Genomic DNA, 72,089 nt, shown 5'->3' with positions numbered 1-72,089 from the left:
ACAGAGATCTGCCTGGCTCTGCCTCCCAAGTGCTGTGATTAAAGGTGTGCGCCGCCGCCGCCGCCGCCGCCGCCGCCGCCGCCGCCGCCACCGCCACCCAGCTAGATTCTTAACATTTTCTACCAATCACGTTTAAGATATAGTTGAGCACATAAGATCCCTCTTCTTAGACATTACCTGAATTTAGCCTTTAGTTAATTCATTAGTCACTTCCCTTTTGGGTTGCAAATGATAATTAACAATTACTGCCCCTCTGTGTGATTCTTATCACCCTCTGTTTGATCCTGGAAGCCTGGCTTTGCACTATCAAGGAATTACTGTTTGTAAGTGTATGTATACCAGGACTCCCAGGGCACGGGAGGACAAAGAAGAAGATTTGGAAGAATAAATGACTGGACTAAGAGCTCTGTGTGCTGAGATTCTATTTCCCGAAAATAGTCCTCGCTGTTTGTAGTTCTCTCTCCTGAGCCTCTGGGATGTGTAATATTAAGGCTGGTTCCTCTAATATTATACAAGAACAAAGACATTATTTCCTGACACCATATCTATCAAAACAGCCGGGCGGTGGTGGCGCACGCCTTTAATCTCAGCACTCGGGAGGCAGAGGCAGGCGGAACTCTTTGAGTTCGAGGCCAGCTTGAGCTACCAAGTGAGTTCCAGGAAAGGCGCAAAGCTACACAGAGAAACCCTGTCTCGAAAAACCAAAAAAAAAAAAAAAAAACCAAAAAAAAAAAAAAAACCAGCATCATGGTGAGAGACATCATGGTGAGAGACATATTTCGAGAAGGGATCCCAGGAGGGGATGAGAGAGGGAGAAAGCAACTTGCAGAAAATGAGAATATGGAGTAAAAGAAAATGTAGTCTAGCGGCAATTAGGGTAACATTAACGGAAACAATACCGGCTGATTTCTTTAGAAAGGAAAAAGGATGGTCCGCGCACCTCACGGTCCATCGTCATTGTGACCAGAAGGTGGCACTGCAGGGTTATAGAGCTGATCCGCTTTGCCGACCCCGGACGGGAGCGGGGAGAAGGGAGAAAGACTACTTCCCCACCTGACTCAAGCTGGTCAGTGCAGATTTCTAGCCCCTTCCAGACGTCATTTCCTCTCTATTGCTAATAAGCCCAGGGAGTGTCTCATTTTGCTCATTAGTCACTCAATCAGCTCACACTTAGTGTCGCATAATTTCTTTGTCCTCATTTCTCTCCCTCCTCCTCCTGCCCCCAGGTGCATCTCCTGGCCACCGTCCTCCCCAGAGAGCAGCCTGCCACCTGTTCTGGTACTGCTCACTCCTCTGGGTGCCATGCAGATCCCTCTGGACCCTGCTTCTGCAGCTGCCAGGGAGGAGAAGGTTGAGGAAGAATTCATCAACAGTAAACAGCCTTTGCAGCCTCCGTGGGGGCGGGGAGGCTTACTAGAGGAGGAGCCTAGGGTGATGTCAATGTTGGGTGACCCTTCACCTGTACCCCTGTAACTGCATAATCATTTCCCAAGTTTTCTGCAAATGGAAGAAAGACTTATCTGTGAGCCCTGGGTTGAGGACCTGTAGCAGTACTATGGGTGGATGCCAAAGGCTGATTTACCAAAGGCTTTTTTCTTACTGTCTCACGGGGTTACTCGCACCACCCGGTCTACTGTCTGCCATACTGTGCTCCTGTCCATGCAAGGTGGCAGCCCAGCTGGTGCTCTTCACTTCTCTCAGCTCCTGCCTTTCTGTTGTTCATGACAACAGCCCGGCTGTCAGAGTTCAGAGATTGTATTCTAAGTAGTTCGCTACCTTGCTCAGTCTCACTGTTCTCCCAGGGTCCCATCCACTCACCCATCTATCCATCCACACAGTTCCACTACTTAAAAGACATTTTTAGAATTAGAATTAGAGAAAGCGAACATACACACTTTCTGGGAGCCTGATTACGATTTTGTAGGAACCTCAGGAACTCAGGTTTTTCAAATAAATGTCTTTCTCATGATTTGAGAGGCCTTTGGGTTTGCCTAACTCATCCTCAAATGAGACATTGGGGGCCAACTATGAGCACCATTGATGGAATTTTTGAAATTTTATTTATTTATCTACTTACTTAATAAGTAAATACTTTTTTTTAAAATTGTGTAAGCCTGTTTTACCTTCATGTATGTCTGTGCATCACTGTGTACTGGTGCTCATGGAAAGCAGAAGAGGGTGTTGTATTCCCTGTGGAAGGAGTTACAGATGATTGTGAGCCATCATATGGGTGCTGGGAATTGAACCAAAGTCCTCTGCAAGAGCAGTCAATGCTCTTAACCACAAAGCTCCACCTCCAGTTCCCTGATTGAATATTTTTAAAGGAGGTCAATAGTAGTGGCCATGAGAGACGTACTGATTCTAACCAGAAGGATGGTGGGTAAAACACCATGACTGGCAAACACCACTCCGTTTCTTACCATCTCCAGGCCTTGCTTTCTAATCATAAAAGGAGGATGATAGTGACATCAATGTGATTCAGGCACTTCATGTCATCTTACAGAAGGGGAAGTTCTTAAAGGAACTACTACAGTGCTTGAGATGCTTAGTAAACATGCACGTGTGCATGCTGTCAATCAAGGAGTCCCAAGAACAGTCTGCTGCCAGATTCCTGTTAGGTGCTGGTACTGGATGACAGTGCTGGCATTCAGTACATCTCAACAGAAGATAGAATCCTGAGAAGGTGTGTGAGGGGGAGATTTATCTCTTAAGAATATAGGCATGGAGCATGCCTCGAATACCAAATTAAAGGCGAGTCAGTGCTATCAAATCTGCAAGGCTTTGATCAAGATATGTAGACCTCAGGTGAGCATGCGTGATTTGCTGATTTGACCCATTGAAGATGATATTAAAGGAGCTGCTGATACAGTAAACCTCTGCTTCTAAAGGAAAGAAACAAGGAACTCTACCTCAGATATTGGAGAAGGAAGGGGAGATGATAAGAGGTTATCAGGAAAATTAGGTGCTGAAGAAGCAAAAGACAGGTCAAAATGAAATGTCTTACTGACCATACTGTCTGCATGTCAGGTAACACAGGAAATATGAATTTACTCTTCTCATCAAATTTTAAGTCAATTTATATATCTTTCAAGTTTTCCTTTAAATTTCACATCCAGTGTGACTAGAGTGTCTGGCTAGAGGAGAATAGATATCTTACAATAGAAGTGCAGTGTGCATTCAGGAAGAGTGGAGCTTTTGTGAATCACATTAAGGGTGCGAGAGGGGAATGCTGCCTTTAGCAAGTATTAAAAGAGGATGGGGTGTAGCTGAAGTTTTCCTGTGTCCCAGCCTGCCTGCTGTTGGGGCTAATCTCTCCCACTAGTGTCCCTCAAGTAAACACACAGAGACTTACATTACTTATAAACTGTATGGCCATGGCGAGCTTCTTGTTATCTGTTCTTATATCTTAAATTAACCCATTTCCATAAATCTATATTTTGCCACGTGCCTCATGGCTTACTGGTATCTTTTCTTTTCTTTATTAAGAAATTTTCTACTCACTCTACATACCACCCACAGATCCCACCTTCTCCCTCCTCCCACCCCCAGCCCTCCCTCCCAAGCCACCTTACATCCCCACATCCTCCAAATCAAGGTCTCCTATGGGGAGTCAGCAGAGCCCAGCACACTGAGCCTAGGCAAGTCCAAGCCCCTTCCCACTGTACCAAGGCTGCATAAGGCATCACACCACAGGCACTGGGCTCCCAAAAGCCTGCCCATGCACCAGGGATGGATCCCATCCCTGCCTGAGTGTCTCCCAAACAGTTCGAGCCAAACAACAATCTTCCATATCCAGAGGGCCTAGTCCAGTCCCATGGGGGCTTCACAGCCACTAGTCTACAGTTCATGGGCCTCCAATAGTGTCATCTCTGCACTTCTTCCCATCATGATCTCAATGTTCCTCAACTGCAGAATCCCTCCTCTCTCTCATCAATTGGATTCCTGGAGCTCAGCCTGGCACCTGGCCATGGATGTCTGTATCTGCCTCCATCAGTCACTGGACAAAGGCTCTATGATGATAGTTAGGGTATTTGCTAGACCAGTCACCAGGGTAGACCAGTCCAGGCACCCTCTGGACCACTGCCAGCAGTCCAAGGTGGGGTCATCCTTGTGAGTTCCTGAGAGCCTCCCCAGCACCCTGCCTCTTCCTTTTCCCATGATGTCCTCATCTATCATGGCTTACTAGTGTCTTACATCATGCTTCTCCTCATGGTGGCTGGCCAAGTCTCCTTGACTCCACCTTCCTGTTCCTCCAATTCTCTCTGCTTGTCCCGCCTATACTTCCTGCCTGGCTACTGGCCAATCAGCATTTTATTTATCAATCAATCAAAGCAATACATTCACACAATGCTGAATTGTGGCTACTGTTTCTGACCTGGAGGGCTCTACTCAGAAATAGCACTGTGTATTTTCTGCTTTTATCAGTGTTGGGGCCAAACTGTGCTGAGAAAAAAAAACAAAACAAGGAGATGGGCAGTTGGCTGTATCTCATCCTGTCCCTTTGGTTTCCCACCATACCTCAAGAGTTTTTACAACTAAGCATGGATGACAGAATTATAAATGGAAGCTCAAATCCCTGAAGCACTGTTCAAAGCACAGTAACCAGAAACATGGGTACCACAAGGAACCCATTTTACAGATGGCAATGCCAAGGAAGGCCAGGCTAACTGCACAAAGCAGCCATCCTGTTAAAAACTCATTTCTGTTAAGTAGAAGTACATATTTATAAAATGGTATTGTAAGACTGGTGATGTTCTTTTTATCTACCATCTTTCTGATCTTCTGAATTAGACATTCTTTATCTGGTTGTGTTTACTCATCGTACGGGTGTACTCTTAACTAACACGGAGGACAGGATGGCAGTGCAGCTCTCGAACTCTGTTCCTCCGTGTCCTGAGCACCTCAGAAGTATTCAGGACTCCCTTGCAGAGCAGAGATGTGTAAAGAGCACAGACAGACTCGGTTTCCTCACTACCTTACTCTTTCCTCTACAGCAGTTTCTCTGTAAAACTTGAATATTTAAAACCTATTTCTGTGTTTACTGTATGCATACCATTTCGTTGATGAGAGGAACTCATGGCAAAATCTTTCAGATCTCACTAACTATATTGTTAGGTCTTAAATCCTGGGATAAATGGCCGAGGTGTCTATTTAGCATATTAAAGCAGACTTGGCCACCAGGTTCTCCCAGCATCCCTCAGTCCCTCCCTGAGGGCCCTCGTGCCTGGCATACCCCACTTCCCACACTAAATTTTCCAGCCCAGGGGCAGGGCTGCCCTTCCCCCTGTATCGTCCGACCATTTTGATGACCTGGCCCTTTTGTCTGCTCTTCACCCTCCTGGACTCTTGGTTTGGCTCTCCCCGCCACCCCTTCCCACATGGCCCAACTCAGTCTGGTCACATTTATTATGGACTTTCCCAGATATCCCTGACTCTATGTCTTCCTTTTATCTACAATAAACTTTCTCCTCCACCACACCTAGAAGCAGTCATGTCCTTTCCTTGTTATTTCTTTTTTTCACTCATATATGAGATTTACAAATCTTCCATTTTTTCTATTGCTATAGACAGTATTGCTATGAGTGACTTTTTATATTCATTTTTTTTTCATTTAATATTTCTTTACCTGGAATCTCCAAATGTAGATTTAGATGTAGCAAGCACAGACATTTGTGTGTTAAGGGTAATTGTAAAAGTTGTCCTGTTTAATGATGCTGATAACCATATAAGTTTATCCACATCCCAACAGTAAGGGATTTGAAAAATTAAAAAAGGAAAAAAACCCAATGAACTGTAATATATGCATAAACCCCCAAAGCATTAAAAAAAAACTAAAAACATATTAGTACGTTTTGATCAACCTAATTTTAAAGGAAGATTAAACCAAAAGTGATAGTGCACATTTATAATCTTCGTACTTGAGAGCAGAGAAAAGAAAATTAGAAGTCCAAGGCTACCCTCAGCTACACAGCGAATTTAAGGCTAGCTTGGGATACATGAATTCCTGTCTCAAAAAGCCTAAATAAATATATTAATTAAAGTAAAATAAGTAATTAAAGTAAATAGTTAAATAAAATAAGATAAAATAGAAGGAAGATTGAACATCTTACTCCAAAGGGGAGCTTGACTATGGCTAATTTTTTTTTTTTTTTTTTTTGGCTTTTTGAGACAGGGTTTCTCTGTGTAGTTTTGGTGCCTATCCTGGATCTCACTCTATAGACCAGGCTGGCCTCGAACTCACAGAGATCCACCTGGCTCTGCCTCCCGAGTGCTGGGATTAAAGGCGTGCGCCACCAACACCCAGCTGACTGTGGCTAAGTTTAATGACACTGAATTTCTATTTACTCAAGGTCTTCAGTGGGTGAGAAAAAACTCTCTCTCTCAATAGGAAGTCTACTGAGGTAGAACAAGTGCCGCTTATGAAGGGTGTTTAGGGACCACACAGAAGATAAGAGACCCTTAGGCTGGAATTTCAGGAGCTTCCACAAACATCAGAACTAGTCTTCCTATTGGCAACTTGACTCTGAAATATAAATAGGAAAAAATTCAACTGGTCCTGCTCATTCACTGGAGAAATGCCAATGTATTTAACTCTTGCAGATAACAGTTTCAAAGTTATTAAAGACAAGGAAAAAATGAAATAAGGAACACTCTTTTTGTATGTCCACTTTTATATCAACAATTCTTACTATTTTGAAATGATGAAACTCTGTTATGTCTTGCTCTAACAAAGTCTGAATAATTTATTTCAGTTTTTATCAGTTGGACAGGCAAAGGGAGATCCAGGAAAGGACAAGCTAGGTGTACTTGTGTGTTTACATAGCCTAGCTGGAGTAACTTACTCGTACTTTGTACTGTGAAGGGTAAAGTTGGCCTTCCTCAGCTGTCATTTCTACCTTCAAGCTCAGCAGAGAGGACAAGCAATTGTTCTATTTCCTTGCCTTCAAGTGACATCACCCAGGCAGGGTGATGGCAAATGGTTGAGGAATGTCACACAGTGTCTGAAGGTGCTAATCTGTCTTCTCACAGAGCAGAGACATTCAGTCTGTGGTGACACATAGATGTCAACCTTCAGGTTGGAGCAAGCAAGGACAGATTAAATAGCAGTTCTAGAAGACACTGGGATTCTAATGAAAGCATCCCATTTGCCTTTTTGCAGAGAAAGTTTGCCTTAGGCATGAGTCTGTCTGGGATGCAGAAGGGATTGCACTACTGAGCTACCCATCCTCAACCAGAATCTTTGGAAATGACTCTAGAAACTGTGGCTGTACTCAGTCCTCACCATTGTAGAAATCTCCAGAACACAGTGGTGGTGGTTTCCTCCTCTGCCACACATACTTGCTCAGGATTATACTAACAGAACAGACTGAACACCTTCTCCAGCACTGGAGGGGTCTGGACTTGTAGGCTGGAAGCCCTCCTGGTCACAACTCTCGACTCTCCTTGGACAACTAGCCCTGGTGTGTGACTCTGCCATCAGGCAGGCAACCTCCCAGTCTCTAATCCTTGCTTCTGCCACATTTGCTGACTGGCTCTTCTCCGTTCTTCCCTCCTATCCGCCTCCTTCACTTGCCTCTCCTTGTTTTGCAGTACTGAGGATTGAACCAGGGCCTTGCATGTGTCATGCAAGAACTCCACTATGGAGTTGCATACCAAGTCCTTTTTGTCTGTATTCTGAGAGGTCTTGCTAAGTTGTCCAGGCTGCAGCCCAGGCTGGCCTTCACCTTACTGTATACTCCAGGTAGGCTTTGAACTTTTAACTCGTCTTTCTCAGCCCCCTGAGTAGTTGGAGTTCAGGCATGTGTAACTATGACCAGCTTCATTCTCTTATTATTTCCTTTTAAGAACCACCACCAGTGTATGAAAGATTTACAACACGCCCCCACGGTCAGGCGTGTTCGCATATGCCTGGCAGACACTTCCGTCTAGCCAGGCCCAGGTCAGGATAGCCATTTCCGGGTCAGGGCATCTCGCGCGACTGAGATGCGTGACGTTTCACTGGCCACGTAAGCGCGCAACGTGGCCATGTGACCTACGCGCTTGCGTGTAGTAGTGACGCTGATCTGTCCACGCCCAGCATTTAAAATCAGGCGCCATGCTCCCGGCTCCTCTTCTCCACACACGTGTTTCCCGCAGGCCTGTTCACTCTCTGTCCCTTTACCTTTAATAAAACTCTTTGTTAGCGGATTCTGTCGTGTTTCGTGGCATTTCCTTGCTGGGTAAGAACACAACGCAGCTAAAAAACTAACAGTGTAGCCTGTTTTAGAATGCATATTTGACGCTTTGACTCCATTGAGCATTCTTTGTCTCTGCTTTGATGGGCTTGGCTTATAATATGCCTGCTGTTCTTGTTTTTACAGCTTCCACTCCTGCTGGGCTCAGGTCTTTGAAGACAGAGGTCTGTGAATTTCATGCCTATAGCTTCACAAGTACCGTGGCACCCAGATGTGTCATTGCTGGATGAATATTTGAGAATGAATGCATTAGCCTAAACAGATTATTGGTTAACGACAAGCAAACAATGACTGTTTCACAATATTTGTTATCTATTTACTCATCTGCCCCTTCCTTAGTCTTGGCTGTGTGCCTGGTGCTGTGATGGGCACTGGGATAAAAACAGTAGCACAGTGTTTCTGACCTGACAGGGCTCGGAACCTCCTTTGAGGGAGAATTACAAATAGTGAAAATCATATTTATCCTTAAATTTAGTCTTTTGCATACAACTCCAGTGTATAGGTACATTTTAAAAGTTTAAGAAGTAAAAATAAAGAAAGTAATCTAATTTATTCTTTGTGCTGTTCCAAGATGTATTTAAACAACAAATCTTTACTCTATCAGCAGGAACACAAAACCTGGGTGCTCTTGCTGGGTGTGGGGCATTCAGGCTTCTCCCTGTTGTGCCATGGGCAGCTGTCCCATAGTGCACTACACTGCTATGGGAAGGAGCACACATACACATGCATATGCACACACAAATACATACACACATACACAACAGCACACATGAACACATACACAGATACAGATGTACACAGATTTGTAGGCAAGCACACATGCACACATACAAACTCATATGCATGCACACATGCAGAGATACATACATATGCATCATTAGAGCATATACCTATGTATTCATGCATGTGTACACATTCACACATGTGTATGCATTTATGTTTACACACATATACTCACACACAAACACATACACATGTACATACTTAAACATGTACACACATACGTACACATACATATGGAGTAGTGTACTTCGTTACTGTCAGCCTGGCTCTCTAGAATTCCAGAGTAGCAGTCAAGCAATGGTGTCTCTGCAGCCACCACAGTCATCTTCTCATAAACTGAGAAGATCCAGCAAAGCTCAACAGGAGGAGCAGAAAAATGGTATATGGAGAGCTTCGATTTCAGTATTTGCCTATCTCTTGGTCTTGGGGTCAATGTTTGCTAGAATTTCCTCAGGTTTCTCCACATGATGCAGAGTCCCAGCTATTAATGACCTGAAATAGTCATCTGGCATTTTGTAAAGAGCTCAGCATTTTGTAAAGGTCAGATGTCACCACAAAAGTATTTGTGCAGAGACAACGGTTATTCTACTCCATAAGGAGAAACTCAGAGGCACATGGCCAGAAGACCAGAGAGATGTTCAGAGAGCAGTTGCTCAGTGTGTGCCTATAACCTGGAGGACACTAATTATCCAGAAACACACAGAGTGAGTGGAGTTAGCACAATAAACTCAATACTCTTAAGGAAGCTGGGTACTTATCCTGCTTTGAGTAGCAGTTAATACTCTAGAATGGCATGGAACCTGTAAGGTATTTTAGAATTTTCTTACTTGAAGACTTCTTTTACATCTTCAGAATGATCATTTTTAAGATGATGAAAGACTGTCCAGGGGTTTCTGTTTTCATGATGTTCCTGGCAAGGATGCTGGCCTTGAAGATTCCACAGAAACAAGTTGGCCCTGTTGTAGATGGTGTGCTGTTTCTTCCATTTTGGGACATGGGAGCAGTTGTTGGCTCCACTTAAAAGGTGCATAGCTAGCAGATACAGGATGCAAAGGAGAGTCAGAAGAGGATGGTGAGAAAACTCTGCATGAGCTTAAACAGTGCATGCAATAGCACAAGCCAATCCCCAGTCCTTCTAAGATGTTACCTTCACTTATTCCAATGTGTCACCTTTCTTCCTTTAGTACAATTCGAAATAATCTGATGCTTCTTGATACCATTTTCCAAAGACGTGGAGTAAACACATTAGAAACTTGGTCTACTTATCTGAGATGTAGGAGTCTGTAAAAACTGACTTGTGAAATGATAGAAAAGGTCAGTTTGGCCTTGATAATTAAAGACCATGGATTGTTCAGTGGTTCTACAGACCAGGTGATATATTTGAGAGCAGAAGGAATCTTTTTGGAAGAAACGTCCAGAGAAGGCCTCAGAGTGTGTACAGCATAGGCTACACCCTCATTTTAATGAAAGCTTTTAAAACTGCCTGGTGTTCTTCTGTGAAGAATAACTGGTCCTGAAAGATGCCTCTATTCTAATCCTCCAAATCTGGCAATACTTTACCCATCAGGTTTGACAGGCTTTACAGAAGATGCAGTGGTTATTACTGATGAACAGTTTGATGGGATGTAGAATCAGTATGGAAGCAAACCTCTGGGAATTTCTGTGAAGGAGTTTCTAGATTAAGTTAACTTAGGCAGAAGACCTACCTACTCTAAAGGTGGGCAGCACCGTTCCATGGACTGAGGAAGTGATCTGAACACAAAAGAAAAAGTGAGCTGAACAACAGCACTCATTGCTATCTGCTTCCTGACTGTGGATGCAGTGTGACCAGCTACCTCACGCTCCTGCTACCATGCTTTTCCCACCATGTTGTACCCCTTCAAACTATGAGCCAGAATTAACTTTTCCTTCCTTGATTGCTTTTACAGATGTAAATAAAGATGTATACTTTGAGATTCTAGAATACCTCAGAATGTACAGACAGGTTAGTCAATACAACCACAGGAATCTTAAAAGCCAAGAGACGTTCCTGGCTATGGTTAGAGAAAGAAAGATGAAGTCAGAAACAGGCTCAGCAAGATGCTGTATCATGTGCCTTGAAGATGAAGAAAGCCAGCCATGAGCCAAGGAATGCCAGTGGCTTCTGGATCTGGAGAAGCCAAAGAGAGAAACGCAATGCCAGAGCCAGCCAAGAAAACTACACTGCTGATGACTGATTTCAGCACAGGGAGAGCCCTGTGTGACTTCTGACCTACAGAGCTGTAAGACAATGAGTGTGGATTGTTTTAAGGCACCAGGCCTGTTGCAAGTTGTTATGAAAGCAATAGGAAATTTATAGAGGAATGCATTATAAGCCTCTAACTGACTTGAGTCTGGCTTATAGGACCAGGGTGGTTCTCATTCAAAGGTATAGCTCACTTGATGGGAAGTAACCCTTGACAAGTTATAACCTACTGCCCACCTCTGATTTTGATGTTTTATACAGCTGTAGTCAGAGAAAAGTATTTTTCCTTTTGTGTTTGGTTTGCTTATCTGGCATGGTGTTTTTGAGTTCGTTTTTGTTATCACATACATGAGAACTCCATTCCTTTTATAGCTGAATAATATTCTGCCAGGTGTGTATTTAACATTTTGTGTGTCTATTTCTCTGTTGACAGAAATTTAGGTCACTTATACCTTTCAACTATTGTGGATAATGCTGCTGTCAACTCCTTGAGTATGCATCTAGAAGAACTTTTATGTCGTATGGTAGTTCCCTGTTCAGCCTTTCGAGGGTCCATCAAACCGTGACCTCTAGTTGACTGAACCATTTGGCACTCCCACCAGCAATGTATGAGGGCTTTGAGATTTTTTCCATGTCTTTGTCAATGCCACCTTAGTAGTCGCTGATACTTAAGTCATTTCTTGTTACATTTCACATAAGTGAAGTTTGAACTTATAACAGTTTGGAAACGTTGACTGCAGTGAGTGGGAACCATTCGCCTTGTCTTTCTCTTATACTGAGGCTGGGTTCTTGCTGTCCTTCAATTTCCCCGAGTCCTGTGCATATTAAACTACTGTTAGAGTCTTAATACTGCTTGCAATTACTCCCTGATCACGGGTGTTCCAACTCTTGGCCACTTTTTGGAAGAGCCATGTCATCTAGGAGCAACTTGACAGGGAAGACAGTGTAGACGGAGGAAAGGTATGGTTTATAACAAGGAAGGAATGTGTGCAAGGAGTTATAGGCTCGTGAAGAGTGTCAAAGGTCATTGCAGAGAAGACAACACAGGAACATTCACAGAAAGGAGCAGAGGAAGTGAGTGAGTTCTATATGAAAATAAGCTGGCCCAGAAGAGCCAAGCCGTCATGCCCATGCCTTGTGGCTGCAGGATAGCACAGAGGACATAGGTTTGGAGTCTATCCATGCTACTGGAGGAGAAATAATCTTAGGATGCTAGTTCCCAAAACCCTGCTGCATCATGAAGTCCACCTCCCACCAACCTCACCTGCACAGTTAGTCAGACAGAAGTACTCAGTACATGGGCCCATGGATGTGCTTGTTTGTGAGGGTTAGGAAAGCTAAAGAAAGCCATTCTATCAGTGTTATTTTTTTTTCCTAAGCAGATGCTCTTCATTAAAATGCTATATCCCATGTTTGGTTGACTGTTCCTGAGCAGGAGAGATTATTACAATAGAAAAGATGATTGTTACGCAAGAGCATTCCTTACCATCCTCAGGCTTGGCTTTCAACGGAAAGTATATGTCAATAGCTTAAAAATATACATATTCTCTCTCTCTCTCTCTCTCTCTCTCTCTCTCTCTCTCTCTCTCTCTCTCTCTCTCTCTCTCTCTCTCTGTCTGTGTGTGTGTATACATACAGGTGAGAGTACGACCTTGAGTTACTCTACAGGAGCCATCCACATTACTTTTTGTGACAGCGTCTCTCATCCATCTAGGACTTGCTATTATGCTAGCTTAGCTGGCCATCAAACCCCAAGGACCCACAGTGCTGTGATTACATGCATGAGCCACAGCTGGCTTTTTATTTTTTTAAAATCATACATTCTGGGGGATTTAACTTGAGTCCTCATCCTTGTAAGGCATGCACTTTATCTACTCACCCATCTCCCCAGCCCTCAAATGTGCATGTCCTCAGATCACTCCATATAATCAAGAAAACAAAGTCAATCATGTCTCTTTTTTAGCACTTTTTGTACAAGATGATCACCATGAAGCTGCCCATCAAATATGTATGTATGTATCTACATGTCCTAAAACACATCTCACCTACTGATAGAATATTAGTTTGTGTATGTATGTGTTCCTGTGTGTGTGTGTGTGTGTGTGTGTGTGTGTGTCTTCCTTAATCATTCTCTGTCTTGTTATTTGAGACACAGTCTCTCATTGATCCTGAAGCTCAGCAATTGGGTCAGGCTGGCTGGCCAGTTAGCTCCAGCAATCTACCTTTTTCTGCTTCTGCAGAACTGGAGTTAGAAATGACACTAAGCACAGGTACTGGGTATTTTGTCTCAGGTCCTCATGGTTGCATCGGAAACACTTCACCTACTGAACCATCTTCCCAGCCCCCAGAAAACAGTTTTGGCATTAAACATTAACTTGTAGAAGTGCATTAACTGATATGGGAGATTGTTCAAAAAATAAAACAAGTGACTTACAGAAGAATACGGTATCAATTTAATATTTATCTGTATAGTCTTATCGACCTATATGATATAGCTTCACATTTAGCTCTCTGTATCTCTCTTCACTCATATATTTGTCTATATCTTTTTTGTTGTGGGGTTTGATGTTGTTCTATTTTATGCATATGTGTGAATGTCTATGCACCACATGTGTGCAGTACCCAGAGAAAAGTGTTGGATCTCATGGGACTAAAGTTACAGATGGTGTGAGCTACCATATGGGTTCTGAGAATAGAACATGGGTCCTCTGGAAGATCAGCCCATGTTCTTTCATAACCTCTGAGCCATCTATCTGTCTTCCCCTGTCTATATCTTTAAACCCCCTATACATATGTATGTGTACATTCTTTTGCAATACAGTAAAGGAAAAACCTTAATACTGATTTTTGGTCAGTATTATTTGGGCAATTTTTATGATATTATTATATTTTTAAGTTAAAATTGCATATTTTAACTGATAAGCATTTTTTTATTTATGGGATACAGTGAGGTGTTTTGATGTATTCATGCATTGTGAGATAGGATTTGGTTGTTTAAAAAAATCGTCTTTTAGGCTTGTGTTTTATCATTTTTACATAGTGAACCTGTGTTACAACCTTCATTCTCCACCACACATTCTGGAAACTTCCTTACACATGGCAACAACTCCACAAGTCTGATCACAAAGAAGAATGAGTTTCTTGCATGTACATAGCATGGAACTCACATTGCCACACACCCAGAATAGTATCTGTAAAATCTATTCTAAATTCTTTGATACCGGAAATGTATAAATCCACAGTGGCTCAACAATGACCAATATTACTATTAGGTCAGAGACATGGAGTGTTGTTGATTCTCAAACAAGATGCTTTTTGTTTCCAATCTCCTTTTTAGCCCAGAGGATTATCGGGGTATGATTCCCATGTTGCAGTGTTCAGGGAGGTACCACCACCCACAATCAGAGACTAGAGCAATTACCACGAGCTTTTAAAATCATTGCTAAGAGCACAGCTCTTGCCAAAAAGAATCTGTTCTTAAAGATGTCAGTCACTCAGAGAGCATTCAGAAAAGCTACAGCTGGTGACATTAGTGAGCTAAGGCATTATTAGCTCAGGGGCAATTTCTGAAGGCACTAATCTTTTGGTTGCTTTGTCTTTCCCACATTGGTATTTTACATGCTTGGGGATGGTCTATGCCATAGCATCATGGTGCTCAGAGGTGACATGATTTAATGAGTGCTATTATGCCACAAGTCATGAACTTGTGTATGGTTTAAGATCACCATTCCCAAGGTCACATGTGCATGCATTTTTAAGATCTAAATAGAAACACAAAGATTACATTTTCATAATGCCATGGCACAGAGTCAAATGTGAACATTTGTAAAGTTAACATTTTGTTTGACTCAGGGTCTCACTGTACAGTCCAGGTGGACTTCTCATTTATGATCCTCCTGCCTCAGCAATTGTCACCACTAGCTTTAAAAGTAATGTTTGAAGTTAGTTTTGACACATCCTCCAAGGAGGCTGAGTTGAGTGGGTATTCTGTCTCCATCTGTTTTTCTATATGTTCTCACTGAAAGGGCTAAAAGGGAACCAGAACAGATCTGATACCAGGCCATAGATTGAAAAGGTGTTTGAAATTGGAAGTTCACACAAGTGAGTTTGGACCCTTACCACATCAGATTAGAAGAGTGTAAGAAGTGAATATTTTTTAAAAAGATCCCAGAAGTTTTATGGTTGGGGAAAGACTTAGCAAGCTCTCCTGAGGCCAGGCCATAGATTGAAAAGGTGTTTGAAATTGGAAGTTCACACAAGTGAGTTTGGACCCTTACCACATCAGATTAGAAGAGTGTAAGAAGTGAATATTTTTTAAAAAGATCCCAGAAGTTTTATGGTTGGGGAAAGACTTAGCAAGCTCTCCTGAGGGGGGTTGTTGAAGTGTCCCACAGCCCAGATCTCATCTAAACTTAGAGCAAGTTTTCTCAGACAGTATCTTCAGTTAATAAACTCACCAAACAATCATGGACCATCAACCTAAATATGGTTCTTTTAAGTTTGTCACCTCAGCATAACCCTCTGACCCCGGAAACAGTCTTACCATGTAATCTATGTTAACCCTGAACTCATAATCCTCCTGCCTCAGCATCTTGAGTGCTTGGAGAACAAAAGTGTCCCACCATGCCCAACCCCTGCAATATTCCTCTTTAAAAAATTATTGTCTCAAAATAATTTTTAAAAACTCTCTTATTGATTTATACATAAGACAGCAAAGCCAGTGGTCTGCACTAGTCTGAAAGCTGTTTTTCTCTCTTCTCATTTTCTCAAGTATAATCTGATGTCTTATTTCAGGGCTGTGTTACTTTAGTAGGACTTGTTCCATCCATAAAGATCAGGAAATGAAACAGTTTGGAAAATAATAAAGAACACCAGTACGTAGTCTATACAAGCTTTGCCTCCTCCTGTAACTCTGCCGAACTCTGTGTATATTTCCAAAAATCACCTCTTTTCTCTCCCTAAGAACAATAAAATGGCCAACAATGAAAACAAAGATGAATTTTCTTTTTGTCAAATGTACCATCTGCATCAATTATGATGAACAAATATTTATTGACAACCTACCTGAATAAAGCAGCAAGAACATTATAATGACATGAAGAACAAGTTCATTGGTTTCATGGGAATCTCAAATATGGGAGCTGGATGAATGCCAAGGAGTACATAGCATGGGGGCATTGGCTGTTTTCGTTCTCTTCCTGCAGGGGGGCATTGGCTGTTTTCTTTCTCTTCCTGCAGTGGCGCTCCTTAAAAGCTGAAGATTCCACTTGAGCCTGTGTGGTTTAGGGTCTATAACTGTTATGTACAGCAAATGTATTCTTAAAGTACATACAGTGAATATATAGGGAGAGGATAAATGTGGATGGAGTACACAGACAACTTAGTGCAGGAAGCATGCATTGTACGTTGGGTTTTTGGACAGTGCTCTTGACTTTCTATTATCTTTCTTTCAATCCTAGCAGCTCGTCTCAATTTTCTGTTGGTAAATGATTATCCCACATATTTGGTACAGATCTGTGACATTTCTAATGTAACATTGCCATCCTAGCCAAACCCTCACACAAATCACACACTGTTCTTGCTTCCATGGCAAGATCTCATTGACCTGTCTCTTGTGAGGATTCTGCTTTCACATATCTGTTTCCTCATGTGGTTTTCTAACTACACCATGTAGTTGAGCCTGGCTGAGTAGAACATTCAAGATCTCGTGACTTAAAGCTTAGGACCCTCATATTTCAATGTGAGTAGGCATTTGTGTTGACCAGTTTTATTTCTTATTTGAGTGTAAAGCCCATGGGGTAAAGGATACTTCAAAAGTGTATTGATTTGACAACATAAAAACTCAATGTCAATGTCCTCAAGGTCCATGAGGTTTCTTAATAATATTTTGCTATGGGAGTAGGATATTTTTAATTTTTTCTTAGAACAAAGGAGCATTAACTTGATTTTTTTTTTCTGTTCTAAAAATGACTCACAGAAGTAATTCATTTTCCCTTACACCAGTGTCTGTAATTCTCATCTAATTTTTTTTGTGTCACAGAGTAAGCATGATAGTCCTTATAATATACTTCAGTATACATGGCCACTCAGGATCTTATCACATTCTGAATGCCGAGGGCATACATAGTCATGCTCACCAGTTTTTATTTGTGTTAAGCAATAAATATTACCTTTGGGGATATGCTGCATTCTAAATGTCGATTGCTTTACTGTTTAGCTTTCAAATACATTTTTTTCTTGAAATTTTTAGAACATTGTGTTAATTTAAGATAAATTAAATAAATTATAATAAAAAGTGCAACTGTATTTTCATTATATATGTAATGAATGTACTGAAAACAGTGACTGCATCTCAAAGAAAGTTGGAAGTTAAGAATTCAGATGTAACTATGAAAAACTGGAATTCTCATTTTGTTTTTAGTGCCTGTCTATCTGTTCTGAGACAAGCTCAAGAGCTCTCTAGACCACAACTTTCTCATGGTGAAATCAAGATAATAATTATGTATAATTCATAGGACATCTGTGATGATCAAAGGAGTCATGGTTGGTGTAAAACTCAACAGAGTGTTAACTAACTTTACTTGGGTTTTTATTTATCAAGCTCTTGAAGTGCAGCCACAGTTCTGTTTATGAATATTAAGCTATCTATTCCTTTATTGAGTGACGTAATGTAAACAGCATTGTAGGGTAGGTGATTTTATAAGCTCTAGTTTAAAGATGTGCAGATCAAGGTGCTAAAAAGTTAACTGTTCAAAGTTAATAGACACCATTATAGAAGGATATGGTGCTCACATAATCACAGTACTCTGGAGGCTGAGGCAGGAGGATTGCTACTTCAAGGCTATTTTGGCCCATGCATAATGAGATCCATTTTTAGAAACAAATCAAAATGAAATCAAGAGACACTATCAGAGCCTGGGGTTCAATGAGGGCCTAGTAGTACTAGTAGAATTCATGTTCTCAAACAAGGTTTGTCTATGTATCTATTAATTCAAGTAATTTATTTCACTCTTACCGTATGCCAGGGATTGTCATAGGCATTTGGGTGACAGAGATGATGAAATCTCTACTCTTGAGAAGATGTTGATTTTTGTGGTGAAAATATTTGCGAAGAAACAATCCTAATGCCATGCATCAGTGGTTGACTTATACTGGCATCTCAGAGGCAGTTCATAGCAAGCTGAAAGTCTTCCTCCCATCTCTGAACAACCCAATGGCTGTGGAGCAGGTATGAAGGGAGATCTAGGTCCCACATTTTCAAAGCAGTAAACATTATAAGTCAATTTTCACAAAGCTATTCTTGTAGTGATTAAGTGTAAACTACGAATTTTATACCATTAAAAATTAGGCCATATAAAAACAGCTGACTTAAAAATTACTAGGCATTTCTGTGTGTTGTTTTGAAGATCTGGAAATATTTGGGTAAAAGATAAAAGAAAAATTAAACATTATTCATAAGTAAAATTAATTTACTCCATAAGTATTTTTATGCTTAATTTTAATAAAATGATTGAGATATTTTTCACATAATTTGTTAACTATTGACAAGAATATCTCAGCTGCCCAAAAGTACACTTGTGTCTAAAGTATTGTAAAATTTTGTTGAACTTAATGGCTCACACAATCTTAGGAAGGAGCATCTAGAAGTCCAGGAATTCAAATCCTCCTTGGGTACATAGCTCAAGGCCAGCCTGCACATGAGGCCCTATCTCAAAACAGACAAACACCAAAGTGTATAGAATTTTAACAAATTTTGATAAATTACCAGTGAAACCAGTATACAAGATTTAAAATTCTAATTTCAAAAAAAAATTTTTTTTTTTTTTGTGGCAAGTTCTCATGTATTCCAGATTGGCTTTGAGCTTTGTGCAGCCAAGGATAATCTTGAACTGCTGATACTCTTGCGCCTACTTTCCCAGTGCTTTGGCATATTTGGTGCTGGAGATTAAATCCTGGGCTACATGCATGCTAGATAAGCAATCTACCCACGGGACTACTCTTCAACACCCAAATTTACTTTTCATATACAGTAGTGTATTTTGAAAGGTAGAATTAAAAAGTTAAAAGTGTTATCTAATATTGAAATTTTTGATTCAATTACAAAATTGAATCATTACATTAAATATTTTCATAAAAGAAAACTATTCCCAAATGTAGCCGAGCCATGTTCATTTAGGGGGTAGTTGAATGACTAAGCCACTTGTTGCTTCTAACCCACCTAATATTCAAGTGTAAGGGTTAAGGTGGGTTGTTTAAAATTGTACAATATTCCTCAGCTGCCATGTGTAGTTGCTGTGAATATTCACGGGTTTGTGAGAAGCCATGGAACCATAAATTTGAGCACACAAGCAAATGAGAAAGTGCATACTTGGCTCTCCACTGGGAATAGCGGTTTGTTTTGCAAGAATCTATTTGCAAATTTCAACTTGCATATATGCCAGCAAACAAGAGTGATGACTGTGGGCTTGCTTTTGCTCAAGCACTCTTACTGCAAATCTTCCCCCTTTCCCTAGTTAGTCTCCAGCATCTGTGTTGGTGTAACCCAGTAGCCTTTGTGTCACTTAGTCACAGTTGCCTTTGTTCCTAGAACATAGGTGTAGAGAAGTGGAGGGGCATTTTATTAGGATCTGATCATGTTAGTCACTACAACCGATATCCAGGTCTGTTGTGCTGGTCTGAGAGTCAGATGCTGAGAGACAGAGGAGGCATCATAGGTGATTCAGTAAACTTGGTTTTGATTTCTTATGCTTTTTTAAGGACTCAAAATGTAGTGCATAGCCTGGAACTCTCATTGCTTAGGCTTGAGGATCTATGTAGATACTACCTGCAGGAATATGGGCTTTTCTTAATTGAAGCAGGTATTTGTTTAGTCTTGAAGGAAATAGGCACCATGAAGCCTGTTGCTGGGAGTGTGAAAGGTACCACAGTATTATGTGATAGTATAGCTTATTCAGGGACTGTAGACATGGCTCAGTGGCTGGAGTACAGTTCACTTGAGGGAAGTGGTAAGAGACGAGTCTGGAGTGTTAGGTTGAAACACATGACAGATCTTCAGGGCAAATTGTAAGGAACTTTTAATTTGCTTCACTGCAAGAAGGAAATGAGAGGTTTTATACCAAGTGGTTATTTAAAATGGACTTTGAATGCAGGGCATAGTTAAAAGTCTGGTGACATTAGAAGCAGATGAATGAGTTGGTATGGATAATGGCCTTGGGGGAAGCACTGACTTCTCTCTCCAATGATAAGGTAGATGCCAGAAAAATAGAGAGAGATATTGAACAGTATATGAGGTGATGGAGAAGTCTGAGTACATAGGTGAGCAGGGGTTTTGTAATTGTTTAAATGTGTGGTATAGTGAAATGTGATTATGTTTTTTTGTTTGTTTAATGTCTAAGGCATTTTAACTGGTTCATTTGTATATATTGTTTTTAAAACTTTGAGTTACATTCTTACAATGGAAAGATTGATTCCCCCAAAGAGTGCCTGTAAAATCAAGTTCTCGGTGATGATAGTCTGATGGGATGGTGTTCTTTGCAATATGAACTGCTCCCTGGCTGCTCTCTCCTTGAGTCAAAGTTCATCTCACATGAGTTAGCATCTGGTTTATCATGCATACTACCCATTCGCTCTTTTGTGCATAAAGTCAGATATTGGCCTTCAGTTATCTTTAGTAAAATTCTTTTCTATTTTGCTCAAGGGAAACACTGGAATTCTTTTCGAATGCTTTAGAGGGATTGTGATATTACAGAATGATGCCTTTGTCTTTCAGAGTGCTGAATTTGGTTTAACTTAAAAATCACTACTGTGCTGTTTTTCTTTGCTTCATTTGACCTCGTGTAACCTTTAAAAACTGATTGAGAACAGGTTTACAGAAAACATAGCTTGTACTTGACTTGGGAATTTTGCAGGGGATCATGTTTTCTTGTCTCTTTGAAAGCAATTCTTATTTATGCTTATTATATCTGTGTTCTCTTCACAGCTGGGCCAAATGGACTGCATCATGCAAATTCAATTATGATGGTTTCTAAAAATGGTGCCTTAAATGAAGGGTATGAGAAGACACACTGTGACTCCACATCTGGTCAACCCAGCCAGTGCTTATGCGCTGGCTCCAATATCTACTTCTCTGTATAGAGACGGACTCATTTTCTTTTTCCCTTTGCCTGTTTATGTGTGTAGTATGTGTGCATCGTGCATGCATATATGAATGTTTGGATTGTGTAGGAGCATATAAGTGTATATACACATGTATAGGTGGAGGTTGAAAGCTGAGGTTAGTCGTCTTCATAATTGTTCTCCACTATATTTATTGAGGCATGATCTCTCATTTGACTAAGCTTGGTAGCCAGCCAGCTTGCTCAAGGGATAATTGATGGTCACCACACCTGCTACGGTTTTAATGTGGCTTCTGGGGATCCAGACTCTGGTCTTCAGACTTACACAGCAAGTGCTCTGTGCACTGAGCCATCCCCTTAGCCCTGGTAATATTTTATTTTATATTGAAAGATGGTTTTTCTTCACCTCACTCTATTAGATCTATTCTCCTAGTACACTGGCTCATCTCAGCAAAAAAGATATCAGTAGATCGTCTAGATTAGCCATTCCCAACCTGTGTGTCAGGACCCTTTTGGGGATCAAATGATTCTTTCACAGGGGTCACCTAAGAGCATTTGAAAACACAGATATTTCTATTATGATTCATAACTGTAGCAAAATTACATTCATGAAGTAGCAACGAAAATAAGTTTATGATTGGGGGTCACCACAACATGAGGAACTGTATTAAAGTATTGAAGCATAGGAAGGTTGAGAACCACTGATCTAGATCCTTCCATTGTGGTGAAGGAACACTTGTTGAGCAGCTGACTTTATCCCAAAAGGCAGAGTGATCTGAAGTTCGTACCCTGGTTGGATACACAGCAGAGGAAATTGAAGTTGAAATAAAACCATTCTTCTAGGCCTTTCTGAGAGTCCCAGGGAATTTGACATAAAGGTCGCTGCCAAACTTCTTAAAAATAACATAGAATTCTTGCAGGCTGTTCAATATTCCACCCAAAGTCAACAAGCAGAGAGGGCACAGAATAGAAGGGAAGTGAGTGAAATCCTCAGGTGGTCCAAAAGCTCCTCCATATCTGGGCATGACCTCTTTATCGGTCACTTTAAAGAAGCATGGAAACCCCATGAAGGAGCAAGAAGGAAGCCAACTTCCTGAGGGTATTCAGCGTAAGGGGAGCAGATTGGTGACCTTCATTTGTCTCCTGTCACATTTTTATCCTTCCCATTATGAAACTCACATAACATAAATAAATCCTGGAATCCATTTTAACCTTAAACAAAAAACAAAACTCAGGTCATAGAATAAAGTAATTTCTAGGTCCTTCCTCCGAGACTTATTTTGAAATTGCTTGTTTTCCAGAAAATGTTTAAAATGTGGATTCTGAGCATCCCTTCAACATGAATTTCTCAAATTAAGTTAATTTTCCTTTCTCTTTGGCTCTCTGGATGGCTTTAGAATCAAAGTGTAATTATTGGGATTGGAGAGATATCTGCTTGTGAAATGCTTACAACACAAGATGAGGGCTGAATTCAGATCCCCATCACTCACACAAGAACTGGATATGGGAGCTTTTGTTTGTAGCACCAGCACTGTGGAGACAGAAAGGAGGACCCTGGAGCTCACTGGTCAGTCAATCTAGCCAGATCATTGAATACCAGATTCAGAAAAAGACCGTGGCTCAAAAAAGTAGAGGCAAACTGAGGAACACATCTGATATTGGTCTCTGACCTCCATATACACCTAGACATACGTGTTCATGCACACACACACACACACACAGCGTACACATAAAAGCAATCAATATGACTCACTGTCTGCAGCTGGCCAGAAAGCCCCCGAGATATGCCTGCTTCCACCTCCTCAGTACTGGCATTACAATTATGTCATCATAACTGTGTTTTTCATATGGGTCCTTGGGATTGAACTCAGGTCCTTGTGCTTGAGTGGTAAGCACTTTACTGCCTGACCTATCTTCTCAGCCCCTTTCAGTTTTTTTTTCTTTTTTTTTTTTTTTTTTTTTTTTTTTTGAGACAGGGTTTCTCTGTGTAGCTTTGCGCCTTTCCTGGGACTCACTTGGTAGCCCAGGCTGGCCTCGAACTCATAGAGATCCGCCTGGCTCTGCCTCCTGAGTACTGGGATTAAAGGTGTGCGCCACCACCGCCCAGCCCCTTTCAGTTTTAAAATACAGAATGTCCTTACAAACTTGTCAGTTATAACGATGGCAGAAAAGCACTGGCCTTGCCAATAGAGAAAGAATGGAAACAATACCAGAAGTACCATCTTCCTGTACAGAAGGCACTTTTTTTTTCTTCTAATTCTAGAGCACACAGATGAAGACAGTGTTATACTAACATAAAAGCACTAAATCCAGAGGCCATCTTAAGTCAAATAGACGAGTCAGCGTTTCATTCCTGGATGCTCTTAGCTTACATTTGAGACAAAAGACTTGAGTAAGTTATTTAAGATTTATGACTGTAAATGGAGGAGAAAACTCATGGTTTTTAAAATTTTTTATTTTATTTTATTAGCATTTTTCTATTTATTTTACACACTGACCAGTTTCCCCTCCATCCTCTTTTCCCATTTCTTACCCTCAACTCCCATGTACCCGCCTCCCCACCCACTCTTCCATCTCCACTCAGAAAGGGGCAGGACTCCCAAATGCACAATAGACAAGAAGAAGAGAGAAAGCCATTTTATTGGTTCAATTAAAATGGAGAGATTGGCAAAGGAACAAATCTCTTAATGTAATTATACTATGAAGCCTTCCACAAAAAGAAGGTGGATTTAAGCACAGGTACATACTCAAAGATTGCAAATGGCAAGCTTATAGATTAATTTGCATTAAGCATTAAGAATCAAAATGAGTGGATTTTAGTTCTATGGACTAAACTTGCAGGTATGCTGTGTTGCTAGCACTGAAATAATTTTGTTTCTTGAAAGTGATTACTTTACTGAGTCATAGCCTTACAAACTTGTCAGTTATAAGAGGGGCCCGGTCCTGATCTTGAACTCACTCCTTGCTAGGTCTCAAAATGAAGCTGTCACTGTTCTGCCCTTCAGGGGCTGGGTGGGACGGTGGTTGCTCAGAACAGGAACAGCCGCCTCTCCCTCTGCACTTGACAGGATACTGCGGAGTTGCTGCAGCTGTGGGGTGAGATGATTGAAGGATGAAAAGCTGTTAAAGTCTCAGAAAGCACTTTGTTTTCAGAGAAGTTACCACACCGCTGTTCAGAAAGCAGTTGAAGACAGCGGTGGTTGTCTTAGTGGACAGGAAGTGGCTGGACTCATTTTCCTGCCTCCCTACCAGGTATTTTGCCTAAATGAGGTGTAGTTGGCTCTGTCAGGACACCAGCTTTCTCTTTGTTAGCTGGGGAGCTTGTGCAAGTATGTCAGCTCAGCATCCCTTAATTTCATATAACATCTTCTATTGGGGGTCTGTTGTTAAGATTAAATGGGTTAATCCATTCACAGCGCTTGGTGTACAATGACTCTTCTCAATAAGCGTCAGTTAAAGACAGGGCACAAAGGTGTGAGAAACACAAGACAGCTCAGGAAAGTAGCTGTTCCATCAATGAGCAGCATCATCTTTACAAACAATAAGCAAAAAGGTACTTTGTTGGATATTTTAAAACTTTGGCTGGAAAAACCCAACTGTTTAGTTAGGCCGCCTGAGAGCCACGGTGGAAGTTCCGAGGAGAGTTCACCGTCTGTTCCTGACATTGGAGGAAGCCATCTAACAAGTTTGGTTTTTCTTTATGAAGAACAACAGCAACTTTGAAGCTCATGCATCTATTTTCTGCATACAGTAAAAACAGTTATTGCATGGGCTTTTGTTTTTATTTTATTTTTTTGAAAACTTGGGGATTCTTCACTAGAAGCAAATTCATTTTAATTGATACCTACCTGCTCAGGGCTGACAGTGATGCTCTCCTTAAGGATGAACCAGGTCACACTTTCATGAAGAGGAGGGTGAGTCAGAGAGCCAAAATAAGTCCAGTAATCCCGGGATGAAGGAAGGAGAGTGGATGGGTCAAAATTTGTGAATGGAGCTCGTTTTCCCTGGGAACAAAAGCAGTATATATCATGCTATAGAATGTATCAATATATACCCCACCTTACATGTTACCTAGAGATTTTAGGTGCATTAAATTGGCTTTTCTAAAACAATTATCATGACTGATATGTTTGTGAGTATAAATGATACAAATAACATAAAAATACTATATGGAAGTTTTGGATACTAAATCTTCTTCATTTGGTGGATGAGAAGAAAAACCTAAAAAATTTTCTGAAATTTGTATTTATCAAAAGACACTTAATATTCATTAGAAAACATTTTAATTTCTTTGGATAATGCTCCATCTTGTTCTAGGGGCAAAGACATTCAGGATAAGCCCATCAGTTAACATTTTATTCTTATTTATTCCCATGATTTTTCATGGTCAGTTATTATTTGTATAAAAAAAGAATTGATATTTGCATGATAATTTTTATACAAATAGTTTTACCAGACTTTTGAATCAATTTCATCTTTTAGTTGACTCTTTTAAATTTTCCAGGTAAATACAGTTAACATATAATTGACACATGATGATAACTTTGTCTTTGCTTTCCCAGTACTTAGCTTTATATTTTGTTCTTTATTTAATGGTTAAAATTTTAATTCTGATGTAAATTGTGGTGGTAGTAGACACTGTACTGTTCTTTTTTTCGACTGCAATAGAACAATTTCAGTTGGAGAAGCTGGTGATATGAATTTTCATATTTAATCTACTAATATAATGCATCTACTCAAAGATGTCCTAACACTAAGCCATCTACATCAAGAGTGAACTCTATTTGTTCAAAAATAAGACTTTATCAATATGCTGTTGTCACTGATTTGCTATAATTCCAGGGTTATTTCAGTCATACTACTAGGAAAGGTTGTGCTACAAATTTCTTTTTGCAATCTTCTTTACCCAATTTGTGTACTAGATTTCATTAGACTCATAGGAATTTTCTGTCTCTTCACCTGGGCAAATGTTTAGTTGACACTACATGATTTATCCTTTCTCCTTTTTTGTACTTCACTGGTATTGTGTATGTTTGTGTGTGTGTGTGTGTGTGTGTGTATGTGGTATGTGTGCACATGTGTATGTGTGCTCACTCATGTTCACATGAAGGCATATGTGCAGGTGTGTGAGTATGGATGTGAAGGCCTGAGATTGGTGGCTGGAGTCTTCTTTGATGGCTCTTTATGTTATTTTATATGCAGGGTCTCTCAGTAGAATCCAGAGCTCTTAACTAAGTCTAGTCTAGCTAGGCAGCTGGCTCAAGCGATTCTATCTCTCTCTTCCAAGCTCTGGAATTACAGTGGACACACCATGCACCCCTGGCATTTGAGTAGGTTCTAGAGATATAAATGTTGACGCTCATGTCTGCATGGCAAATTTTTTTTTTTTGGCATGGAAAAATCTGTTGAGCCATCTACCCCACTTGATTGTTTCTTAAAGGTTGAGTAATTTTTTTTTTTTTTATAAATTGGAGTGGGCACGGAATTTTTGTTTAATAGATATATTTTCACTATGTTTTCAACTTATTCTTAGAGTTTTTGTCTATTTGGTTTTTCTTTTGTTTCATCTTTATAATTTTGTGTTGTCATAAATATCACTCATTTTATGACTTTTCAAATTTACTGGTATACTGTTATAAGCAGTTTTTGCTTCAAAATTTTTTCTTCCACATCTATACTATTTTTTCTAAGCTTTGAATAGAATTTCTTACACTTATTAGTTAATTAATTCATGCATCTGTCTGTAGGCTTATGCATGGGCATGCACATGTGGAGGTCAGAGGACAACCTGTAGGAGGTAGTTCTTTCCTTGCACTTTGTGGGTTCTCAGAACTCAAGCAACCAATTCACCTGCTGAGCCATCTTGCCAGTCCCTCTATAATAGCATTTGGTGTTTGTGCCAGCTTTCTTTTGCCAAAGCTGCCCAAGTCATTTTTTTGTTGCTGCTTATTCCATAGAATAAAGTTTTATTTATTTATAAAACAGTGTTTTGCACTTATCTGTGATTTTCTTATTTTACTATTTTCTGCTTTTAGCCTCACTATTCCCTTCTGTTTTCATTTTCCATCTCTCACTTTACAATATGCCTGCTCAAAGTTTTTTTCTGAACTCAGCATAAAACAAACTTATTTTACATAAAAACATGATAGTTCTCATTGTGAAAGAAAATGACGAATCACTTTGACCTACAGAATAAGGAGTTAATGTTAAAACAGTGGCACTAAGAATGGACATTTCAGACAATACATTAAGGGTTTTAAGTTTAGTTCAGAATCATAGTTCTCAAATAGGGCTCTTCAGGCCCCCCCTCCCCTTTTTTTTTTTTTACATTACTAAAGAAATCAAGATGTTCCTTTTCATGAAACATGATCTACCAAAAACCAATCAAACTCAATCACTTGAGTTTGATTGGTTTTTGGCAGATCAAAAAGTGACTGAGCAACATGCTTTACTAGGAACAAGCACCATGAAAACAAAGCAAAACCAACTCCTCCATCAGGTTCTCTGGGACAAGCAAGGTCTCCATGGCACCTTGTGACTGCTTGGCTTCTACACCAGTGTTCCTGTTTCCCGTTTCAAACAGGCAACTGAATGGTTTCTGTACTTCTGTGTGCTCTTGTTTCCAGGATTAAATTAGCTTACTTATCTTATTTACCTTAGTTTTAACTGAGTTTAGGGCATCGAGTACTTTCTGCAGGTTTGGGTTGGCTGGACCAACCTAGAGAATTAAAAGAAAAAGAAAATGTGGGTTGAAGACTGTAATTTATAAAATACTCTTTAGTCAAAATTTAATTTTTTGATTAACATCAATAAGTGTCAAGAGAGAAATGGGATTTCTTTCTCTCCAAGAGAGGAAATTTTCTGAGATACATACTTTTATGGATCTTGTACTCTGTCAGCTTCTCATGACAGACAAAGTAGTAAACAGAAAATACGGCTTAAATTTGATCGTGACTAGGATGATCAGAGGTATGTAAGACAGACTAGATGTTTATCAAAACAATGACACAAAAATTACACCTTCATTTTTATCTGTTATGTTAGTTATACTCAGTGCATTTTTGCCACATTTTGAATAGTGTTTGATAAAAATCACCTCCAAATACTGTAATCTCAAAAGTCATTTAGTCATTCAATCTTCGCCAACTTAATGATGGCTTTCTTCAGAGCATCTCTTTGACGATAATATAAATTTAAATGATAATAAGTTTCACATCTACCGTTTTAAAAATCAAGTGACAGCTATGTAACTACCTATGACTCACCTTCAAAAAAGCACCAATGATTGCCATCCCATCAGCCTTTGAGACTGCTTCAGCAACACTGGAGTACTTTGCAGCATTCCAGTGAACCACGTGAAGCTAGAAGTGGTGACATGTAATTCATGATTAATACTGATGCAAATAAAAAGACCGAAGATGAATTACATGTTAATTTGTTATATTTAAGGTATATCACGGTACAGGTAGATAAAATACATGTGAGCCCTCATCTTGTGTGGCAACAAACTTTAGAATAAAAGGCGAAATCATTTTCTCTCACATGAGATAACTTTGTAAGAAGCTCCTTGACTGCTCGGAAGCTTGGGTATATTGGTGTCCTTCCCAGGATCCCCTCAGTCAAATTCTGCAGCCTAAACTCTTGGTGGAATTTTAGGCTTGTGCATCCATATGTACCTGGATGTGTTCCTGACACTGTCTTGATATCTTCATATGAGTGTCTACCAGATGTCTGAGGAGTCACATGGCCAAAGGAAAGCTTGATTCCTCATACCATATTTGTCATTTTCTCCTCTTAGGAAAGGTAACACTACACACCTAATCGCTCAGTCAAAAAGTGCCACTGTTATTACAAATCTCATACTTTACACGTTTATCACCCTCTATGCCTAGCAGAGAACACCTCCTCACTTGGTCATAGTTTGCGGGGGTTGTATTAGCTGCTGACTTCCTGGAATTTCCTTCCTTTTTCTCTACAATTAGGACTGAATTCAAATGCCACACTTCAATGATTTGATTAACCAATATACAGTTACCATCTTCAAGTCTATTATTTTCATACATTTATCTGATCTCTTCTTTCTCTCTACCCCTCTCTTTCCTTTTTATCTTACCTCACTTCTTTTAAAAGGTTTTCATTCCCCTAAAAAATGTAGATTCTGACTCAGCTACTTTAAAAACAAAAATCTAGTATGTTACAAAGGCTCAATAGTTGATATATAAGTAACTAGAACACTCTCTTTGAGGAAGATCAGCCCCCAGTCCTAATTCAAGCATTGTCTTATTGTCATTTATTCTTCCCACTCACTGACAATTCTTTGTAAGCACTTATACTGCCATTTAGTACAATTTACTTAATCTCCAACATTGATTCACATGTTATCTCCTCTGTAGAACTACAGGTAATGTTATTGAGTACTTATAATATGGAAGCTGGCTTAAGTATATGAGAAGATTAATGCTGTATACCCAACTCTGTAGGTGAGAAGAGTCACACAGCCAATAAGAGGCTAAGCTTTGACTCCAAGAAGGTCAAGGGAGGAGCTTGTACTTGTCACCCATCACCTGTACTACCTCTTGAACCTGGTGCATACCCCATACAAGTTTTTGAGCTGAATATTAAATAGCACATTGGACTTTGTGACTAAATGTTTCTCATCATTGGCTTAGATCTTTTTCTCAATTTAGCTGAGTGAATATAATCCCTGATTTAGATTCCATGAATATTTACAAGTATCCTTCCTAAACCATAATGCTTTAGGCTTCCTTTCCACTTTAGTCTACCTTTAGTTTTGCAGAGGGAAACTAGGAATGAGTTTTTATTGCTTTCTGCAACACTGATAGGTATTATCTAAACTTTACAAATTTAAGCAAAACAAGTTATAGCTGTATTCAATCACTTAGTATCTAATTCTATTGCAATAAACTGCATATATTTTAAAACCTGTGAGAAAACTCTCTAGTTCAGAGACTTAAAGAATGGTAGAACAATCCTTGAAGGTGGTAAAATGTCAATGTTTTTCATGAACTCTCACCTATAACTTCAGGAATCTCTTTCCATAGAAAAATATCCCTCTATTGCAACATATGGTGTGCCAGTGTTTGATTTTAATAGATTTATACATCTGTCATACAAAGACCAGCAAGCTGTCCTCTTCGAGGCATTCTCATAATAGCTTCTCTAGTACCAGAGCTGTTTCTGGAGCACTCTCATGAACTGTCTCTCATTAACACATCACATTACCTCTCCAGAATATTTGACTCCATCCACGGTGTGCTCGGATCCATGGTCGTTTGAGTTGCCCCAGTGAAAATGGAACTGGGTGAGCCGATAGTCACCAGAGAGAGGGCCACCTTTCAGAACTTGAAGGAAAGAGAGGTACTGTCAGCCAGGTGATCTCTAGTCCATATTCAATAAAAATCAAGGCTGTACTGTGTTGTGTGAAATAGAAACAAACACCAGTGGGTGTCAACTGTTTGTTTTCATTGCGTTTCCCCACTCCACATCTCTGATAATGACTCTTATATATAGTGCCTTCCTGATTATGGCAGCAATAATATAGTTCATGAAATATACAAAAATTCCAGCAAAGGAACCACAAGTTTACCTGTTTATGTTACCAAAATGACATATTTCAAAGCAAATAAGTTATATTATCACATAGTTTTCCTTGGATCTCCATTAATTTGCAAGTTTATTCCTTCATTCAACCTTATTGTGTGGATATTATGCACAATTTCTATTAGTGAAAAAAATTCCCCATCACTTGTTTTTTAATAATCATTGAAGATACAAGAATGTAGTTTGACAAATTTGTTGAGACCCTCTGACCAGGGACAAAGCCACTTTAAAAACTTATGCTCTGAACGACAGTCCAGCCTGGCAAGTATATCCAATCATATGATTACTTAAGCAATAAAAATACTAGATCTAACCTAGTGCTAGCAAGGGGCACACCCCTAAGGAAACTAACATTTACAATTAGAACTTTGTGGGAAAGTAGAGCAAGCATAGTGTTTCACATCACTGGAACTCTTACAGAACGGTCACTTACTAGCTTACTGAATAAATACTGATGAAAATCTGACCGTGTGGTAAGCAACATGCCAGATTCTCAGTGTGAGGGGAAGTCGTGCTTCACCTGTCTTCTCATTAATCACTCACTCTCATCCTGTTTGGAATATTACCTTTTTGTTTTCATACCCATAATTGATTTAGTCATTAGACTCTAATGGAGAAAAGTTGCTTTTTCAGAGAAATAAGCATATAGAGCCTGGAATGGCTAGAATAGGTAAGATGGCTCCTTAAGAAGGAGAAGGATTGAGAGAAAGCAGAGCTGGGAGCTTGGCAAATCATCTTCCAAGAGGCCACAATGCCTCCCAGCCATTGCAACTTTAAGATACACAAATACATGTGCAAAATACATAGGATGCTGTGGTATTTCTGAAGCTACTCTGACTCTTTTGCCTGCTCTTGGGACTCATCTTCATATTGGGTTGCCTTGTCTGGCCTCAATATGAATACCTTTGCCTTGTCTTTTGTATCCTGTTTTGTTATGTTTGGTTGTTGTCTCTTTGAGGCCTGCTCTCTTTGAAAGGGAAGTGGAGGAGTACCTCTGGGTGAGAGAGGAGGTGGGGAGGATCTGGGAGCAGTGGAGGGAAGGAAAACTGTAGTCAGGATGTATTATAAGAGAGAAGAATCCATTTTCAACAAAAAATTCACTTAGTAGATTCTAAGGAAACAAACATCATAATTTTCTTTGGGCTCACCAGATTGGTTACCACTGTCATCAAAAACCACATGGAAGGAATGTCCCACGTTAACAATTTCTTTGGCAGTTGCAGGATTATAGGAGACACTGATAGGTTTTAGAGAGGTGTCATGTTTAGCCTCACTGGTTTTAATATCAATAGGAGACTGGTTGTTTCCATCGGCAATGGGATACAGCTTGCTCCATTGGTCAGGACCTATAAGAACAAACATATCCATGTAACCACAATTTTACAGAATGCTTCATTCCAAATATCAGGACTTTAACCATTTGCTTATTAGATTATGGTTTATTCAGGCCTCTTAAATGAGATTCAGTGCTTGAAAATGTATCTCTTGTTGCCATACTAGTAAACAGTATACTTGGCAACATCAACAATACAGGCCTAATTATGCTGTCTATACAATTATAGTGTAGAAACAGTATGTACATATCAAATATATTTTGTAGATATTCATGCCCAAAAACAAACTACTAAAAATACATACAAGAATATTGTAATTATTCAAAAGTGACTCAAACCATTAACCTGTGACTATACAGTTAAGTTAGATGGTTAATAACTTCAATGTTAGAAACAGGAATAAACTGCTATTTTGATATATGTAAAAGAAGTACTCTTACCATTTTTGCCAGCATATCCCCAGTCTGCACTTGCCATGATCTCCTATTTAGTTTTGGTTCCTGAAAAGAGAAATATGTGGAATAACCAATCGCACCTGTGCCTGCAGCAGAGATCTTAAGCGACACCATGGGTTTTTATAGAAACTTGTCTTCCTGTAATAGTCCACTGTTTCATCATCTCTGCTTATCAGGAAGTATACATATCAAAATAAGTGGTATTGTAAAAAATGTCTATCAGGGTTACGTCAGCTCTAATTGTTTTATTTTATTGTAATATAAAAATGAAATATCAAAATCATAGATGTTGTTAAACTAGTCTTGTTCTTCTATGCTTGTGGAAGACATGACTGAATATTGACTGAAGCTTATCAAATTTCCTAGAATAAAAAGTACTTCGTGCACTTAGGATTTCTAGTGATGCCATAACTGGATACTAAACAATGTTAGCAATGGTAATTTAAGGAAATGAGTTAGCATGGTTATGGGCTGAACTGAATGAATATCATAATGTTAATTTAGAATTAGGTTAATAGATCCAGCAATTAATTCTCAGTAACATAACAGTATTCATAATGATACATTTTATAGAAACACAAATATATTTTATAGATGAATTCCAAAGAACCTGTCAATGTGAGACATTCTTCCAATATAAACTTTTAGGACAATAACAACCAGTCAGGTTAGAAAAAGGCCCTTTATTCTGGAGAAATGCTGGAATTCATAAATGAGGAAGACTGTATTAATATCAAAGCTGAATGTGGTTTGACATTTCTCACCTAGAATAAAATATGTCCTCTTTATAGTTCTCTGCAATTTATTCATAATTTTCATACTGTTTTATTATTATGTGATCATACATACAAATCTTTTAAAGTGAGAATTTTCCTTTTGTAACTGAAGGATGATGAAGGAATTCATCACAACTAGCAAGATGTCAGGACACCGGCCTCTAGTTCAGTTGCTTCCCCACCACTGTGCATGTCACCCTGGGTGAAGTGTGGGTTTATGCTCCCTAATTCTGCTTCTGGGTCCACAGTGCTCAGAAGCTCAGTCTGAGTATGCATCAGTGTGAGAACTCACCTTGCTCACTCGCTCACGCACTGTTGAGCAGTGAGAAGCTGCACAACACTCTCCAGAGAGGCAAACGAAGCTGACTGGGATGGGTCAGAAAAGCCTCCAAATCATGTTCTTTGGAAATAAAAGCAGAACCATAAGCTTCTGAAATAATGAGTGCCTTTCTTCCTTGCACCGCAGACTGTCTGAGCTGCTGTGGCCCATGAAGGAAAATGGACAGACAGACATGTTTAGCCAGGCCCCACCTATCACGCTGTTGCTGTTTCGTGCTGATGACTGTGTCCTGCCTCAGGAGTAAAGTGACCAGCAGCTCCTGAATATCCAGAACATGAGGAGGCCACAGTTCCTACCTTATGATCTTAGTAAGCATCAGGAGGCACAACTTGAAAGGGAACTTATGTTTCTTTAAATTTTAATTTTTTCAATCTGATGGATAGCACCGTGGATTTTTCACATACATCATGCTTTAGGGCACATGTGCATTATAAAACAATTAAACCCAGCTAATGGTCCTATTCCCTAGAGTTGATTTTGTGACAATAGTGCTTAATGTCCACTCTTTTCATTATTAAGAATACAACCCATCACCATTAACTATAGTCACCTTGCTCTACAATATCTGTCTCACTGTATCTTTTAGTCATCTCTTTAAACCTAAATTGAACTACTATATTAATCAATGCATTTGGAAGGAACAACACTCTTGCATTATTACATGATGATTCAGTATAGGAATGACTTAACATTTATACGGTATGGTAATTCATTTAAAGTTTTAGGGACAAAACTGCCTTGACTCCTACCTTCATGACCCTTTATTTTATTATGTACTCAGGGCATGTGCAAGTATTACCACAAGGAAAGAATTAGAGAGAGAGAGAGTTGTAAAATTTAACGAGGGTTCAACCCTAACACTACTTTCACTTACTTTTATTCATTATTTTCTTCTCATAAACTGACTCTTTCATTTTTTATGTCTAAGCTAGAGGAAGGTGTTTAATTTTTCATCCATTGAACTTTGATTCATAAGCCTCTTCCATTATACTTCCCAAGGATTATAACTTTTGCATTCTAAGAAGATGCTTTGCTCTTCAAAACAGCTTATTTCTTGAAACCATCAAATGTACATATGGAAAAAAGCTTTTTGCTTTTTCTAATAGACTGTTCTGAAGGAAGCCATATGCTCCTGAAACTTAATCATAAATCATCTAGATTGATGTAACAAAACTTTCACTTTTTAGAAAAGCAAAGCAGAATTACATAAGTAATTTTTCCTAGAGATTGTCTAATTGAGAATACTAAGAATATTCAAGAGTGCTAAAAGTTTTCCATTAATAAGAAGCAATAGAGGCTAGAAAAGAACACTTTATTGAATGGTATCAATCTTTTTGGGCCTTTAAAATAATGATCTCATTCAATTTTCATAGCAGACCTTAGAAGTTAGTATCAACTCTTGTTTTTATTTATTCTGTAGTACTGATGATTGAACCTACGACCTTATGTGCGCTAAGGAAGTTCTTGTGCCAAGTTGCAAACTTCAGCCTTCTTTTCCTTCTCTTGTTTTTAGTTTTCAGATAAGGTCTCACTAAATTGCCCAGGATGCTTTGAACTCATTCTGTAACCACTAAGGCCTTGAACTTGTGGCTTTCTCCTCAGCCACCTGAGTAGCTGTGCCATCAGGTCTGGCTATCAATTGACAATTGAAGGAGAATGTTCAAGAAGCAGGAGCAGCATTTGAATTAGTTTCTGGTTATGCCCACAGCCCAGGTATGTACTGTCTTTTTGCTTATGTTACAGCACCATCCTTATTAGATGCATCTAAAAGGTAAGTTCATAGGTCATCACATTATTTACTGAATGAGTTCACTTTGTTGGGTCCTTTAAAATAATTTTTAAATTCAGCCTTCACAGCTGACTCTTGGGAGTCAAGTCACACAAACTAACTTAAGGAAAACACTTTTTTCAATATCTGAAAACATTTTTTTCAAAAAAGCAGCATCATTTAATGTTTTACCAGATATTAGATTTGTGTATTACCTACTTTTAAATGATATTAAAGTGCTTTTTAGAATTTTTTATTCTAATTTTTTTCTAGCTCCTTAGATGAATATTTTCCTCTGGGTTTTTACTTTGATGTTTTAAAAGTAAACCACAGATTGTATAGTAAAATGAACTGTAATGAGAATTAAATTTAAATTTGTAATTAAAAATAATTTATTAGTATTTAAGGAATAAAAAGGCTAAAAAGCATCATGTCAAGCTATGGCAGTGACCTGTCAAATGCCACTGGAAAGAAAATTGCATGTATCAATAGGCCCTAAGTCCAGAAGGCAACCACCTTTCTAAAGTGTGTAGAATTCCACAAGGCTGGAGGACTTTCTTGGCATACAAATTATGCTGGCCCATTATTTGCAACTATGTCAAAAGAATCAGAAAAATTAAGTTACAAAATAAAGTTTATTTGGGTTCATGGTTCTGGAGGTTCCATTCCAAGGTAGACTGTCCCATTGTATTTGATCTGATGAAACGTGACATAGGTAAAGCATGTGGTAAGCAGATATCTCACTTTCACAATGCTCCCCAAATACTATGTCCTTCCAGAAATTATATTTTTGGTGCTGTTGTGATAAGATCAGCCTTATTTTGAATGAATAATTGAGCCACAGAACATGGCAATACTAGCCAGGACATTTCTGTATTAAGATAGACAAAATTATGATAAATCAATGTGAATGGTTGATCTGAATTTTACACATACCAGTTACATTGAAGACATGTTGCTACCTTTATTCTTCTAGTGTCCATCTCTTTGATGGACTTTGCTCTTGTGGGCTGCCTCCTGGAATCAGGGCTTTCTAAAGCTCAGTGTTACCGTCTCACAGACGACTTCCAAATCCTCCACTGTGTGTCTGCCCTGCCAGCCACTCTGCTATACCATTCTATGTTATTTAGTTTGTAGCCTTTGTTGTATTAGAAATTACTTTTAGTCACATTCTGAAATTAGCAGATTCATTACAGTTTCAGATTTTGGAGAAGAGTTAGCTTCAGATTAATGATATTCAGCTCATATCTGAGCAAATGCTCCAAAGTTTTGAAAAACTCCAAAACTGTAAATCCTTCTGTTTCTATCCTCTTTCAATGTGTCCTTTATTTACTTGCTTAGTGTCTGCAACAGTCTCCAAAAGATTACCTCTGTAAGGACAGGACTTTGGCCAGGTAGCTTTCCACCACCACGTTCTCTCCTTTTAACTTCTGGAAAATAATGGTTTCAATATTGGCAGACAGAACAGCTGAATGGTCCCTGTAAACCTCAGTTATTTTATTGTCATGAAGAATGCAATGGGCAAGCTGCTCAGCAGGGCTGTTTGATCTAAACTCTGGGTGTGTGGAGAGCGGATGTGTGAGCATGTGAATGAGCTTTGCTGAAGGTGAACTCATGTCCACATTTGGACTAAGCAGAAAGAACCTTCCCCTCACACTTCTATTAATGGGAGGGTGAAGTGACCAACTGCTTCTGTCACTCATTTCTGACAGTGTGAGAACTTTAGTTCTTAGAAGTGTCAAATACTTTGACACTTTATGTGTCAAAATTTAATTCTTCAATTATAATTTGAATTTTAACATGTTAAATTGAAAAAAAAATCCACGATTCTTAAGGCTCCCATTGCTATGATTAAAGACAATTTTTAACATTCAACACACACACACACACACACACACACAGATTATGTTTTACAGCATAGCACTTTTGAAGGCAACTTTTAAATCTGGCAATGAATTTTTAAAAATTAGTAACCAATTCAGCTCTACACAAATAACTATTTTAATCAACAGCTTTAAGGAATTCATAGTATCTTGTAATTTGGTATGCATAAAAACTTTAAAATTTAAATATATTTAGTTACTGGCATGTTCACTAAAATAACCCAGCTGGAAAGCCCCTCTGAGAACAAGATTTATAACATTTCAGATAATAACCAGCATTCCCTTCTTTGCTGGCTGGAACATCCTCATATTTATGTTTAAAGCTGAGAAAAATCATTTGTATGTTACCTTCTATAACTGATTAAGAAATTAATGTGCCCCCCCAACCAAATGACACAAGCAAGCAACATTTTCACAGCAAAACAAGGTATGCACAATGCTTCATAAGCCATAAAACATATTTAAACCACCAAATGAAGCCCTGAGAAAAGAGTTTGATTTTTAACTCTCAGGCAAATAGACAATTACATAAAGCAAGAGAGTTGAAGTGATTGCATGTGGCCTCAAATCCAAACAATTGCATAACAGATCTGCTTACCACAGCTTAAACTAAATACCACAAGTTAATCTAAAACTTAATATTATAAGTTTTCAAGTGTAAATATCAAGGAAGGTGAAGGACATTTTTATCAGTGATTTTGTCACTGTACTTCATGTACCTTTTTGGAGTGTCTATCTAAAATCATCTTGAGACTGAAAGAAAAAGTTCTACCATCCCCCATTACCTTTATTAGCTTCTAAACTCTTTTATCCTATCATTGTAGATTTCTAAAATATATTTGCAATTAAATACGTCCTTTCTTAAATCTCACGTTTCTTAATGTGTAGTTTACAGAAGACATACCTAGGATTCACCAGGTGGTGATAAAAAAGTGCTCATGTGTGAATCGTATTCTTCCATTACTTTTATGAAATGATGGTAGCTAGATTGAATGATCAACAAATATTAAGTGTGTTTCATAAGCATTGGTAGCCCCATTAGCTATATCTGGGAGCTATGTGAATGCTCCTCCCATCTATTTTCCAAGAGGTATATTTAAGTGAAAACAAGTTTCTGATCAAATTCCTGACTGTACATATATTATTAACAAGAATACACAAGAATATATTATTAAGAATATATGTAATATATTATACGTAATATATATTTATTAAGAATATATTATTAACATGGAATACACACCAGCCTTTGTGCTCATATACATATGTGGTTTAAATGAAGTTTTCCCACATGGCAAGAGCCACAGACTGTCTAACAGAAAACCCTAACACCAGGCATTAGAAGACCTCCTTTGAGTTGTTGGTCATAGTTGTCCAAGAGACTCTGAAAACATTCTAGGCAATTGATATTGCCTTTATTTGATATTGTCCTTGTTTGCCTCCCAGAAGTGAAAGTCCCTATCACAGATAGCTAAGTCCCTATCGCTGAAGACACCAAGTGTGTTGGACATAGGACCCAGAGGACCCTGCACTGGATCTGATCTGAAAGCTCCTCACTGAGGACTAACTTTCATGGTACCAGAAAGCTCCATGCAAGCTTCCAAATTCTACCTGGCTATGACGCCTATTAACCACAGCAACAATCAGCATGGCACAAAAACTCTGAGGGTTCAGTTGTGGTACACGTACCTTGATGTTAACAACAGCTCTCTAATTGAATGTAAGGCCAGCTCAAAGAAAGGGAGATTGGGCCTGATATTGGAAACCTGGCAAACTCCCTAGGGTTAGTGAAGCCATGGATCTTGGAAGAGAACCTACAACCTCCACTTTAATAAAGCAGCATAATCCCTAACGAGATTCTAAATATTTATCCTTATACCCACAGATATGTATGGCTATCATCCTCCATCAAGAAAACTTCTATTTGCAACAGATGGAGGCCATTATAAAAGACTCCAATGGATAGGATCGCAGAGTTGTGAAGCCCAGGCTGTTATATCTACAACACAACCGCACCTAAGGCTCATGGGTCATTTCGGAAGAGGGGGCAGAAAGACTGTAAGAGCCAGGTGATCAGAAAGTTTGCTGTGAGATTGTGTCTCCTAGAGAAGTCAGAGAAGCTGCACCTGTAAAGTCTCACTAAAGTGGCTGCCTAAGCCAAACCTGAACAAGAACAACCCCAGTAGACATACTAATTGTGGAAGGGGGAAAGCTAAAGAGGCCTCCACCATAGACAAAACTCCAGGTGACTAAGGGTTGTTGAGAGCTGGGGAAATAGTCTTCCTCAGAGAAAAGCCCACCAATCAGTAATCTAATACAAAATGGTCAGCCCTGAGGACATACATAAAACAACATGAATCAGACCAAGCAGGGTATATTTATGTATTGAGGAATACACACACACACACACACACACACACACACACACACACACACACACACCCATACACACACAAGTAACAAAACCTAAAGAAAAAAGGCCGTGAGTTTGAAAGAGAGTAAGGGGAGGATGCATGGAAGGGGTTGGTTGGAGGAAAGGGAAGGGGAGGAATAACATAATTATAATCTTTAAAAATATCTTAAAGTGAGTGCAATGTGACAAATTGCTTAAAGCTACTGCTGCCTCAACCACCTTGCTGTGATAGAATTTATCCTTGAGATGTGATCCAGAAAAAAACCATTCCTCCCTTTAAAAAGAAAATGAGTGGAATGATTACAGGTGCTTTTCAGGAAAGAAATATTTTCTTTTATACAGTCCCATGAAATAAAGCTTTGAGTCACTGTAGCTTCACTTGTAAGACCTTATTTGCAATTTTTAAGTATTCTGTGTGGTGAAAGAACAAATATCAGTATTTTCACTTCAAAATGAACATAGAACCTTTTATAGTTGAGGGGGTTGTCCTACTTGTTCAAAGTAGGCTATATACATCAGACTTAGAATCTCATCTTCAAACTATGTCAAGAATTCTTTTCACTACAGTGAGTTACTGAAAAAATTACCCAACCACAGCCTTCCTCCCATTACACTGATTTTGTTATCAACAAAGAGTTCATTTAAACAAGGAGCTGCTGCCTCCGAATGGTCGTTGTACGTCCCTGGAGTACAGGTCACAGAGTTGACACAGACTCTCATCTCCTCTGTGGAGCCTGGTGTCCTTCCTGATGCTGTCTGTGAGTGTGAGTCACGCTCTCCCCCAAAACAACACAGACTGTATGCTTGCACACGTCCACAGCCAGTGTACCCAGACCCAGAGCTGAGCTTTTGTGTAGAAACCAGGTGATACGTGGCTTACACCACCAGATCCCAGTGTAGCTGGTGACGTTTTTCTACAGTTCCAAAACATTTTCTTTATTTATTCTAGGTCTAGGGGTGAAGGACAGATATTTTCCCTTCTGTTTCTTGGACAGGTAGGTAAAAAAAAAAAATTTATATTTGAGTCACTACAGAAGGCCAGGAAAGATTTCTGTTCTCTTAGCTGAGGGCAAAGTAAACAAGTTTGAATAAATGCCCTTTCTGAGCCTGTCTTCCTTAGGTAAAAGTTTACTTGAAGGAATTAACTTAGTTGATAAGGCATATCTTTTGTTTTGAACTTCCTGTTTTTCTTTTTAATTTTTTTGCTAGCTGTTCCAAACAAAGGAACATGTATACACACACACACACACACACACACACACACACACACACACACACACATTGCTTCAAAACAGACTTAAACACTGGTTCAAGTAAGGAATGCCATAACTCTTGGAGCTTTCTTACATGTGTGACTCCTCTGTGCAGACAACAAACTGCTTCCTTATTTTTTTTTATTTGGAGTCACATGTTCTGATTAGCCCATGTAGGCAAGAGTTCTCAAACATGACTTGGAGTCACTGGGTTTCTGAACTCCAGGGTTCTGGGAAAGGTATCAAAGGATAAGATCCCTGCTGCATCCCATGGGAATGATGTTTGGCCTGTCCCAAGAGTTCCTTAATGTGCAGTTACTTTGAAATTGCAGTAATATCTTTAAGACTGTTCCCAACTTTGCCTCTAATGAGTTGGTAAAGTTCCACAGAACCTTTGTGCAACCTCCCAAAGGTTGCAAAAGCAGGGACTGATGCTGGCCAGTGCCTGCGTTTTCCATCATCACCCAGGAGGCAGCCGGAACCAGTTTGGTGAGAAAGAACTCCAGGAAAAACACCTCTCAGGTTCATGTCAGTGTTTTTAAATGGACACCCATGGAACCCAAAGAATCCTAAGGGCCCAAATCGCTAAGAACCATGTTCTTGTTAAGGTGAACCTTATAACTATGGATCTCTTGGGACACAAATGGCTGGTTTTATATAGTGGAGTGACTTGATCTGGGAAGATAAATTCCTGGCTATGTTCTTGATGCCTCCAGTTGGTAATCCCCAGGGAAGCTAGCTAGCCAGGGCTCACATAAACATTCTTACAATGAGGTCTTTTGTTGCTCCTGTGCAGGGCTTTGAGAATTCTTGTAAATTCCTCTGCAGAGCAGGGTAAGATTTGACTCTGTGGTTGCTCACAGATGGTACCAGCTCTGTAGCTGCTCTTTTCTGTCTTAGTTTTGTTTTGTTTTCAGAAATTTCTTTGTAGTCCTCATTCAGCTTCTGACTGCTGATACACATGGTATTATTAGCAGGGGCCAGTGGTTTCTTCCAAGGCAGCACCAATTGGTTATATGAAGCCACCCCTAAGTATAGGCTGATTGAATCATTTATTTTAGTTAATAAAATGTTTTTGAAAGAATCTCTGTAACTTTAAAGTCAGAGCCAAACAACACAATTTTGATGAATTAATCCAGGGCTTAAAATGTAAGGGTAAAATAGCAAGGGAAAAAAGTGATCATTATTCAGCAGTAGCTAGATGTGATTGAATTTGAATGAAAGGGGGATAGTGTGTCTTTTATTAGATCAAATACTGACAGCAACATTCTGGCATGATGGACGTGCCTTCTGCATGAGATGACTATGACATCCTCTCAAAGTACAGCCCTGGGGGCTACATGCCAACCATAATAGATGTGACCTTTCAGTACTGTGGCTGCTGGCATGGCCCTGGTGTAATCCTAGATCACCCATTTTTCCATTTGGATGTAGCTGAGACTGACAGGGCAGGTGTGCAGCCCAAAGTAACTGATTTATAGTCAGCTTTCAGTCTCTTTCCTGCTTGTTTCTTCCAAAATAAGCTTGAAAATCTACTTCTTTTCACCGCTTCTGTGGATAATCTGGAGGCAAGAGTCATGATATTCCTGATGCCTCTGCTAAACTAGTGTAACTTGGATCATTTACAACACTGCTAGCAAGTGTTCCGAGACTACACTGCTGCTTCTTCCTACAGAGGATGTGAACTGCAGTGTGTAGACAAGCAAAGTCCGGGGTGCTACAAATGGTCTTATGGCTGTGGGGCACTGCCTTTAGCATTGCAGCTCTTAGGGGTTGATTTTGTAATTCAGTGACATATTGTCATTGATGCTATCAGGATACCTATCTGCAGAGATGTGCCCAAATCACTCAACACAATGTCAAGCACTGGATGGAGAAAGCTTGTTTGGAACTCAATGGCTCATGGCTTACTAGGGTAAAAACTTGGGCCAGATATTAGTGAAAATGGAGAGGGAGATAATATTTGTTGTACCACATGTTATAAGCAGGAAAAATGCTTAAAGCCAGTGCAGAGACACACTTCAGGTATAGGTCTGTCTTTTCTTGAAGCTGGCTTCAAGTTAGCTTGATCACTGAACCCACACACTTATGCTTGGTCCCAGTTTTGTCTTGGCCCACCAGAGCTTTCTGGACCTCAGCTCTGGTCCTTCAACCATGACTCTGACCTTTCCTCTGGTTGGCTATGTCACAACTCTTACTGCTGTATGTCTCAGGATTCAGGCTCCTGCCCTGCCTGTCTCCTGCTTGCCAGGTCAACCTGGCTCTGAGGCCAGGACCCCTTATTCGTTGTGTCCCAGGACCTATTACGGGCTGTAGTTGAATTCAGGCAGGCGAGGCAACTGCTTGGACTAGAGGTTGAGCTTATGCCAAGGAAGAAATCTGTGCATAGGGATCTAAGCCACAGGGGGGAAAGAGAGCAAGCCAACTTGTGCTAGGAACAGAGGGCATATTGAGCTCTCCCGTGGTTAAAAAACAAAAAAACAAAACAAACAAACAAACAAACAAAAACCCTCAAGGGATCTCTGGCTCTTAAAAGGCATGCTCCAGAGAAGAGGGATAGAGTCTGGTGATACAAACGGCTTACAGGGGCAGCTTTGCTTTGTGTTCGCTCACCTACACTTGCTCAGAACACACTAATAACAGGGAGCTAAGAGCAACACGTTTTTGTACTTGGGAAAACCATATCTAAGAGGAAGTGATCCAGACAGCTTATTCTAGTGACAAGGCTGGACAGAAACCATTCTTCTGTAGTCACCCCAAATATCACGTTTTAGTGGAGAAATCCGTTCTATTTTCCAGAAAAGGTGCTAATATGGAAACATTGTTGAGACAATTTTTCCATTCTTTAAAAATGTCTGCTTCCTTCCTCCTCATGCGCAGTATAAAAGAAAGCAAATTGCAATAGAAACAGAGAGAGGCAGTCTCATTTCATTGAGGATAGATTCAAGCTACCTTTTACAGAGACAACAGAGCAAACTGACTGGAGAAAACAGAGATTTTGTTTGTTTCCAATCTCTGATTCGGTGACGGAGGGAAACAGGAGGAAGCAGGAGACAGGAGCACTGCTGGTGCATTGCTGGGGAGCACTCTACAACTGCTTCTCTGATCAGCATGAAGGGAGAAAATGAGTGTTCTGAGTAGAAGGCACGCAGTGAATCATGGCCCACTGAGCTTCAGATCTGGAGCCATGAACAACAGGTTGAGATACACATGGACACCGAGAACCGCTCCAGAGAGGCTTCCTGTCTGACTTATGTACCAGATAAGTCATCAGAAAAAAAACAAAAAACAAAAAACAAAAAACAAAAAAAAACAAAACTTCAAAGGTCAGTTTGCAGATGACCAAACACATTTTGTGTGCCTACTCCTTTATAGAGGTTTACCTTTCTGTACTTTAAAAAATACACGTGAGGCTGGAGAGATGGCTCAGCTGTTAAGAGCTCTTACTGCTCTAGCAGCGGACCCAAATTCACCCCCATGCCTAGTGGTCTGTAATTGCCTGTAACTCTTGTTCCAGGGAATCTGATGGTCTCTTCTAGCCCCTAAGGGCAGGTGCATTCATGTCCACATACCCACCTACCCCAAACATACATACACATAATTAAAAATAAAACAAATCTTTAAAAATAACATAAAAAAATACATAATCTGGGCTGGTGAGTTGGGTCAGGGGTCATGGCACTGGCTGCTAAACCTGATGATCCTAATTCAATCCCCAAGGCTCCAAATGGTGGAGGAAGATAAAGTTATCCTCTGACCTTCACTTTTGTGCCATGGTGAGCATGCATGCACATGAGAACACACACACACACATACGCGTGCGCACACAAACATACCCACATAAAATCAATTTTAAAAGGAAAATTAAAAGTATACATTCTCAATTTGAAGCAATAATAAAACACACCTTATTTTCTTATTGTAGCTTGAAATTAAACATATAGTCTGAATCTAGGCATTTTTATTGATGGTACATTATGATAAATTTCCTCGTCTGGTAGGAAGATCAGAGTGTCTGCCTGCAGTGGCTTCTTGGCTTCCTGCAGCACACGGTGCTTTCAGGATTTGACAAAATTCCCATGACAACATGTGAACCCACTCTAGTGACTGTCACTTCTGAGGGTGGACATGGAATACCTGATATCACACTTCAGGGCTGGAGAGATAAGATTGGATCCCACAAAGAGAGACTAGGCCCAACTGTGTTTTTCACCACAATTGGGAACTTTAAGACCACATTGAACTTTGCCATACTCTACTAGTAAGAATAAAATACTCATGGGAATAGGGAGAAACAGAGTGTTGGTGGGGCAGGGTTCCCAGGAATCCACAGGGATGACTCCACCATAGACTACTGGCAATGGCTGAGAAGGTGCCTGAGCTGGCATACTCTGGTAATTGGATGGCTGAACACCCTAACTGACATCATAGAACCCTCATCCAGTGACTGATGGAAGCAGATGCAGAGATCCACGGCTGGGTCTCAGGTGGAGCTCTAGGAGTCCGATTGATGAAAAAGAGGAGGGATTCTCTGAGCAAGGGATATCGAGACCATGACTGGAAAAAGTACAGAGACAACTAGCCAAACTAGTGGAAATGCATGAACTGTGGACCAATGGCTGAGGAGCCCCCATGGTACTGGACTAGGCCTTCTGGATAAGCCAGACAGTTGTTTAGCTTGAAATGCATAGGGAGCCCCCAGGCAGTGGGAACACGACCTGTCCCTAGTGCATGAGCTGGCTTTTTAGAATCTAGTACCTATGGTGGGACAATTTGCACAGCCTTAATGCATGAAGGAGGGGCTTGGACCTGCCTCAACTGAATGTACCAGGCTCTGCTGACTCCCCATGGGAGACCTTGCCTTGGAGGAGGTGAGAATGGGGGGTGGGTTGGAGGGGGAAGGCTAGGAGTGGGAGGAGGGAGGACAGGGGAATCTGTGGTTGGTATGTAAAATGAGTAGACAATCTCTTAATAAAAAATTTATTAAAAAAATAAATTAAATAAAATACTCGACTCTTCCAGAGTTAATCCACAGGATGTGTTGACCTATGGAAAAGCTCCCTAACACCTTAATGGTGCAAGTAGAAACTAATATTTTAGCCTGACTGGACCTCAATTTCTTTACTTAGGAGGACTAGTAATGGTATATAAAGGGCCTGGTGAGCATTTTTTTGAGTGCTGACCAACTAGTTTTCTGGAGATGTTCAAGAAGTGAATAGACACGACCCTGTCTTCATGGGTATTACACTTTATTGTGTGCTTATACAAGAAAACAAGAGCACTGTGGCAGCTTCTCTGAAGGGAATAACAAGTGTGAAGAAGGCTGGCAACTCTAAGGGCAGAACAAACAGGCAGTTCACAGAAAAGAACCTGGGAGGAGGTGGGGCTAGAGGCAGTGACCTGGCAAAGGAGAGGTTTCTCCTGCCTGGGGCTGTCCTCCTTTATAACACCACATGGCTAGCTCCTTTTCATCTTTCAGATTTTAGGTCTAGTGTCATCCCTCCAAAAAAACTTATTGACATCATTATCTCTCCATCTCTGCCAGATATTCCCTACCAATTACTTCAGTTTGTTTCTTCAGACCATCTTATGATTGCTAAAATAATCTTAATTTTTTGCAACTTGTTTATTACATGCTTTTCCTCTTTGGAAAAGAAGATTAAAGTTTTATGTATTTTATTCATCTATTTGGCTTAAAAAAAAGAAAGATGAGACCACACAAGAGTTGTAGGGAGAAAAGACCACAGAGCATCAAGCATGATGAGGTGTTGTGGTCTTGCAGTGGCTCTTCCCGAATCCTGTCTCTTGGGCTTTCCTATCCCTGCTACTTCTAATGTTGGCTCTGGGGTTGGCTATTGGGATATCAGCAAACAATACAAGTACAGGCTTGGTAAGCGCTTGCTTAGAACAAAGGAGTCATGTGAGGAAAGCTGCCCTGCTTCCATCTCTTCTCAGTATGAAATATGGCTGGGAGATCAAGGACCAAGCATCCTAGATATGTAAGTAAAACTTCGAACCCTCCCTTCCTCCAAGACCTTCTAATTAAATTTAGCTACATGAGTAAGTCCAGTTAAAAGTAGTGGAGTGATTTCCTCACCCCCACAGAACTATGATCAATAAAAAAAATTAGGTGCCACCTAAGGTGATGAGGTTTCAGGTGATGTAGTACTTACAGAAGAACTGGAAAGGGCCTGAGGCAGAGAAGAGGGGAAAGTAGGGAGTTCAGAGTTCAGAGAAGTCAATAGGAACCTTGCCCATGCAGTTATTTCATATTACAAGTGATGGGAAGTTATTAACAGATTTAAAGGGAGAGTGTTTGGGATCAAAGAAGCCGGTTAGGAGACTATTTCAGTCATCTGTTGTTGCTGAACTAACGGAATATGGGAGAAGATCCCAGCACTATGATCCAGGATCAGGACTCTAATGATTTCACAGAAGCTCTGATGTCTTTTCTAGGAACATTGTCTCAGGAGCCCAAGCCTCCATTAGAATTTTTAATGGATTCTTGTGACTGAACCCATGTCTGTACATGTTAGACAAGTGCTCTACCACTGAGATATATCTCCAGCCATCGAGCCTTCGTTTAGAAAGTTAGTAACTATGCTTGGGAGATGATAAGGAGGGGTAGAATAGCAGATCCAATCAAATCTAGAAAAGGAGGCACATGCATCCCACTATGGGAAGAGATCAAATTGTCACCTAGGGCCCCTAGGTGACATAATCTCTGAATAAGTAATATAGTACAGTCGTGCATATCATCTCTGTTCTTTACTGATCAGAAAAATGAAGGCAAGATTGACCTTTATTCAGGGATTTCCAAAGGAAAGGGTGGTAAATTAATTTAGGCTGCTTAATTATGGAACAGTTTATGGCCAATGTAAGAGATTGGATGGCTCTGGACTGGAAATATAAGAGAATGTTGATGCTATGGAACAGCCATGGCATGAAACCGGATAGTAGACGTAGAAAGGAAAGCAAACGAGAAGAAAGGAATGGCTATTACTGGAAAGCACCCCTCACCTTAGCCACTTCCTCTATGCTGTATCATACTCAAATGTGACTTTCTGTGACAATCATGACCAAATATACCTTTGAAGAATGATACTTCCCTAGTTTGTTTTCCATACTTGTTGTTTCTTGAGTTTACTTTAAAGAAAATTTTTAAAAATGTATTTTTATTGTAATTTATGGCCCAAACCAAGAAATGCTTTAAGCATCAACTAGTAGGAAAATGGAGAAATATATTGTGGTATTATTGTATTGCAGAGTTTAAATAGAAACATGTGCATCAACATAGAAAAATCTACAAAACATATTAAGCAAAGAAAGTTACATTGGAGAAATGCATATTCTATAATACTAGTTACAAGAAGCTTAAACACTTCTAGCAAAAAACAGACAGCTCATAGGTCCTTATTGTGCAGCAATCATACAAACAAGAAAATAATCACAAAGTAAAGGCAGCAATAACTGCTTCTATATAGGAAAAATGGAAAGAAAATGGAAGGTTCTCACAGATTTTACTCTAGCTAGGAATGATACTTTCCCACTATGGTAATTATCTGCCACAACTGAGAGAAAGCCCACATCAAAAAGAAAGATTTCAAAGGCCTAACAAGAACATCAGTGGAAGGAACATGTCCAGAGTTCTTTCTGAGCACATGAACATTCTGAAGGATCCAGAGCCATCTGGGTGAAGATCTGTGGGGTGGGTATGAGGAGAATCTGGTTTGCAGGCTGATGCTATCAATCAGAGACTTCATTTGGTAGACAAGGCCTAGAGAATTCAAGGAACATTTAAAAATAGAACAGTCTAGGTCAGCTAACTCATAAATAAATATAAGATTCCATGAGATGAAATTATCATACCAGGACCTTTCTTATCTTACATGGCGGAGAAGATTTGAGAAAAAGAAGATGCCAAGCCTAAGCTTAAAAGAGAGAGGTTGTCATGGAGCTAGAAGAGGAGTACGAAGGGAAGCTAGAGAAAGAGACTGGTCATCTTTTTTCTTTATGTGTTTAAGAATCTGATAAAAGCAACCACAATAGGATGCGGACAGCCTGGTGGACAGCAGGGTCTTTTCAGAGGCACATAGTCTGTCCCTCACCTGAACTCCTTGGGATAGTCTGGGATACACATATACTTTGAAAACTGTTCTATCCGGTTCAAAGCTATCTGTTGGGATTGTATGTGATGCACTAAAGAGTAGAACAAATTCCTTGGAAGAACATGGAGAACAAGTGCTGATGTTCTGTGCAGATTGTGTTGCCTGGTCGTATCACTTGATGGGAAGGAACTAAATAAACAAAAAACGCAAAGGTACACAAGAACCACTTGAGTCCTAATAAATCCTTGTCAGTCTTCTACAGTTCTTTAAATCCTTCCAGAAAGATAAATCATATGAGAGTTTCATCCTTTTAATTCCTTCAGCCATACTTACTTGACATATTCACTAACATTTCCTATTTAACAGGAAATCAAGCTCAGATAGACCTTATTCATAGGATGATAAAATGATAAACATGTTAATATGAAATAAAGACACTACTGACCTTTATTTATCAATCTACAAAGTAATGGAAATTGCTCTGGTCACTCAGCCTTAAAACTTCAAAGGAATAAAAGTAGAAGATAGGTAAGTTGGCAAAATCAAGTGTAAAATGCAAGACTTTGTTCCCATCCCCCTACTTTTCCTCTCAATTTTACTTTTATAAATGACATCACACCGTTCTTCTTTCTTGAAAAAGAAATCTCATAATCCTTCTTGAATATTTCCTTTCACAAAACCTACATATCTAAGAGCCAGCAAGGTTAGTGGCTTAAAGCCACCTCCATTACCTTCAACCTCTGCCATGTTCTGTCTGCAGATACACCAGACTCTAGGAAGATGTTCAGGAAGAATGTGCCACGCAAAACATCATGGAAGCTTCATAAGAGGCATTTGTCTGTCTAAAAACAAAATAAAACCTCCAACGGAGGACTTGTGTACAAGAGAAGTGTGGCTTCAAGATGAGGTGGGTGCTCATAACCACTGTGATTTTGGTCCAAGAGGAGGAGCCTCTGAACTTGTGAGCTTTGTCCATGGAGAACAGATTATGACAGGAACTGGTTCTGGCTCATGATTGGGGATGTCCAATAGTAATGACCTCTTTGAATGAAAGACGGAAAATCTAGGGATTCAGAGCAACCAGAGATTGTCAAGCTACGAGCTCACAATAAAAGATAATAAGGGAGAAATAGATAAAAAGACAGCATGTAAAACTCTTTGCAGGATCAGTGAAACTCAGTGGTGCTTTCTGTATGAAGGTGCATTCAGATTCCACCTCATCCTTTCTTCTGTAACTGAGGCTGCAAGTGCTGCTTCTCTAGTTATCATCACCCCGAAGTTTGTGTTGATGATACAGGGACCTCTCCCTGGGCAGGAATCTATAGCTGCGTGGCCAAAAGTTCATGGTAAATCATACAGAAGTAAGGGAGTAATATATTACTAAAATTTCAATGGTGTTAAGAGAATACAAAATCCTTCTTTTGACATTTCTGGAAATCACAGGTCTGAAATGCATCTTAACAGGCTCAGCTCCATATGTTGATAGGGCTGTATTTTTTTCTAAAGACCCTAAACAAGAATGTTTCTTTCAGCTTCTAGAAGCTGTCTGCGTTTCTCTGCTCCAGCTTCAAATCCAGCAGCATAGAAGCTTCTCTCATTCTACTCTTTACCTTCTTATATAGAATTTTCTTACCTCAGGGTCCTTAATTTAACCACATTGTGAAATCCCCTTCCTCATGTGAGTCATCATATTCAATGGTTCTGGGGACTCTACTGTGGACATCTTTGGGGCCACTAGGGAGCAAAGGGTACTTTCTGAAGGATTCATAAAACTATGATAGAGATTGGAGTTGAGAATAGATAGGGTATCCTATTGAAATAGGCCAACAAGAGGACAAGAGTTGAGAACGTTTGGATAGTATATTTATGGTATGGTATTCAAAGGAATTAGCTGAATTTTGAATGAAAAAGAGCTAGATATTTTACTCTAAAATGTGGAGATAAAACCTAGGGCTTGATTCAACAATAGCATGTCCTTAGAATGTGAAGGGCCCTGGCTTATACCCTGGCAACCAACCACTTGATTAACTAACTAAATGGTTAAATGAAATACGAGTGTGATTGTGAAAAGGGCAATAGGAAGAGTAAGTGAAAACTGAGATAAAATGATGACCTAACAATTTCATCACCACCATAAATAGTATTCTCAGTATCCTTTCTAATTGATCGTAATTGGTGTAACATGTCTACCCATTATTATATCAGATATTTTAGGCAGCTAGTATGTCATACTATTTGAGGAAAATATCATGCTAATGTCAGCAACTGATACATGAGAAATGACTAAGAAAAACTGAAAATGTTTGTTTTGCCAAAAAGATTGCCAATAAAACCATTTGTGTGGACTATCCACCTTAATCCCCCTGTGATACAATAGCACAGAGGTGAGTCAGTTTGATTTTGATATGAGTTTTATTTTATAGGGGCTATTACAGCTGCAGAGATTTGCTTAGTCACCAGGGTCACTAGTTTGTCACAAATCCATCACTACAATTTGAGGGCACAAAAAAGGGAATGTTTTCCTCTCAATACTTGTTTCAGGCATGGCAGAGATTCACTACTAATGAGAAAAACTCCAGTTTTCAAAGTTAATTTCAGCATAAGCCTTTGTCTATCATTCTAAGCTCTGGGCCATCATGAACTGGAGAGCAGCAGAGTAAACACCTCTGTTCACACAGCTGAAGAGTGATGCCAAGAACACCACCAGCCAATCATTGTAAAACATGCAGAATCACATCCAAAGGGCATCTGTAAAAATGTCCTTAACATCTACTCAGTCCTTCTGTGTAAAGGTCAGCATGATGGGAGTAACTTGTCTATACTCAGCCCTCTTATCTCCAAGGGAACATGTGATTCTTTCCTTCTGCCTTTGGCGTCTTTATGAACAGGGTTGCCATGATGGAGAGCTAGATCCAAACCCACAGTCTTGGAGTTCCATCTGTCTTCTTTCTCTTCATTTGGCTCCAAAGTATGCGACAGCCAATTTCATCTTCACAGGCCCTCTAGTACTCTTTCTTCCTCCCTTATTTTCCCATGTTGACATTGCTACTTAACTGCTGATATAAATTCATAACCTAACTGGCCATGCTGCCTGAGCCTTTCTTCTTTCTGAACCAGCTCAAGTCCTACTGAGAATAGTCATCCTGAACCCCAATTCTAATTACCTCATTAGCAGTTGCTTTGCACAAAACGGTGAACAGCAGCCCTGGCAAGCACCTTTAATCTATTCTTCTAGAACACATGGGGAGTTCCTTTCTATGCTTAAGTTTTCAGTAAAACAGGACTTCCTGTTATCTCTAAATCTAGTCTGCATGCATCTCTACACCTTCAGGATTTGATACTCATTTTACTCTTGTGCAAACTTCCATCTTAAATGCATATTCACTTAGAAAAATCTAAGAACTTCTTACATAGCAGGTACAGTAGTGCCCTATTATTTAGTGTGGTAATTCCAAGACCCTCTGAAAACACACGTCTGAAAACATGTGAATGGTACAAAAACCTGTAAATAGTGTTTCCTCTCTATATGTGCATTTATGATATATTCATAGGTTATTTACTAGGCATGAAGTTAGCAAAAGCTAGTAGTAAACTAAAATTCCAGGTTGTCAAAAAATTATGTAGATACTTATTGTACTGTCCTCATTATCTTTCTTCCTTGAGGTATTATACATGATACAATATCCACATGATGTCCTGCTCTGTAAGCTTAGGTCACTATGCTAGAGTCACTTGAGGACAAGCCTTGCAATTCCAAGTAGCCAATTTGATGCCAAGAAGCCTACTAAGTGACTAATGGGTAGATTGTGTGCACAGCATGGACACACAGACCACAGGGTGAGTCCCATTCCAGGAAAAGTGAAATGGGAAGGAACAAGAGATTTTTGTTTGTTTTGTTTTGTTTGCTTTTTTCAACACTGAAAATAGTGTGCAATTTAAAACTTACGATTATTCATTTCTATAAATTTTTATTTAATATTTTGGGACTGTAATTGGCCACAGGTAACTGAAACAGTTCTAAGAAGGGAACTGTTGATGAGGGAACCATACAGTATTTGCTTAGTGAAGATATTCATGAAATGTATACTGTCTCAAATTGAATGATATCTCCACATTGCTGCTGAGTTTGTTTTGCCTCTTTCTGACACTTTTCACATTGAAGCCATAATTACATTCATGCGTGCCCTTCTCTCTCCTCCGCATGGCATGTTTTTTGAGATTAGAAACTGAATCTTATTACTCTTAGGTGTCTTGCATTATGCTTCATTTATACTCTGTGTTCGCATGAATGAATGATTTTATTTTGTTCATTTGTTCCTTGGGAAATTAGTGAAAACATGAACAAACTGTTTGAGCCCACTCAAGAATAAGAGTCATGTGGATCTATACTAGTGGATTATTCACGTGAAGAAGATGGTACTTGGATACACTAAGCCAAGAGAAATCTCATATCTGGACACCGGCTTCTTAGTACACCATTTTCAAGAAAGAGATACCATCTCACGACCTCAGACTCTGTCTAATCTTAGTACCAGAAAGCTGAAACCTCCCTGCTGGAGAATAAATAAGTTTCAACTTTTAAAAGATGACAAACTGTCACAGAGCTTGAGGGTATCAAATTAGCCCAAGCATTAGCCACTCTTGAGAGCCAGCAAAGGGGCATGCGGAGAGAAATGCTATGATTGGGGCTAGAGCTTGGCCTCTAGTCTTGATATTGGCAGCAACAACTGCTCACATCTCTGAAGGCGGCCCTTGCTCTCCCTAGTCAGACAAGAGATGGATGTGACAAGCTTTAGCAACTAAGAGCTCTCAGATGAGCTGGGGAGGTGGGTAATCACCCGGGCAGGGCATCAGAAAATGACTCCACTCTCCTCCAGAGATGATGCTGAATGCTATAGAGCAAGGTGATGAGATGGGTCATTGCTGATCTATAAATGGACCAGGAAATTTCATATTGAATTACAGCATGGAATTGAGAGACTATATTGTATTTTTTATGACAAAAAAATTGAGGGTCTTCATAGGGGGTAAATTTGAAGGTGCTACATTTCAGAGCATTATGATCAAATTATAGGCACATCAGTCTAGAAGGAGCTAGGTTGGGCTCACATAAGAGATGATGAAAGGTGAGATTACATGATGATGAAATTTTGCCTGACCTGATAAACCTCTTTTACTTAAGAAAGAGAACCTTGTCTGGCTGTGCTCAGCCTCACTAACATTATTGTGGGAAAAGGAATTTCTCACGTTGCAGACTGGGAAGCCAGTATAGTCTTCACACAGCAGCATCCTGCACTTGGTCTCACACAGGGCTTTGCTTCCAAAGAGTGTTTCAGAGAATTGGGAGACCACTTTGTGTATTTTGCTTGTGTTCCATTATAGATAAATTTGTAGAAAGTTGACATACTTTGAGTATTATTTTAAACTCATCATCTCTTTCAGTATCATCTTATTAACTTTTTTTCTAAGCAGAGGGTGAAGAACTGAAACCATACAGTTGAATAATAACTGAGATATTGGGAAAGATGGCAGTGTGATTGTATACCCATGATCCCTCTCCTGGTCAGTATTCCACCCAAAAGATTCAGACAGTAGAATAACAAGTGAGCTCCAAGATACACTCTCAAAACCAGACAGGTGTACATCTCATTGTTTGAGACTCAGGCAGAAGGCAGGAGCTCCTGGATGGGTGGAGGGCTGATCTATTAGCTCCGGCAGCAACTCAGAGCCCCAGCTTCCTGAGTGGGTCCAAACATTTAAACCAAGGCCACCCTTCAGCCTGGAGAAAATCTCCCTCTCGCTTTCTAGTGAGAACGCCAGTAGTGCTTGAGAGAAACTGGAACCCTGAATAGAACTGCTGTTTGTCAACACTGCTGAGATCTGGAAGTGCCCACCATACCCTTCCTTACCAGTAACATCAGGGCATCAGTTTCCCTCCTACAGATTCAGAGAGGCCCTTTGACTCTAAGGTGAAATTTTCAACGATAAGAGGAGAAAAGATGATCTGGGGTACCAGTGGGGTCAGGAAATGCAAACTGATACCATGGGAGACACCAGAGATGGGGAAAACACTTACTTTTCAGAATATTTCTAAATTATAAATTGACATAGTCTAGGACCCCCACCCCTCATTTTTAGGAACCCACTAAAAATTTAAAAGGAGTAAATGGAAATAAATATGTCAGAATGCTAACTGAAGAGCAGGCATTCAAAAATCTAATTAGGAGTGGATGTAATAATCTGACTGTGCTTCTGCTATTTTTAGATGTAAAGGGTTGGTTTCTGAGCAGTAACATACAATGATCCTGATTTTGTGTATGAAGTTTTCTGCACATACAAGCTTATGCACTCAGTGAAATGAGAGTCTACAGATAGACACTGTCAGGTGCTGTGGCCCTCAAAGGCCCATGATCGTAAGAAAGGAAAGGCTACTAAATTTTACTTGATTCACATCTGAGTTATTTGATGGTTACAATGAACATATATCCGAAATATTTGTGTATTTTTTCAAAAGTTTTACATTTAAAAACATAGGAGAAAAATAGGTTTCTATAGTTTTTTTTAATCTACTGATGTTAGTCCAGATGCCAGGCAATTTTTAAATACTACTTTGTTGTTTCATAAAATCAAAAACTCTCCTAAGCAGATGAACACATGGAGAAGAAATTTTATTTTATTTTTAGATTATGATGATCCTCTTGGGAGATAAAGAAATACTTGTTTGGAGAAAAATACGAGGTTTGGAGAAAACAAGGGATCAATTTGACTGAACTCCATGGCATAAGAAATTAAAACATTAAGGCTGAGTGATTGGGGAAGAAAATCTCAGGATAATCTCTGGGGCATGACACTCTTTTCCATGTGTCTTTAAGCCACTGTCTCTGAGATAGCAGTGTGCATTAGAACCATCTGGAAGGTTGGGAAAAGCTACTGCCCCACTTCACCATGAGGGAAAATAGGTCTGGGTGAAAGCTAGGAAGGTGTACTCATTCCTGGCTCCCCAGTGAAGTTGATGATGTTGGCCTAAGGACCGTACTTACAGAACCATTGTTTTAAAAAATATTTAAAAATACTTTAATATTTAAATACTAAAAAAACATCCCTTTTGTCAAAAATGGCTGAAATTTCCAGAAGCAAGCCTCAGTGGTAGGCAGTCTACTACTGTTAATATGCCCCAAAGCTAAGTGTTCAAGACATGGGCTCCTGATTTGTCATGTACCCACAGACCTTCTCTCTCAGAAAGTGAATCTGGCCTTCTGTGTGACCCAGTACTACTCCCTTGGAGTAAGCTTCAAAGACAGGATCTTTAGGTTATAACATGTCTGCAGGAAGGCTCAGCAAAGCTTCTCTTTCAGCTTGGGTTTGATACTGTTGCTTGATGCCATTTCCAGAGACCTAAGAATATTTCTAAGTAAAGTATCCTCCTCCCCTCTCATTGCCTCAAATCCTAGTCTTTGGGCTCTTCCCATCCCATTACGTTGTACAGCATAATTGCATGGCCATTGCAGATATACTTTCAAATTGTATGTTTACTTTGTGAAAGTGATTGCTTTAGGGGAACCAGAGGTCAGAGTTGCAGTTGGTTGACAGATCTGAGAAAATGAGACTTTGCTTTCCTTGCTCCTGGCTTGGATCAGATTTCATCTTACTTGCTATCCTCTATTCTCCAAGCTCACTGATTCTTGATGCTATCCCTTCTACTCTGGAGAGTACCCAGCTTGCCTGAATACATCTTACTGACGTTTGTCCCCAAACTAAACCTCCCTGAATTTGAATATTTAACCATCTTGATACAAATTCACAGCAGGTTGTTAAAGGGAACATAGCTTTAAAAGATAATTTCTTCCAATTTAATCTGTGTTTTACATGGAAATTTTAAACTCCAAATACCTTTCTGTAAGGGAATACATTTCCAGCAATGGACTGTCACAATCAATTAAGTTCAGGGACAGAGTATCAGAGCAGTTTCCCAGTGTCGCTCACATCACGGTACATCAGTTTAAGACGCTGTGAGAGTTGTGCTTATGAGGATGCAAGCAGTGTTCTCCTTTGAAAGACTCCAGGAAATCCATATCTAACAGAGAGGTAAATGTAACCCTACACAGTGAAAGACTCATCCTCACATTGTTGCCCCAAGAGCTGGACCCATGCTAGCCTATTTCTTACAGACTAGAAGAAACATTTAATTATGGTTAAGAAACCCTTTGGTTCTAGCTCTGTAAGTAGAGAGCAAGATTACAGTTCAATAAATAGCCAAGTGCAATATGTAATAGGTTAGGTTCTGAAGCTTTGTGGCTAGATCAGGGGTAAGAGTCTAGTAGACCAGTTCTTGCAGGGAAATAACAGGGTATCACTCTTTTGTAATCAGTACTGGAAGTGACAGGGTGGGGGATGGATGATGAACTAGCTGCCTGAATTGGCTATATTGTTTTATAAAACTAGCTATCTTATATAAACAATCTGTAATTTATAAGCCAATCAGGTTTTGATTTTCTTATATTTCTTATAAAAATATCTGTCATGTGGCAGTGTGGAAGGGTGAGAGATACCCCTCTTGTCCCTCACCCCTTACCACCTGCAACAAATGAGAGAGCTGATCCTCCCCCTTACCAGCTGTAGCACCCAAGAATCAGGTCCTGCCCTAGTGCTTCCTGGTGGTGGTCGGAGGTGAGGGTGACCCATCCCCAGTGTTATAAGCAAAAGAAGCTGTCTCCATTTTGTATCAGACATATAGTAGCATGAGCAGAGGAGAGATACCCTCCCTGACACCTCCCATCCATCAACACCTGAGACAGGTGGAGGAGCTGGCCCTGGGGTCATAAGAGCAGGAGGGTTGTCTCTACCTCTCACCGGCTGTAGTACTTGGCACAGTGGCCCCTGTACCTCACCTGGGCAACACAATAGAGCTGGCCCTAATGGTATAGGTGTGGGAGAAGCTGACCCTGAGGGTGTGAAAGTAGAACCTGCCATACCCCTTGCTCATTTCTTCAAGAGGTGAATTAGCTGGGTCAATGCTGGAGAGCTCAGCCTGGTGGTGAGGAAAGGGGAGAACTGGCTGGTGGACCAACTCTACAATTACCCAGACCCAGAACCAAATTTATGACTTGGCCTACCCCAACACCCACCCTATCTATCTGCTGGAGCATATGAAGGGACCTGACCTGCAGACCCAAAGCTTCAGGATCTCCACAACACAATACATCAGGATATCCAAGAAGAGTCTTAGTGAGGATCCAGCATCGATGGTGTAATAGGCACCATAGGCCTCGAACCAGATCAATGACTCTGCAGTGAACACTGACTGGCAAGTAAAGATATATGGACAAATGAGGTTACTGAGTAACTCACTATGTCACATTACAGCTTCCATGATGATATTTTTAATTTTTCCCTTTTTTCTTTCATTTTTTCTCTTAAATTTTGTTTTATTTGGGGTGGGGGTGTACAGGGACAGAGGGTGGATATAAAAGGATGGAAAATGAATGGGATTAAGATGCATGTTGTAAAAGACAAATAGAATAAAATATATACATAAATATGTTTATTTATACTGATTCCTTTGCCTTTGAAAAATCCAAGACCATTTTAGCTTGGCAATGGGAATCATGGATATTAGCTTTGCTGAGACTGCATTAGATATCTGGGGACAAGAATGGTAGTGACCATGACCATGAGGGGATCCTTAATCAGGGGAAGTCACACCAAGCCTCTAGACTCAGAAATGTCTTCAATAGGACTGAAACTTTTCACATTCTTGAAAATATTTACAATTTTTGGCAGTGTTCCATTTTAACTTTCTAAATAAAAGGATCTGGAGTCCCTTCAGTCACCTTTGGCAACTGCTTCAGACAGGAAGTAAAATATTCTGCCTCACTTCTAGAAGCACAGAACTCAGTAAGAACTGTCCAGTTTACCATGCAGTTTTGGCACAGGAAAGGAGAGGAATTTTTTATTCACATAGACTAAAAAGAAAGTAACCTCAGTTTCCAGAAAATGACAATTCCTGTCAACATTTATGGGCTGGTAATTGGGCTGGTGAGATGTCTCAGTGGGTGAAAGTAGTTGCCACCAAACCTTAACAACCTGAGTTTGATTCCTCAGGCCCACATGGCGGAAGAAGGAGAGAACAAATTCTTACAAGTTGTCCTCTGACCTCTGCTTATACTCCATAGCATGTGTGCACCCCCACACACACAAAAAATAAATAAACAATACAAGTAAAAAATTTGCAAAAGAATGACACTCTGCACTACTGTGTTTAAGGATACATTGTCACTCATAATTTCCTTTCTTACTTTCCTCAGTTAGTATTTGTTTTTGCTGATTTTTCATAAATTATTTTAACCAAACCTACATTGAAGATACATAATTTCAAGTTTCTTTTTATCAGATAAAACATGAAGATTAGACTAAAGTACAAATGAAATATAAATAAAAACCTTTACTGTGCTCATGCAGATCTACAATTGTTAAATTGATGCTTTTCTTACTAGTCTAGGTACTTTAGGAACTTTTCATTGGAGGTCACAATCCTATCATCATTGCATGCCTGGATCTAGATCCACCTAGAATGAAAGGAGTTTCTAGACATTGAAGGCTTTAGTGACACATGTTCTACTTAGTATCCCAAGCCATCTGATTCTGTGGCACTGGTCAGGTAGGTTCCGCCCAGTGCAAATATTTGTCTAGAGCCATACCCATAGAGATACTGTAATTTATAACTTTATGAGAAAAATAAAATCATTTTCTGAGCACAAGTGAAGCTGCTTTAGGGAATGAGAACAATAAAGGTTTTACCATATCGATAAAGATTTCATTGCATTCAGTGGATTATGGAACAGCAAGGCTCTGATATTGACCCTCAGTTCCTGTTTAAAGAGGAATGCCTCAGTAATCACTATGTTCAAAAGAATGTGTCCTGGGTTTCACAGATTATTTTATGCACCACAGCAGTCAAAAAATACTGACTGTGTGTTAGGTCATGAGCTGTTGTAGATGAAATTATGCAAGAGAGAGCGAGCGAGCTGTGAAAACAAGTAAAAATTAATGGTGTACTTTTCTAAGTGTAGACTAACAGCTTTACAAGCATTCTTTAAAAAGGCCTTCAAGAGAATCTTGGAGACATATCTGCCAGTCTCCTTGTTTTGTTTTTGTTTTTTGGTTTTTCGAGACAGGGTTTCTCTGTGTAGCTTTGCGCCTCTCCTGGAACTCACTTGGTAGCCCAGGCTGGCCTCGAACACACAGAGATCCGCCTGGCTCTGCCTCCCAAGTGCTGGGATTAAAGGTGTGCGCCACCACCGCCCGGCCAGTCTCCTTGTTTTACAAGAGAGAAAAAGAATACAGGAAACAGAGCTGAGTGATCAATTTTTACCATAGTAGAACTTCAATGCCCACCTGAATCGTTTAATGCACAGGATTGTTTTGGGTGGTTATCTCTAAAAATACTTCTGCCAATAACTAGATAGTTATTAAACCAACCAACAAACAAAATAGCAGGCTTTGTCTAAGATATGGAAGAATAGAAAAGCCTGTTCATCCTAGCAAGGATATAAAATAGTGTAGCAGCCTCCTCTGCCTCCCAGCATGGGTAATTCTGTGCCTGATCCACCTGCCTACACTGACCGGTGCTGACACAAACCATTTATTTTTCCCTGCCTCCCTCCCTCTCTCCTTTCCATTTTCTGTACTCTGTCCTTTACTTTCTCTCTTTTTTCTTTTTCCTTCCCTTTTTCCTAACTTTTTTCTTCTGAAGAGAATAATTACAATAAATATTTTGAGCAAATAGAAAAAATTAAAACAAACATTGGCAAGAATGGATCTGAAAATAAAACAGGGTGTTAGTGAGATGGCTCAGTGATTAATAGCACTTGTTTTTGCAGGGGACCCAGGTTTGATTCCCAGTACCCACAAGTTGGCTCACAGCTGGCTATAATTCAGTTCCAGGTGATCTAAGGCCCTTCACAAGCATCAGGCAGACATACAACATGTCGGCAAAACCCTCACATATATAAAATAAATAAATCTAAAAAAAGAAAAAGGTCAAGGCATTTCCATGGAAATCTTACATGCTCTAAATGAGCCCCATGGCCTCTCTCTGGGAGAGCAGGAAGAATGCTCAGGCAAGACGGAGGACCTCAGACTGGTTCTGAGGCCCTGTGGAGACTTGGCAGAGCTATTCAAGACGGAGGACCTCAGACTGGTTCTGAGGCCCTGTGGAGACTTGGCAGAGCTATTCTGCAGGTACACGCCAAACCAAATTTCAAAACAGCATGAGAGCAGGCAGTTAGCTGCAGAGCAGTGAACTTGATGTACATTTACATAATGCTGTAAAACAAAACATCTAAAAGATAGTGCTTATTATGCAGGAAATGATCAATAAAATAATATGATTGTTATCATACCAGTTTGAAAGACATAAAAAGCTTACAGGGTCCAATAATAAAAAGAAATCAGTTAAATTTAAAGAACATTAGAATGTAAATAGCTTCTCATCGATCAGATCGGAGTGTGACTTAAAAATAGGGTAAAGGTCTACAAGATGTAGAAAGTCCTTACTTGAGGACAGTATGCCACATGCTAATCTTGTCTCAGGCTAGCCACCCTGGATATCCATGGTCTTCATTAAGTCTCGATTCCCTCTAAGATGTTTTATTGATGCTTCACCCTTGGCCATGATTCTCAGTACAGTAACCTCAACTGTAGGGTCATAAGACCCTTCCCTTTGTTTGAGTAAGTGACTTTGCTATCCTAGAAGAAGGCCAGAGTGAGCTAGATGGGCCCTTTACTCTCCAACCTCCTCGGCACAGCTGCCTGTGTTCCTTTCTGTCTAGTTACTGATTCTCCTTACCTTACCTCATGCTTCATGATTGTCTATGGTGGAACAATAGAGTACCAAAAGCAAACAGATTTCGGCAGAATGCTGTTATTCTGAAACACAATGTTAAACCTATAGAGTTTGTGTTCATGTTAAGTTCAAGAATTTAATGTTTATAATCATTGAGGTAAGTCATTAAGGTTTCTAAAAGCCTGGAAATGCACAACAGAACCTAACATGTTAGAAAAGTAGATGAATGACAGCCAGTGAGATGGCTCACCAAGCCCTACCACCTGAATTTGATCCATGGGAGGACCCTCACGGCAGAACATGTGTAAGTTGTCCTCTGACCTCCACATGTGTACCATGGCATGCTCCACTTCTTATATACATATTATACAAATAAAAGTAATTTGAAGCCGAGCAGTGGTAGCACATGCCTTTAATCCCAGCACTCGGGAGGCAGAGCCAGGTGGATGTCTGTGAGTTTGAGGCCAGCCTAGTTTACAGAGCAAGATCCAGGACAGGCACCAAAACTCCACGGAGAAACCCTGTCTTGAAAAACCAAACCAAACCAAACCAAACAAACAAAGAAAGTAATTTGAAAAGAAAATTAGATGCATGAACTATATGGTTTTAGTTTTTAAGAAACAATACGTTTTTTTTTTTTTGTCTCTACACAGTGTTAGATGGAATGAGAAACCAGGATAATGAACATATTGATCTTGTTTTCTTTTGACTTTTTGAGACAAGGCCTTGCTATGTATTCTAGGCTAGCTTTGAACTTGAACTCCTGCCTCAGCCTCCTGAATGCTGGGATCATAGAAGTGCTACAGCATACTGAAATTAGTCTATTTTTTTTTAACCAACTTTGCCTTAATTATTAACATTCCTTTGCCAATTTCAAGTTTGTGAAAGATTAACTTTTAAAACATTTGGGAGGCTTGAGAGATTATGATAGACTAAGTTAGTAGTTTATGTAACTTATAGCATTTAAAGAAACTTAATCAAGTCTGTTAGTAACATAAGTTAGGGGAATGAATGTTGAATTAACCAAAGAATAGGTGTAACTAATCCATCATATCCCTCCCCCCAATTTCAAGATTTGTAAAGAATTACCTGTTAATCATAAAGCTTTGGAATAACTTGAGTTTAAAAATTGTAACTTTAACACACTGAGAAATAGGCAGGACTCTGTTTATAAGATCTTTTTGATGGATAGGTTCATAAGAATATCTGTCTAGATAAAAGACAGAACCTTGTGTTACTTACAGCTCCAGAGAAGGCTGGTCAGGTCACCCAATGGATTCCTCCTGAGGATGGGTATAGCAATGTGGAGGAGTAGGTGATATCTTATATACAGTAAGCAGGGTGGAGTTAGCTAGGGGCCCATGGTGGCTGATTTGAATAATCCTGGTGGGCTGTGGGGCCCAGGTCCTGTCCCAAGCTGTCTGTTGCCTGACCTCACAATGATTATTGTAGATTCATAATGGGCCACAGAACATGAGACCCTGATAAGAGAAGCAGTTAGGGTGTGGACTTAATCAACTCTTCAAGAAAGGGAACTGGCCAGCCACTGCCAGGGTCTCAAAACCACCACAAGATAGTACAGTAAAAAAAAGAAAAGAAAACATGCACAGCCTTATGTGATTATTATAGTCCTGGATATCTTGATATCAGTTCCAAATTCAATTACTTGGGAGAGAGTTGAGTGGCTTGAGTGGAAGGGACTCCTAGAGAATTGGGAAATAGTTTCTAGCATAGAGGAAAGACAGTCACTTTTCTAAGGATTGAATCGATTGAAAGGGTAGATTAATGAACCTACTTTTAAAGAGTAACAACTTGTTTAAAATGTTTTACATTGCTATAGATTTTAGTTTATTGATACAAATTTAAACTTAATTTTGTTATACTGTATATATATTTCTATTCTTGTTTGAGGTATTATGTTTATGTAACTCATTTAAAATTGTAATGGATAATTAAAAAATAGATTAATAGTTAGTCATCTATGATAATATTTGTAGCCATGTTAGTTAAGTCTTCTAGGTATACATAGTTATATTTCAGATAGATAGGTAGTCTTCAAACACTTCAAAGACCTACAGAATATGGCATTTAAAATGTTTTAAAAGTTTAGACTTTTTGGACAGTGAGACATGTCTGCTCCTGACAGCACCGATTTACTTCAGAGAGGAGGATGGGCATCGAAGACACTCCATATGGAGTTTATCTTCACCTTGACAAAAATAGCCATTTGGGCAAGAAACTGTTCTTGCCTGGACTGCTTGATCAACTGGACATGCAGGACCCATAGAAAGGTGACCACTGAACTTTGCTTGACAAAATGGTCCTTCAGGTTCCTGCTTTGCAGAGAAAACTGCCAGACATTCTACAAGACACAGAAAAAAGTGAATAAGAGACTCTAGGCCTGTGGGCTGAAGACAGATGCCCCAACTTTACAAGAAAACTTTGCATGACTGTCCAGGCTCAGCTGTCTCTGTCTACCCTACAAGACTCCTAAAAGTTGCTTATATCCTTCTCCATTTCTCAGGTAGTAGTATATCCTTCTGAGGTCTTTGATGTGGTTAAAGACTAGATACTTACAATTTTCCTTAGTTATAATAAAAGATAAGTTAGATATAAAACCTTAAACTCACAAATATAAGATAGATAGGATCTCTTCTTTAATATTGTAACTGTAATTCTTGCTTGATAATTGTTTTGTTATATGTAATTTTACTATGTTAAAGTTAAAACCTTCCTTTTTAAGAAAAGAAAAGGGGAAGTGCTGTGGGATGGTCTGTATGTCAAGTGTGTTGCTGATTGGTCAGTAAATAAATCACTGATTGGCCATTGGCTAGGCAGGAAGTATAGGCGGGACAAGGAAAAGAATTCTGGGAAATGGAAGGCGGAGAGAGAGACATTGCGAGCCGCCATCAGGACAAGGAAGATGTAAGGTACCAGTAAGCCATGAGCCATGTGGCAAAGTAAAGATTAATAGAAATGGGCTAAATATAAGAGTAAGAGCTAGACAATAACAGGCCTGAGCTAATGGCCAAGCAGTTTAAATAATGTAAGAGTCTGTGTGTTTATTTTATAAGTGGGCTCTGAGACTGGCAGGACTTGATGGTGGGAGCTGGAGAGAAATTCTTCAGCAACAATCGATGAAGACAGAAAGCATTCTAATATGGGAGTAAAAGAAATGACCAAGTAGGAACAGGAAGTGACTGAAGCTTGACTGGCAGTTGGATTTAGTATTTGCTTGGTATTGGGAAGGCAAGTAAGTCAAGTGAGACTTCACCATCATTTTGCCTAAATTACAGGTTTCTGCTTAGAATTACAGAGTATGCTAAAGATGCTAGTTTGGTCCAAGCTTTGTTGGAATGGACCCTCAGTTGGTGGTGTTATTTCATAAACAAGAACAATTAATGTTACATACACCAGCTGAACTAGCTAATAGAGATTTGATGACAAGTTTATTGTCAACTCTGTATTTGCTGAGTTCTCTGACCTTCACGAAGCAGGTCTAGTGTATGCTATACTTCAGAAACATGAGATAGTGGAATTTGGGGAACTTGTGGGTTAGCACTGATGGCTTTCAATGCTGGGTGTATAGCAAGGGTTCCTGTGGCCATTCTGGCCACTCCCCAGGCAACAACGAGGAACACTGTCAGAGGTATAGGACAGTGGTGACATCTGGCCAGGCTGGGGAGGAATGGTTGGTATTATATATGTGGGAAGGCAGAAGACACTAGAGTGCTTCCACATGGCTTTAGGTTTGAGGGCACTGGAAGGACAAAGTAGGGTAACGTGCAGCTTTGCTGTGGAGCCACAGTATAGTGTGCTATCATCTTTAGATTGGATGATTGTACCATATTTTATAAAAATTGGGCATGAAGGATGGAAATGGAGGAGCACAAAGTTTCTGCGAGTCCTAAGAGAGCACAGACATGTCTGTTGGAGGAAACATGAGACCACTTGTCATGAGGGGGCACCCCAGATACAGGGAGGTGGTGCTTTGAAAGAAGTTTTAATTTCTCCATATATTGTGTATCTAGGGTAATTACCAGCTTGTCTGCTGTGTGGTGTGTGATATAAGGCTACAGGATGATAGCATATCTAACCCCTTTGTAGGAAATAACTTCAGTCAGATGTGTGTATATTTTGGATATCTGTTTAAATATCCAAGGTCTATGACAATAAGTTTGGATTTTACTGTCTGTGTAGTTTTTTAGAATACAAGAGGTCAAGGTGCTTTTTAAAAGAGAGTTGAGTAGGGGTAGGAGACATAACAGTGAGGAAGTCAGGGAAGGATAAAGGGGACTAAATGACTTGAACATTTAAAGGCCAGTAGAATAGCTCTGTGGCACCAGGGGAGCACACAGTCTGCAGACTTTGGTAAGCATATCCGTTAGGCAGAAGCAGGAGGCGATAGCAGCAGGAATCTGCATCTTAGAAGTGTTATGGAAACATTAGATGTGGTTCCATGGAGGTTTAACCTTACCATGGAATACAGCCAAATTGTGGCCACAGAGAAAAGAACTTAGAAGTACACATGATCATAGGACAAAGTTAATTTGTTATGCACACAAACTGCAACGTCTGGAAAGTTACCCTGTATTGTGAGTCCTACTTTTTAAATAAAACAAGACTCAGTAATCTAATGGGTTACTGACAATTTAGGGCCTCCTGTGTGGTGAGGCTTCCCAAGGTCTGGTGTAGTTCCTATTCCTGGTAGTTGGAGATAACACAAATTCACCTTTAAAAGTAAGTCTTCGGCCTGGATGGTATGGGACTAGGGATGTCTTCCCACATGTAAACCATGCATGGTGTAATTTTGTGGCTTACATTGTTGCATCAGTCATCATGTAGAGGTAGAGACATTTGTAAAATCTAAATGTAATACTGGGTTGTAGAAATTAGATTTATCCTTTCAGTTGTAGACTTGGGGGTATTCAGAGTTGTTACAACTGTAAGTGGACCAAATGCTAGAGTCTGACTGATACAATTTTAGTCTCCATCAAGAGTAGGTGAATCTAAATGTTCTCAACAATGCAAGGTCTTTTGTGGATGAGTGAGGGGAGGTTAGGCTTACTCAAGATTTTAGATTACACAGTGTGATTTGTGTGTGTGTGTGTGTGTGTGTGTGTGTGTGTGTGTGTGTGTGTGTGTATGGTCAGTAGGATGTTAGGAAGTTTACCTGTTAAAATATCACTGGCTGAAGTTGGAACTCTTATACAAGCCTACAGGTGACTTCATTCCATCAGTCACTTGGGCCTTTATCTCAGGTCTTGGTTAGTAGTGATAGGCAAGTCTTGAAGACATTTTGGTTTCAGGGCTTGCAAGAGGTAAATGAAGAGGCCACAGGATTTGTTATGTCTTGTTGAAACAAGGACATTTTAGAATTTTTGAGCCTCTAAATCATATAACAATGAAAACAATCAAACCAATATTAGAATCAAGGTTTGCTTGGTGCTGTCTACCTCATGCAACATTTTATTGTTTGGTATTTCTTTCCTTCTGATAGGAATTGTCACCAAAGAAAGGTTGCCTAGTCTTACAGTAGGAAAGAATATTGATTGTTATTTTGTTTTGTTTTTGAAACTTGGTCTTTCTGTGTAGTCTAAGTGGCCTCAAATTCACAAAAATCCTCTTTTTAAATTTTTTCATTGGTGGTTCATGAGCCACCACACTAGGTTTCTATCATTATTTTTTAATGGATTTTTTCCCCCTCCTTGACAGTCTATGTTTTGTGGAAATTTCTGTGGAAGAGTAATTTCGGTTTCTTAGATGGAGTTAAGCAGGGAAATCAGATTAAACATTCATCCCTTACAAGATGAATAGTAAGAAAATTTGGGGCTCAGATGAGTCCATTAACAAGTGAGTACAGTCTAGTTTATAGGGCAGTATATTGTTACTGGATTAGCTTGATCATTGGTGCACCCTTGTGATGGTTAATCTTGAGTAGGTGTCAACTTGATTAGATCTGGAATCAAATAACACATGTCTATGGGGGCTGTGTGTAAGAATATATCCTGGAGCTTCCTCACTTACAAATAATTTTTGTAATATTAGAAGGTCCTGTATAAGCTGCTATGAGAAAAGCCATCAACAGTTTTACAGAACCATAGACTCTGTGAACTACATTAGTGACTGGTGTACCAAGACAGGCCCCTGGGTACAACAGTGGCATGAATGTTATGGTGTGTGTGTGTGTGTGTGTGTGTGTGTGTGTGTGTGTGTGTGACTAAGTGCTCTCTGATTGGTTTTAAGGTCTACTATTCCACTGCACAGGAAGCATGCCTAGTACTGTAAATCTGGCCAAGAACCCACGTTTGAGATACTCATAGACCCCAGAAGGCAACCTACAACTATTATTCTGATAATGAAAAAAGTATCAAGCAACACTCTAAATTCATATCTTTCCCAATAGATTAGTGCAGCTCTTAGAGCTTATCAAAGAAGTTTTGTTGTGCAGTGGACAGTGGTTACTTCAGAAACTCACAACTGGTCAAGAGTATCAGTAGAGTGCCTAGCTACAAATGAGACACCTATGCCACCCCCTCAAGGCTCAGAAGCTATTATAGAAGAGGGAGTGGAAAGACTGTAAGATCCAGAAGTCAGGATCTTATAGCAAAACAGTGCCATCTTGAAATGGCAGGCCACTGCACCCATGAACTCACAGAACTGGGGCTGCCTGCAGAAGGGCTGCACAAGATCAAGCCAGTCAACATTTCAGCATAGGGAAGAAAGGTATTCAGAAGCTTCAGCCCCTAACGAAAGACCTGTGGGCAGTTTATGGCTTCTGGTGGAGGGAGAGTCTGTTTAATTCAAGAGTTTGACCCCTGATTGGTTGACTGTGGTCCCGGCGATACCTCATACCCAGGAGTCTATGCATAGCACATATTGCTCTTAATGAGATTTAAAAAAAAGATTTGAAGTTGAGTGTGGGTAAGAAGGTAGGGATGGATCTGGGAGGAGCTAAGCAGGGAATGGGCAGTGAATGTGATCAAATTACATTCTATGAAAATTTCAAAGAATTGATAAAACCACTAAGTTAAAATATATTTTTTTTAAAAAAAGAAAAATTCCTGGGAGGATAAATTGAAAGGCAAGGAGTTTTGCCTGTCTGCTCTCCCTTCTGTGGGTGAGTGCATCTACTCTGAGGCTACTGCTTTTGCCATCCTTTTTGACTTTGGAGCTAAACTTCTTTGCCCTGTCACTGTGGACTGAAGACCAGTGGCTCTCCAAGAATCCTCCAAGCCTTCAATGCCAGATGATGACTGCTGAGACATCCAGCCTTTGGGACTGAGCAGTGACTGGGTCCTCAGCCTCTGGCATATGCAGAAAGTCACTGTTGGATTATCTAGTTTATATCCTTTAAGTCAATATAATAAAATTCCTTTGTAATACATACTCATTCTATCCTAATATAGTTATAGCGCCTTAGATGTACTGTCCCTAGTATGAATAGAGACATGGGTGACCCAGACTTTAAGGTATTTGCCAACTGCTGTCAAATTGATGTCCCTTGTTACTGTTTGTCCTGCATAAGGAAATTCTTTGTCTATCTGTCTCTGTCTTTGTCTGTCTCTGTCTTTGTCTCTCTCTGTCTATGTTTCTCTCTCTCTCTCTCTCTCTCTCTCTCTCTCCTCTCTCTCTCTGTGTGTGTGTGTGTGTGTGTGTGTGTGATGATATGTGAATTTATGTGAGTGACTGGACCAGAATCTAGACCATTGACTACTGCCCTGGAATTTAGGAAACGTTGCCAGACATTGAAGTAAATGCAGTGTGACAGACCAACGTAGTTTGGAGTTAAGGCACTGAGGCCTATCTGCATAGATAAACTTTGATGATTCAGATTTAGGAGAATATCATAGCACAATGTTTGCAACAAGGAGAAGCCAATCAGTATGTGATCTTGATCACAGTGGTTATTGGCCACAGCCAAGGTATGTAAATATTTCACAGGAAAATGGGGACAAGTCCATTAATACTACGAAGAAGGCAAACTGAGACTGGCAAGCCCCACAATCAGAACACACTAAGGAATATTGGCCAGGTTGCTAACTGTGTTTTGACTTTTGAGAAATATTGAGCACAGCTACTTTGATGGGGATATCTTTAGATGGCTGTAATCAACTAGGAGCCTTCCTTTACTTGGATGGGTCTTAGATGCACTTGGACGATCAAAAGGAAAAATTTTAGTTCTTATTACTTATTTTTTAATAAATCATGTAAGGAAGAACGTTGTTCTTCTGTTTCTTGATTTAACTGGTGTTATGGAGTTTCAAGTATCTTAACTGGTATAGATAAATAAGTGGCCTCTTCTGACAAGATCCACTCATAATGCTATAGACATTCATTAATTCGGGATGGCTTTATGATAGTAGCCATTCTATTTATGAAAATTAAAGCTTTAAAAATTGTAAAGTAAGTACTGTTGTTTCAAGAATACATCAGTTGGCAAAATAAAGACAGATATACAAAAACATACCTCATTTTGAAATGTTTATGATCCAAAGACCTGTGTGATCAAAGTGGATACTTACACAGAGAGAGAACACAGGGGTTGGATATGGAGTGTTGTGGAATATTTGTTTACAATGTAAAGATGCGTCTCTGCAAAAGTAGGTTAATTTATACAAGCTAGTGGGACAAGCTTAAGCTAATGGCCAACCTTTCATAACTAATAAGATGCTGTGTCAGTATTTGTGGACTGGAAGTCCCAACAAGAAAGTACTACTATAGTGGAGATTAAAAAAAAATGTAGCCGGGTGGTGGTGGCGCACACCTTTAATCTCACCACTCAGGAGGCAGAAGCAGGCAGATCTCTATGAGTTTGAGGCCAGCCTGGGCTACAGAGTGCATTCCAGGAAAGGCACAAAGCTACACAGAGAAACCCTGTCTCGAAAAAATTAATAATGTAAGGAGGGGGGAGTTAAGAAAAGTCTTTTGTGAGACTGATAATCATTTTCTCTAAACTGAGAGATGCAAGTAATATGAACTTTTGCACCAAAGGAAAATACAAAATATAAAGTATAAAGGAATAAAAAGAAAAAACTATAAAGGAATAAAACATCCCTTCATCCTCAAGGAATTTATATGTGACAGATGGAAGCAGCGCCTGCATGACATGGGTGTTGGAAAGTTCTTGTAAGGAAATTCGTCTGGACAGTTACTGGTTAACTAGATGAAAGGGTGAGAAAGAGCCAAGATGATCCTGGGCAGAGAATACAGACACACAAACAGTGAGGGGAAGGGGATGGTTTGAAATCTTACAAGTATACCCAAAATACTGTTACCGACGTGTTGCTCATTTGGTTATTTCTCAGGCAACTGCTCAAAGCCAACACTTATAAGTGTAAACTGAATTTCAGGACATTTGCATTTTGCCTGAGATCACAGAATTAGAACTGTCTGGATATAGTATTCAAGCCCAGACTTCACTAAGGCCCTACTCTTTCCTTTTCTTTTCACCTTCCCTGAGTACTACTGATGGGTTCTTAAGTTAGATAGAGAGCTGGACCAGATGACACACATGCTTGGAGATTGTGTTCCCTGAATGACATCACCAGAGTACTTTGAGCTTGCACATAATGCTTTGATGTGCTCTGTTACTCTTTGGCTGGTTCAGCCATGACACCTGTCCACAGACACTTTAAAGACAGAGCAGTTGCTCTAATAAGTTTCTGAAATAGCTGAGCACCGAGTATCAGCTTCAAACATGCACAGGGAACATTTTAATGGGACCATTTGTGTAAATTCCAGGGCCAGGCTGGCTGAAGGTCACTGGAGAAGATATGAGCAGGGTTGAGAGGGCTTGACCTGAGCAATGTGTAACACGGGGATTATGTGTTCTAGTCAGGGGTAGTGGGTAAACATAGGTTGAGCATTAGGTAGACTGTACAGGAGCAGAAAAGTCTAATTCAAGGCACCAGGAGTGAAAACATGGTTCCAAACTG

The 72,089-nt window shown here is 39.8% G+C and overlaps 1 protein-coding gene across 1 annotated transcript; it reads right to left on the bottom strand.

Annotated features, from left to right (window-relative positions):
* Positions 1-23,977: 23,977 nt before the first annotated feature.
* Positions 23,978-63,566, bottom strand: Ca1 (carbonic anhydrase 1). The gene is made up of 8 exons (XM_059253920.1): positions 63,394-63,566; positions 32,752-32,811; positions 32,126-32,323; positions 30,600-30,718; positions 28,622-28,717; positions 28,012-28,074; positions 25,205-25,360; positions 23,978-24,445 (listed from the first exon to the last, which is right to left on the bottom strand). The coding sequence occupies exons 2-8, from the start codon at positions 32,786-32,788 to the stop codon at positions 24,329-24,331; spliced, it is 786 nt and encodes a 261-aa protein (XP_059109903.1). The 5' UTR covers positions 32,789-32,811; positions 63,394-63,566; the 3' UTR covers positions 23,978-24,328.
* Between the last annotated feature and the right edge of the window lie 8,523 nt (positions 63,567-72,089).

This window comes from Peromyscus eremicus, chromosome 2 (assembly GCF_949786415.1).
Source record: "Peromyscus eremicus chromosome 2, PerEre_H2_v1, whole genome shotgun sequence".
NCBI classification, from domain to species: Eukaryota; Metazoa; Chordata; class Mammalia; order Rodentia; family Cricetidae; genus Peromyscus; species Peromyscus eremicus.
This window is presented reverse-complemented; position numbering and strand designations above follow the sequence as displayed.

What these genes read in the sequence shown, in the direction of transcription:
- Ca1 (XM_059253920.1), bottom strand. Translation starts at nt 32,788, where the DNA reads ATGGCAAGTGCAGACTGGGGATATGCTGGCAAAAATG. An exon ending in GGGATATGCTGGCAAAAATG is followed by an intron (nt 32,324 to 32,751) that starts GTAAGAGTACTT and finishes TTGTTCTTATAG; the next exon opens with GTCCTGACCAATGGAGCAAG. An exon ending in TCATTGGTGCTTTTTTGAAG is followed by an intron (nt 28,075 to 28,621) that starts GTGAGTCATAGG and finishes TTAATTCTCTAG; the next exon opens with GTTGGTCCAGCCAACCCAAA.